The sequence below is a fragment of the Phoenix dactylifera genome, chromosome 2 (genome assembly GCF_051530095.1).
Source record: "Phoenix dactylifera cultivar Ajwa chromosome 2, Ajwa_hap1_PhDact_Kaust_v1.1, whole genome shotgun sequence".
Taxonomy (NCBI): domain Eukaryota; kingdom Viridiplantae; phylum Streptophyta; class Magnoliopsida; order Arecales; family Arecaceae; genus Phoenix; species Phoenix dactylifera.
The window spans coordinates 39190203-39252460 of NC_143191.1; the positions used below are offsets into that span (position 1 = coordinate 39190203).

The window sequence follows — 62258 nt, forward strand, 5'->3', positions numbered from 1 at the left end:
TAAGGTCGCGCACTAGTTTGAACTCGGCTGGCTTCGGTCCAGTCGCAACTGCCAAGGATTTGGACGGTGCACGAGACCCTACGCTCATGCCGACGTCGTGCCCGCTGTTTATTGGTGTCATCTAGGGTCGAAATGGTGTAGTCCTACTTTTGACGGAAATCCAATTACAATCACCATTCATCACCATCCGCTAAGAGTGAAGACCGCAAAATTATTTTAATCTTTTAGCAAATGTGTTCGGTCCCAAACATGATGGAAAGAAAAGAATTTTTCATTTTCTAATTTTGTTGGATGTATTTATGCTCGAAATATATGAAATATCTATTTTAGTAAAAAAAAAAACAAAAAAAAGACTCGGAAGTTACGTATCAAAAGGACGTGGCCCTGAAACCTTTTCTTCGTACAAGTTTGCGGCCTTGTAGCATTGCTCTTTATTCTAAACCTATGCTGGGGAGGACTATGGTTCTAAATCGTTCTCTTCTAATACGCACTTAAATTAATATGTGGGATCTTGCTCGTGAACATTTCAAGATAGAAAGTTAAGCATTGAAGCATTTTACGGATGGATAATGGGAGTAGAAAGTGATGGAAGATTTGATGCCAGCGTAAGAATTTCTCCCCTTGCATCTAGAAGATCATATTATCTTGCAGGGGATTTGATGATGTTTTGGTATGCTTGTTATTGTTCCCCTTTATTTCTACCTTATCTACTAAACCTAATATACATTGTTGGCTCTTTTCCTAACTAATTAAACTTTTAGGATCAATTGGTTACCCAATAAGTTGTGTTCGAGCTATATGTGAGAGGAGGTGTTGAGTCATATTGGAGCAACACTATCATTGCATTAAGGCCTGCCATTGTAACCTAATTAACATCAAGGGGGCATTTTAAGAAATAAATTCATGACTCTCGCATGCGACATGATTCTTGCCCATTACTATTATTACTGCTAGTGCTGCTGTTGCTGCTACTACTTCTGGTGCTACTTCTACTGCTACTGCTACTACTAAAATATATTAAAAAGTAGAAAGCTTTGAGAGATTCATGTGGTGCCTTCTTAAATGGTAGTAGAATCTTCTAATAGATGAACAATATCTTTCCATGCCAATTGTTTGTTGACTCTCTTTTTTGTGAATATTTTTTTGTTCCTCCTCGTATTCCACAAGCATCAAAGGATGGTAGCAGAAAATTAATCCCAACCTGATCTTAATGGTTTGAGACACTTGTTATTCCTTTTCTTTGTGAGATAGTTGATAGAGCCTAATGAATCCCTCAACCTAGTTGCCATCACTGTTGCTTCCCATACATTTCATACTCTATTCCTCATTGTGTTGTTCACTTCTACTGTGATCTTTGTTCTTCCACAATTCATGACTCTCATAGCCCCCATTTTCCTTTCTTAATTCCTCTCCTGTTATTGTCATGCCCGCTTACTTTCATCTTGTCTCTCCTCTTTGTCTCCACCATGCTTCTTTTCTCTTGTAATGCCTTTTTTTTTTTTTTTTGCCTCTTAGCTCCCATAGTTGTAATGACCTCTTACCTACTAGTTTCTCTTATAATGCCTTCTTTTCATCTTCATGCATAAGAGGTACGTGACCAATGAAATAGAAACTTGATTCGACCACTCGAGAAAATTAATAATATGCCTTCATCCAGCTAAATGACATGGGTCAGAAGTTTACGATGAACGTAATGCAATAAAAAAACAACCTAAATACTATCCTTGAAATCATTGAAGTACATGCAATCCTCTAATTGCGAATTTGAATAGCTCTTGTTGAGCAGTCAAGATGTAATTTCTTTTCTTGCATGGAAAGAGACAAATGTAGCTGTGTTTTTTTTTTTTAATCTTAACTATACAATGTAAAAAAAAAACATGTCATGCCTATATCCCTTTCTGGGAGGCTGCCAACAAATCTAGATTTAATACTAGGTTGTCAAAATAATTTGAGAATATTATATCTTAAGGACAAAGGCAATCCAACAATGATGCGGGTAAAATATGGATATATCCCTCTCCATCATACATTTCTTGCCAATACATTTCCTTCAAGTCGGACTCTAAAACTAGTAAAAGTATGAAAAAATTCTTAATAAATATATTACACATATGGACAAGTGGGGGCCTTTTGGATCCTTAACAATCTAGATTTAATACTAGGTTATTGAAGTTATCTGAAAGGATTCTATGCTACCAACATAGTGCAAACAGACAAAAGCAATCCACCAAGAGGCAGCAGTGATGATGGGGAAAATGTGGATGTCTTCCATCATTCATTGTTTATAGGCCAACATATTTCTCTGCTCTTGCTATTCAAGGCAGACTCTAAAAATATTGGAATGTTGGAGCACTTCTATCGATCGGTCATATCATATAGCTTCGAGTCGGACATCAAATTGCTTTGATTTAAATTATCTGAGAGACATCTTATATATATATATATAAAATGTACAATCAAATCTATTTCTCGATTTACTAGAAGTCTAAAGAAGTGAATATGGTACCCAAATAATAATAGATATGTCAAAAGCAAGTTCTTTTGTTTTTTCGAAATTTGAAGTATGAAAAAGCACTCATTCAACATTACATAATGGATGGCTAAGTGTCATTTTTCTTAAATGTTAGATCCTTAATAATTTTGCAGCAGAATTATTTCGCCTATCCGAACAATATTATTTCCAACCAAAATAAAGAAAAGCAAAAGGGAGCATGCATGCATGATTCATGACGATGGCATGCATGGCCTTTAATTTACGTCCGTTACTCTCATGCATGAGGCAAAGCATAGGCGTCTGAGTTATTAAGCTGAGGGGACTTGCCTTTTATCTTTATTATACATGACTGGAGAAGCATGGGATGGTGGTGGCGAGGACAGGTGGGGGTTGACGATGAACAACAATAAAAGATGGCGTGTTGCGGTTGGAATCTCTTCCATTGTCATCAAACGCGTCATGGATCCTTTCCTTCTATTATTTGTACCGTCCAATAGAAGACGGAGGAGGCAGGACTTAATAACATCTGAATTCTTGTCAGGAAAGTTCCCATGCGCTTCCAACAATTGTCAGCAAGTTATCAAACGCAAGAAATGCTTGAGTTAGGGTCTAATATCTCAATATATCTTAATAAACTTGAAATCTTAGCACGGCAAGACTTTACTTTTGGTAAAAAACCAGTATGCATGGTCCATTAAGTATCAATGACTAATATTTGACTTAAATATTTTTTACATTGCCGTGTCATAGTGATCATTCACAGTTATAAGGACATAGAATAGCTTTATAATGCCGTAAAAATGAAGGAAAACGACATGATGATGACATTGACTGAGTCAACATACCCAATAGTTTCTACTATAAGTATTTCTTTATACCAATTGTGACATAGTGTACTACTAATCACTAGGAGTGCAAATGGGTTGGGGCGGGTCACGGGTGACTCCAAACCAATTCGGTTTCTTATTTGGGTTCTACTTTTGGACCCAAATCCAACCCAATAAAAAATCGAGTCAAGTCGGGTCCACTGCTACAATTTTTGACCCAACGAGTCATTCCAGTCGGATCGGATCCATGTATAACCCGGGCCCAACTCAAAAAATCCGGATCCGGTTTGGATCAACCTATCCATGGCTTCAGAACTTATTTGTACCCCCGCGGCCTGCAGCATACGGGCCTAAATAATTTTACAGATTCGGATCGGGTCGTAAGATTGAAAATCCAAAAATAACCAAATTTCAAACGGGTCGGGTCGGATCTGAATTCAGTAAATTCAGACCTGACCTAGAAAATAGAACGGATCCAATTTTAAAACCCAATCTGGCCCCACGGATCCTCCAAAATGGGTCGGGTAGGTCAACCTGACCCATTTGCAACTATATGTTAGTCCAATGTGAGAGCATGCTAACAGAAAAAAAAAAAATGCAGAGCCTGGTAGATAGTATGCATATTAAGGAAGAAGGGATTATCGAGTTTGCTCCACACTGACCTTGATTTGGGACATGGGAAGAGTACATGGTCAGCCATTTCTTCTCCCAAATTACATTTTGCAACTAATAAATCAGCCACTTCATATAGACAAGATAAAATCCTCGAATCCATATTTTGAGGCTTTGTAAACTTCTTTCCAAACAAGGGAGAGTCACTCTACCAACAAAGAAGAGTGATCTCCATTTCCAGCTTGTATATGGGTATTGCATAGGTTTATAGGCCTATAGTGATCTCCATTCCCATTCCTGGTACTAGCTGTCTGCTCTATTCGATTAGATTTCCTTGTCATCAACTGCCCCTTGATGGGAGTTCCCCTCTCTCACTGCTGCCAGTTTCTTATTTGTCCTCTCATAGGAACACTCTAGGCTCCATGCCCTATGCAGCCACATGCATAGTGGTAAATTAGACTCCCTCAGATGTGAACAATTGCTAGATCTAGGGTTCACCTTTCTCACCATCCAAGTCGACACTTGGGAATAGAGGCTCATTAAGGCCAGTTGAAATGCATACTCCAGAGCCACTGAGGTGGTAACTCAGTGGAACGGGGCCTTACTTCCAACCAAGTGGTTCCGAGTTCGAAACGCGCAGGCATCGATTAAATTATGGAGACCGGATGCTTCCTGCTCAGACACGAAGTTTGAGAGGGTTATTGGTCCGCTGGTAGTCTTGGTGGTGCTAGGTATGACGTACGTACTCATACGGAGGGTTTGTGTGGGAGCCCAGAGGGATCATTGAGCCGAGCCCACAGGTGGAGAGGGTATGAGTAAAACCGATCGGGGTGCCCAACACACAGTCGTTTCTGCTCACCTCGAATATTTTCCTGGCGGGGTGGGAGCCCAGTGGGGGCTGCTACGCAGGGGTGGGCTTGTCCCTTCCTCCCCCCTTCCCTTTTTCCTAGCAAAAAAAAAAGAAGAAGCATACTCTAGCAAAGCATATGAGTTTGAGGATCTCTTTCCAGTGTCTAGCCAGAGTGGCTTGCCTGCAAATGATGCAATTTGTATGATCTTTTTCCTAGACCAAAAATTTGCAGGAATTTTCTCCAGTCTCATCCAGATGGAAGCTCGATTAACCAGATTCTTAGAGGCCCTAAAATTTGGCTCCAAGGCTAAAATTTGACCACCCACAACCTATGGCCCTCTGGTAGCCACCTTAATGTAGTCTTCCTCCATTTGGAATCTAAACTTAAAGTGGCCAGCGCTAATTGGAAAGTTTCAGACTCTTCCATGAGCTTTCAACGGTCCTTAAGTGCAAATGTATAAAACTCAAGCCCTGGTCGTCTCCCAACATACTCAAGTCTCTACTCTACTCTTGCCTCCTACAAATCCCCATTGGGAAAACTTCAACTAGGGGTGGCAATCGGGTCGGGTCGGATCATAAACGGATCGGGTCACATGCAGATCGAGTCAGAAAATCATAAACCTGAACCCGACCTATTTATTAAACAGGTCAGAAATTACAACCTGAACCCGTCATGTTTAATGAACAGGTAATCCGACCCGAGCCGTTTAACCTGTTTAATACACAGGTAACCTGTTTGCCCAACCCGACCCAACATGTTTAACCTATTTGCCCAACCCGACCCGTTTAACATGTTTAGACATGTTTAACTTGCCCAACCCAACCTGTTTAACCTGCCCAACCCGACCTGTTTAGACCCGTTTAACATATTTAACCTGTTTAGACCTGTTTAACATGTTTAACCTGTTTAACCTGTTTAACCTGCCTAACAGTTAAACGGGTTAAACGGTTTAAACAGGTCAAGCATCTAAAATCCGTATCCGACCCAATTAATAAACAGGTTAAACGGGTCGACATGTTTACGACCTGAACCTGTTTAGGCCAAACCTAAACCTGTTTATGGCAGGTCGAACACGGGTCGGGTTGGCGGGTCGGATCATATTTTGCGACCCCTAACTTCAACCCTATTAAATTGGTTTATGAGTATATTGTTCTCTTCTTGTATCACTCTACACACCGATAAATAGTCCTTCATTCTATTCATCACCATTCCCTACAGGTGATGCAGCCTCTGATCTTGTTTTAAGTAAACATCAACTCTCATCTTGCCCAACCGCGATCTTTGCTTTCGCATCACTAGTCTATATCCTATGCAAGAATTATCTGTTATCGCACTTTTTCACTCTCTTTGCCAAAGTGGATGCTAATGAGCTCACTGGAGTCATCCATTGAGCTAAGGCTTGCCCTAAGTAAGGGCTTGCCATTAGAATGACCGCCTTCTTTTACACATGTTCCCATTTTGAACATATTACAAAATAGGAACATGTATGATACTTCCGTTTTCAGCAAAAAAAAAAAAAAAAACATGTTACAAAGCCATATCTAACGTACCGAATATTGATAGCTCAATTAGGTTAGTGGGTGTGCCAGACCAAATTAACATGTATGCCAAATTTGTGATATCATCATACGATGATACTGGAAGCGGTGCCTTAATCTTTAGAGCTGATGGTTCGTGACACTCTGGAGCATAAACAAATATAGCCCTCCAAATGAGGTTCCCTTTTCTCTTAATACCAATCTCCTTAATAAATTGAATTGATATAGAATTGCATAAATAAAAATATATATTATATATCTTGATTATAAAAATTATTTGTGATAATTATGGTAGTGGATTTGCACTACTAGCATGTGAAATGGATGTGTGGTGTCAGGTGGGTGTTCCTTTGTTTTTGAAGTTCGGACATCCCATCAATAAGATTTATGTAATAACTCAATCCAAGATCAATGGGATTTGATGTAATCAATTGATATAAAGTTTCTTAAAATAAATAAAAAAAATCACATTCAAATGTACATACGACCCCTATATGAGATATGATAATTTGATTAGAAATCTTTGAGAATTTTCTAGGTTTGGTTTAATATAGCTTCGTCTTAGATAATTTTTTAGATTATTTCATCGATTTATTCCAAATTTAGCATTCGCCAAATTGGCTTAAAAGTGGAACAATATAAAAAAGGTTTTTTGCATGAATATCCTTTTAAATATCGAATTTTGCATGAATACTCTCCCAAAATTGATATTTGTATGTATATCCTCATAAAACACTTTATTTTGCTATTCTATCATTCTTTTATTCTTGTTTTTGCATATATACTCATGCCATCTAACGCCGTTAAAAACTTAACGGTTTCAAATTAAAATGACTAAAATATCTTTAATGGATAGGCATGCAAAGGAAAGATCGACCGTAGGATCGGCCGCGGGATTGCGATCGCTCGTGGGATCGCGATCGCGATCCCAATAGCAGAGGGGAGAAGGCGGGGATAATAACATCATTTCAACATTTTATTTTATTTTTTATTAATATAAATATAAATTTTTTAACGGTGTTAGAGCAATCGTTAGATTAAGGCATTTATATAATAACAGTGTTTTATGAGGTATATATATAAATATTAATTTTGGAAGGATATTCATGCAAAATTCGGTATTTAGTAGGATATAATAAAAAAATTTATATAAAAATGAAAGTCAACCAAAACGTGGTGACGTGGTCATTCTGGTCGGTTTCTCTTTTCTGTTTTTTCTTTTTAATTTTTGTTAATGGATTGGCTGGATGATGGCTCTCCATTCGCCGGACCTTTTCACTGAGACGTTGCAAGTTCGAAAATTCAAAAAAAAAAATCAAAGGGAAAGAGGGAGGGAGTCGGAGCGGTATTAAAAAGGCAAGCGGTAGCGGGTCTCGGTGCCCCGCCCACCCTATCAAACCCCCACAAACGAATTCTCTCGTCCCTGCCGACCTCCTCCTCCCTCCCTCCTGAGAGAAACGGAAGTCAAACCCTAGCCGGCCCCCGCCAGAATCCCCGAAACCATCCGGCTCTCGTTGGCCTCAGAAGCTCCCTCTCTTTCCACGTTCCGGTGGCGATCGAGGTATTGTTTCTTTTTTTAATTTCTCTCCAGTTATGCACCTGTTCGGAGATTGATTCCATATATTTCTTTGAAATTCTTCATCTCTAGGGCTTTTTGTGATTGTTTTGGATTCGTTCTCGTTTTGTTTCTCGAAAAGTCAGATGCTCGTGTTTTGTCACGATCTCGTGCTGGTTTAGATGAATCGGTGCATGTTTCTGTGTAGTTTTGCAGGGGAGTTGTTCTCCTGGTTAAATGATAACCTACTGCTTCGAGACGACCGCGTAGTTGAATGATCGATGTGGTCCTGGTATTGATCTCAAGATCGATCTCAAGAATAAGTTTCCCAGCTAGTTCCTAAGAGTAATTTTGTCCGAGAGCCGATTTGGGATTATCCACGAATTATCTCTAAGCTTTTGATATTGATAACTGTTGCCGCTCAAAAGCTTTGCTGTTTTGTTGAAGTCAACGTCTTTTTTCCCAGTATTTTTTTGTCAGATGACGATCAGTTTCTAAAAATGGAAAATTAAGCACTTCATCACACACAGTTACTGCAAAACTCGTTGCAGCTAGTCCAGCTTGGATTTAGCTTTTGGTTTCAAGAATTTTCATTGTTTGATTTTTGCTCAACTGTTTGTTTTGCTTATTTATTAGGAGAAGAAAATGGAAACGAATGGGAAGAACAATCTGAGAGCACCACTTCTGCGACCTTCAGAAGATGTTGCCGTTAATTTTACACAAGGTTCTCCGAGAAATGAGAAGAATACCAGGAAGGTCATGTTCAGGATCAGAGGAATTAAATGTGCTTCTTGTGTCGTGTCCATAGAATCTGCTATTGGGAATATGAAAGGAATTGAGAGCATCTCAGTGTCACCAATTCAAGGCCAGGCTGTAATCAGATACAGACCAGAATTTATCAATGTGAGTCAGCTAATAACTTTTATTAATGGGTCTCAATACTGTAAATGACAATTTTTGTCTAGTATGGTAATCTTATATTGCGCCATAATGTTGAATTTGAACTCTTGTGATTGAGTTTGGTTATATGGAAGTCTGCTTGCTTGCGAGGCCCTGTCTAATCTGGGCTGTGATTTGCCTTGACGATTTAAATATTAGGTTTGATGTGGGTTGGTTCCAGCTTTTCTAAACCTTAACCCAATGCAGTATAAGGTCTCGGGTTTTCCTCATGGACATACCCTTGAATGGTTTGACCAAAATTCAGTTCATGATGGATTTGGTTATAATCTAACTGTCCAACCTAGCTTTACCTTACTATTTGTTGATATGCTTATGAATGTTAATAGCAAGCATCTGGGGAAAATGAATTTTATTTTATTAGATAATGAAGTCTGCAGTAATGCTGAAGACCGTGAAACGAATGAGAACTTCTATGATTTTCTTAAATATGCTGTTCAATGGTCTGTCCATTTTAGCGTTTATTGATTTTAATATTCGAAGGACAGAATTTCGTATATATTTTTTCGAAATTTTTGATACATGTTTAACAGATTTAACAGATTTTTGCATTGCTTTTCAACTGTGAACATGTTTGGCTGTGATCATGCTTGACCACCAGTGCAAGAAGTTTCTTCTTGCCTACATAGTGCATATTGGAATTATTCATAAAAAATTCCTACTAACTTTTTTCCTTAAAAGTTTTGGTGATATGAAACCGTCAGGTACCTGCACACCAGAATCCCATATTTTTATTGGTTTAAATTTTATATCATGCATGAAGATGCTCTTTTGTACTCGCTTTTTCACGTGGATACAAAAATTTTACTCAATGAATATGAAGATTTGCTTACCCATAGAGAACTCTTACCAAAGTTTCTACTCAAAAGTTTCACTTTTAGGAATATCTGGTGCATGTGGCCTAGAAATCCTATGCTCAATCTGTTAAAGTTCAGTTCAAATTTTTATGCATGTAGTACTTTCTAATACTACATAATCTCTAAACCACTAGTATGAATATGAAAATTTGCTCATTGATTAGGGCTGGACTATGTCTACTAAAAAGAGCATCGAGCAGAGCTGCTGAAAGATAAGTTGATTTGTCAATTGTGTTGTTGTCTGCTGTTTTAACAAACTAATTGAACAATCAGAAACATAGTCAGTATAAAGTTCAAAAAACAAAAAAGATAAAAACTTCAAGCTAGGAGAGGCACTTGGTTGCTTCTGTTTGGTGATATATTTTAAATCCTATCGTTTCTAGACTCTGTTAAAACATGTTCAGTTAGATTGCTCTTAGTTTCTATCCCATTAATAATTTCAATATGTATTCTTTATATGAAATCTGGATTCTGTCTTCAGGCAAAAACAATTAAAGAAGCCATAGAAGACTTAAATTATGAAGTTGATGAATTTCCTGAACAAGAGATTTGTGTATGTCTTCTTCGAATCAAAGGAATGGCATGCACAAGCTGCTCAGAGTCTGTTGAACGAGCACTTCTCATGGTTGATGGAGTTAAAAAAGCTGTTGTTGGCCTTGCCCTTGAAGAAGCCAAGATCCACTTTGATCCCAACGTAACTGATTCTGATCACCTAATTGAGGCTATTGTAGATGCAGGTTTCGGTGCGGACCTTATTAGCTCTGGAGATGATTTAAATAAAGTTCATCTGAAACTTGAAGGTCTCCGTTCTCCAGAAGATGCCATCCTCATCCAGTCATCCCTTGAAGCAACTGAAGGTGTAAACCATGTTGAAATAGATCCAATGGGTCAGAAAGTAACTGTGGCCTATGACCCTGATCTCACTGGTCCAAGATCACTCATTCGGTGCATTGAAGAAACTGGTCAAGGCCCTAACTTCTTTAATGCAAGGTTGCATACTCCTTCAAGGCGTAGAGAAACAGAACGTCATCAGGAAATTAGGGCTTACAAGAACCTGTTTCTTTGGAGTTGCCTGTTTTCGATTCCAGTTCTTATGTTCTCTATGGTACTTCCTATGCTTTCTCCTATTGGTGACTGGTTAAGCTATAAGCTATACAACAATCTTACTACTGGAATTTTTCTAAGATGGGTCCTTTGCACTCCAGTGCAGTTCATAATTGGCTGGAGGTATGATTCTGAATATTACACTAGTTTCTTCCATGTTGTAATCATTGTTGGTGCCCTCATTAGCTGATATGATTTCCACCATCATTACCAACACTGTAATTGTTGTCTGCTGCCACTTAATATACTCTTGTGATGATACTTAATTTTCATTAAGAGAGGGTTTTCATATTGATTAACTCATATTTAATTCAGATACATGGCTTCTGATTCAATGTGATTTTGTCCTTATTTATTGCTTCTAAAATTTTACTGTTTCCCATTAGTCAACTTCAGTTTGGGGGGAGAGAGGAGGTGCTTTATTGATTACTAGTTATTTCTTGTTAGTACTTGGTAGAAGTCTTCTCCCCCTATTCTTTTTTATATCTTTCTATCATTTATGTTTACAAACTTAAATTGCCAAGTATGAACAACATTAATTAATATTTCACATTAATTAATTGTATTCTAGTTTTGTTGCAATTGCTAATGCATATTTTTGTATGTGGCAATTGTTGCAGATTCTACATTGGATCTTATCATGCTTTGAAACGAGGCTCCTCTAACATGGATGTTCTTGTTGCATTGGGAACTAATGCCGCTTACTTCTACTCTGTGTATATTGTTATAAAAGCATCAACCTCACGATCATTTGAAGGACAGGATTTCTTTGAAACCAGTGCTATGTTGATATCTTTTATTCTGCTGGGAAAATATTTGGAGGTGATGGCAAAGGGTAAGACATCAGATGCTTTGGCGAAACTGACAGACCTTGCTCCTGAGACAGCTTTTCTGCTAAATATGAATGGGGATGGGAATGTCATCTCAGAGACTGAGATCAGCACCCAGTTACTACAACGAAATGACGTGATCAAGATTGTTCCTGGTGCAAAAGTCCCAGTTGATGGAATTGTTATAAAAGGTCAGAGCCATGTGAATGAGAGCATGATTACTGGAGAAGCAAAGGCTATTGCTAAGAGACCAGGAGACAAGGTTTCATCCTAGTAAACTTGTTACTATTGTCATAGTTTTGCAAGCTTCTTGTATTCTAAATACTCTCTTGCCTACATATTGCAAGCAGGTTATTGGAGGTACCGTGAATGAGAATGGGTGCATACTAGTTAAGGCCACTCATGTTGGGTCTGACACTGCTTTGTCACAAATAGTTCAGCTGGTGGAAGCTGCTCAACTCGCAAGAGCTCCTGTGCAGAAATTAGCTGACAAGATTTCAAGATTCTTTGTTCCAACTGTATGTTCCTTATTTGATTATCTTCTGCTATACAAGCATCCGATCAATAACTCTCAGTAAAATTGTTTTTTGCTGTTATAAGACTAATAGCTATTTATAGTTATAATACTGATTGTTATTTACAGTTATAAACCCCTTTAGGTTAACTTGTTCTAATTTGATATTTGTAAGTGGATCTTTTCCTAATTTGGAATGTTTTCTGCGGGAAGTGGGGCAGAGCCCTAATCTTTGGTCCTATCTTTGTAATCTTCGACATTTAGTACATGTAGGCTTTAAGAGCATGTATTCATGTGGATACAGATGATACAAATCTGTGAAGAAATTTACTATGCTTGAGCTGCTCCTGTGCAACATAAAACCCATAAGTATTGCACTAGTGCTTTGTGGAAACTTTTCTTCCACTTGGCGGCAGATCTAAGCTGGCTTACAAATCCTAGATTTGTAACACTTTATGAAGTTTGATCTGCATACTGATACTGCTGAGAGGAGTATTTGGATGATGATCTCTTTTCTAAACCTTTCTATTTTTACTTTTATATTTTTATAAGGTTGTGGTGGCTGCATTTCTTACTTGGCTTGGCTGGTTCATTCCTGGAGAAGCTCACCTTTTACCACGGAGTTGGATTCCGAAGGCCATGGATGGTTTTGAGCTTGCTCTACAGTTTGGGATTTCAGTATTAGTGGTTGCCTGCCCATGTGCTCTAGGACTAGCAACACCAACAGCTGTTATGGTTGCCACTGGAAAAGGAGCTTCTCAAGGGGTCCTTATCAAGGGTGGTAATGCACTTGAGAAAGCACACAAGGCAAGACAAAACTGCTGTGGTTTCTCTTTGGTTATCATGCTGTGGTATTAGTTCTAATTGTTTGATCCAGATTTTGGTGATGCTATTAATGGTGAGACTGATGATTATCTGACATTCTTCATTAATACAGGTGAAAACTGTCGTATTTGATAAGACTGGAACACTGACTGTCGGGAAACCTGCTGTAGTTCACACAAAAATCTTCACAAATATGCCACTACAGGAGTTCTGTAACTGGGCTTCTGCTGCAGAGGTTAGCCTTTAAAGCAATATATAGTTCTTCCAGATACTTATAGTGGATAATTGTATTGTATCCAGGATTATCTGTCTGTTTGCTACTGCAGGGTTGCACTGAACCTTTTTTAGTTCAGGATGAACTTGTGATTTCTTTCAGAATACCTGGATCAATGTTTCTTAGCACTTGTCTCTTTGGAGACATCCCATAAAATTTCCTTGGCATTTTAATGTTACTTTTGTCAGGCTAACAGTGAGCACCCTTTAGCAAAGGCTGTGGTGGGGCATGCAAAGAAGCTTCACCAGCTGTATGGGTCTTACAATGATCACACAGTAGAAGCGAAGGACTTTGAGGTGCATCCTGGTGCAGGTGTTAGTGCATATATTGGTGGTAAAATGGTTCTGGTTGGGAACAAGAGGCTCATGCTTGCCTTCCAAGTCCCAGTAAGTCCCGAGGTTCAAGACTATATGTCAGACGCTGAAAATTTAGCGAGGACCTGTGTGCTGGTTGCTGTCGATGGTATGATTTGTGGAGCTTTTGCCGTGTCTGATCCCTTGAAGCCCGAGGCTGGACATGTGATCTCATTTCTAAATTCAATGAGCATCTCAAGCATTATGGTAACTGGTGATAATTGGGCTACCGCCAATGTGATAGCAAGGGAGCTTGGAATAAGTACAGTGTTTGCTGAAACAGATCCAGTGGGAAAGGCGGAAAAAATTAAAGAGCTGCAGGTAAGCTTAAAATATTGATCTGGTTTTATACCTTACTCTTCCAATCCAAATTCTTGCATGCTTAGTTGAATATTCTTTTTTTAAGAAAAACAGTGGGGACATCGTCACCAGGGTTCGAACCTTAGACCTCTCTCAAATGGAGATGGTCACCAACCAGCAGAGCTATGGCTGGTGAACTAGATATACTTTTCTGTCATCTGTCGTACACCGGTTCTCTGTTTCTCTATAATATGACATGGAAGAATCTAGAAGAGGATATCACAGATGATAATAATTAGTCTGCTACAACTAGATTAATTGAACTAGTTAAACCAATTCAACAAGTTCTAACTCAATAGAAAAATAAACATCCTTGCTGAACTATCTGCGTAAACTTTCTGAGTCTAGTTTCCAAGTCATTTGAAGGTGAGACAGGTTAGTGTACTGATTTATCTGGTAAAACACCATATCAATATGGTTCATCCAGCCTGTGTCAACTTGTTAGAAGGTTTTTCATTTTACTCTTTGCTGAATGCTATCATTTTCTTTTTCGTTTAAGTCTTAACTGAGACTGTAGGAGTTTCTACCACATGCATTATTCTGCCCTTTTGTCCTTTGCTTGATGCATTCTAAACAGTTAGAATTTAGATTTTGAGATGTTACATTGCTAACAAAGGAAGTTTATAAGAAGGATGACATGGGGAGGAAGGAAAATGAGAAATTTCATTCTACTTATAAAGCGGTGGTATTCAATTTTTGTTAAAGATATTATAAATCCAAAATTGCATAAAAACAAGTAAAATCACACAACATCATGATTTTATGGTATATATGAATGAAAGTACTAAATTAAACAGCTAAAGTTCATGACCATCTGCACCTCTTCCCCTTTTTTTCCCAAGAAACATAGAAGTAAACATAGTGTCAAGAATAGTTAGTTACTTATGCCATAGAATACAACGCCAATCATGTCAGAGGCTTCTGTATCACATTGCAGATGAAAGGATTGACAGTGGCAATGGTGGGAGATGGGATTAATGACTCACCAGCATTGGTTGCTGCTGATGTCGGTATGGCAATTGGTGCCGGCACTGACATTGCTATTGAAGCTGCTGATGTTGTTTTAATGAAGAGTAACCTCGAAGATGTGATCACTGCCATCGATCTCTCAAGGAAGACAATTTCTAGAATCAAGCTTAATTACATGTGGGCCTTGGGGTACAATATACTTGGCATGCCAGTTGCTGCTGGGGTTCTCTTCCCTTTCACTGGAATCCGACTGCCACCTTGGCTTGCCGGGGCATGCATGGCAGCCTCATCACTCAGTGTCGTCTGCTCCTCTCTCCTCTTGCAGTCGTATAAGAAGCCGTTGCATATCCAAGATGTTCAGGGATCTGATGAGTACTCCAGTTCAGTCTAAGTTATCATCTTCTTTGTATCATCAAACTTTCCCACAACATGATTGCGAGATTCCTCGCCGTTGTTATAAGAATCAGATGAGTATAGCTGTTAGTCCAGCAGGTTATACCCTCATTGTCTCAATGCATCCTTGCTTTCCTATTAACATGATTGGAAATTGCTGATCGGTCACAAGAACTAGTGGCTATAGTTGAAGTGTCTGTCCGTCAAGTTCTTCTAAAGTTGGTATTAGCTTTGATCTGTATCGTAGCATCAAACTTAATAAGTTGGTCAAGAAGTTACCGATCATTTTTCTGTGATCTAACAGCTGTAACTGTTAGTCCAGGTTTTCTCTAATTTGATGTGAGCTGTGATTTCTGTTGCTTCATTAACTTTTCTGAATAACATGTTTGGGAAATTTTTCTTTGTTTTATTGTGAACAGTACCTCTCCAATTTTTTTATATGCTAATAATCTTCACTTTATCATTGAACTATTTGATATGGCTCGGATTTGCCATCCCTAAAATCTCGTTTGATAGCTCTACCTGCCAACCAGACAGCAATATGTCTAGCAAAATCAATAGCAATCAAATTTTCAAATAATCAGTGTGATTAAAAAAAAACGTCTGATCACGGTGCATCTAAATAAGAATATCTTAATCACCAAGCCAAATAATATGCTTTATTATTTGGGAAGAAAACAGGCCTTTTCGGCCATCTTGCCTTTTTGTTTTTTATTTTTCCTCTAACTCTGCTTTAATTCTAGAGGGTTTAAGACACTTCAACTTCGAAGAGAGAAACAGAGGAATAGAGGGTAACGATAGAAGGGAGAGAAAAGAAGAGAGCAGCGAGACTCAACCCAGATCTACTACTATACATTTCACAATCAATTAAAAAAATCTTAAAATATTTGAATATTAATTATAATTTTATTCAAAATAAAAAATATATTATGAAAATAAAGTAGGCAACATGGCGTTCTCTTGGAAGCGCTAAATGGTGCTCGGTATTGAAATTTAAAATTTTAATTAAATATTTTAAAAAATAAGTGAAATATAAAATTAAAATACAAGAAGAAGAATGACAATCAAAAGTTGTGCTAGATTGTTTTTTGGTTCATCTTGAAGTGAACACTAACAACATGTTTCATTTTTTTTTCCTTTCCTTGTTTCGTTCATGTAAATGCCATCTCCTTGGATACTCACGCAATACCTTTTTTTACAACAATAGGTTTTGCATATAAATTCTATTTGATTATTAACTTTGTAAAAACAAAAAAGAAGATTTATTTATTTTTTTTACTTGTTGATTGATTGTAGAGCGGTCCATATTTAAGGGGATTTTATTGGGTATTTTGTAAATATGCATTGCTCACTTTATTGCGAGAGTCAGTGGCAAAACCATCTAGAAATCCTTAACTATATATTATTTTGTGAAAAAAAAAATCTAATTTTTCTTACAAAATTAATAATTAAATATTTTTATGCAAAAACCGACTTCCAGTACTCATATTACGTAATTTAAGAAAGATAAATACGAGAAGCGTGTCGAGCCAAAGGCAGAGAAACTTAATTTGCAAGCATTTTGTCGAGTGACTTGATGCGGTGAGATCCAATTCTTCTCATCCAAAGCGACCATGGTGGTTTCGGTTCAAGGCGAGCGGCTCCATATAGACCAAACCGGATTCTTGCACCTGCTTCGACCGAACCGCTCACGGTTCACTTTAGGTCCGCTCCGACCATGCGGTTGCTAAGTTTATTGCCTTCAGACCCTCAAATGGCCATGCGGTCTCTATGCAACAATCCATGCAGCTCGCTCGCTTTCTCTCTGTCTCTCTTCTCGCCGCACCCTCCGGCCAAAGAGTCTCCATTTTTACGCGTTCAAGCTCTCAAAGCACCGCGCGTTTTCGTCCATCTCGTCGTCGAAAGCCTAGCCTCGTTGGATCAAAGCCATAAGGTTTCTCATCTCTTTGAACCTGTTTTCCTGAAATCTAGGGTTTCGTTTCGGACTCGGCTGTTCGGATCGATGGGTTTCTGGGTGTTTTTCTTCTTCGATTTCTAGGGGTTTTGGGTAATGCCTGTAAGCCGGCCCTGAGGAAGAGGGGAAGCCATGGATAATTCGATGACTGGCAGCGGCTTTCTCGCTGGATCATCCGCCGACCCTTCCGTACACCACCACCCCCAGCCGCACGACCCCCTCCCCTACCTTCAACCAATGCTCGCCGCCGGCCTCTTCGACCCCGCCACCGCTTCTCTGAACCCCCCGTCTCGCGGGAAGGGCATCTCCCCCTCCTCCACCGCCGCCGCCACCAGCGACGATGACGACCAACTCCCAGCCGCCGCCGCTGCCGAGGAGAACGGCCACGGGCAACAGACCGGCACGGGATCGGGCAAAAAGGGCTCACCTTGGCATCGTATGAAGTGGACCGACGAGGTGGTCCGGCTGTTGATCCGGATCGTCGCCTTCGTCGGGGATGACTGCGCTCATGAGGCCGTGGATGGGACGGCAGGTGCTGTGAAGAGGAAGCACGGGGCCGCATTCCAGAAGAAAGGAAAATGGAAGATGGTATCCTTACTGATGCAAGAAAATGGCGCCTTTGTTTCGCCACAGCAGTGCGAGGACAAGTTCAATGACCTGAACAAAAGATACAAGAGGTTGAACGATATCCTTGGTCCCGGGACCTCCTGCATTGTCGTCAATGATCCTGCAAGCTTGGAGTCGATGCCCATCTCCCAAAAAGCAAAGAGCGACGTGAGAAAGATCCTGAGCTCGAAACATCTTTTTTACAAGGAGATGTGCGCGTACCACAGCGGCCAGAAAATACCTGATTGTCCTGATATCAATTTGCAGAGCTGTTCGCTACCACACGTCACATTGTCGAAAGATGGCAATCAGTGTGTTGATGGGGAGGGGGAGGAGGACGAGGATGAGGCAGATCATGATGAAGGGGATGAAGAAGAGGGGAGCGAAGAGGTTGAGAGAGGGGGATTTGAGAGTTTCCTTGCTGAAATCGATGCAGTCCTTCAGGACCCGACGAGATCACCATTAGAACAGCGGAAGTGGTTGAGGATGCGGGCATTGCAACTCGAGGAGGAGAGATTGGACATTGAGACTGAAGCTCTGGCAATAGAGAGGCAGAGGTTCAAGTGGCAGAGGTTCAGCAGCAAGAAGGATAGGGAGATCGAGAGATCGAGGCTGGAGAATGAAAGACTGATGCTTGAGAACGAGCGAATGAGGATGCAGGCAAGGCAGAAGGAGTTGGAGCTGCATTTCAAGAGGTCTGGAGACTCGTTAGAGTCTGCTGGTTTTGGGACAGAGGAAGAGCAAGGACGGGAGCAGATGGAGTTTGGAAGGGTCCATTAAGATTTTGTCCTTGAGACTAACCATTGGCATTTCTAAAGCATTGATCGTCACCTTTGTTGTTGAGGTTTCTTCTGTACAGCTGGGGAGGTATTATTGGTAGGCTATACTTCATGTGGCTTTCTCTGAATTCACCATGTGGACTTCTTCAATTACTGTAGATGTAAGTTATAACTTGAGATGATCATATCTTATGATGTGTTAAACAAGGATTGCTTGCGTTCGATATGTCTGGATAAGGCTATGTATGGTGTCGCGTGGACATGGACGTTGAGATCAGATTTGGACATGTGTCAAACTTGGCAAGAGAAAAACAATCAGAATACAAGGACATGCAAAAAAAAAAAAAAAAACTAAATTAAATATGTTTAAAGTTTTTAAATATTGTATAATGGAAAAAATGAAAAGATGTTATAGGCTAAGGCAGTTCGATATACATGTCTGTCATATAATTTCTAAAATTAGTTCAGAGTTACAAGAACCATGATATTTTGCATAATTATTTGAATACCTACACATTATGTTCTAAAAACAATAAAAACCCACATGTATCACAATCACAGTTGCGAGAAGTTGCAAGAAAAGAACTTGATAAGAACCCATGTGTCCAATGTGTATCCAATTTGCTGATACATGTTTGACACAGATTCTTTGAACTAGACATTAGGCCTGTTAACGAGCCGAGCTGCTTGGGCTCGGCTCGGTAAAAGCTCGGCTTGAGCTCGGCAAAAGCTCGGCTCGTTAGTTAAACGAGCCCGAGCCTGAGCCCAAAATGAGGCCCGTTTAAATCCGAGCTCGAACCCGAGCAGCTCACGAGCCCAAACAGAGCTTGTGACTTAACACGACCAAATTTTTTTTTCAAATATTTGGATCTCTCTCGGATCCTTCAGAATGATGTGATGTGGCAGCGGAAGAGATGGCCTGACAACACTTGTAGGGGAATGTCACTTCTCTTGTATCAGAAGTGGGTGGGAACAGCTGGGAGTTGATGGTCTCGAGACTAAGCTCAGTGGTCTGTCTCGAGGAGAGGCTAAGCCCATGTCCTCTATGTCAGAAATGGGTGGGATACTCAGAGGGAGAGAGAGAGATTGAGAGAAGGGCGTAGGTAGAAGAAGGCATTTGGAGACGGCACCGGCAACCACCGGCGACTGCAGGACCGGCGAGGTGGGTTCTCAAGAAAGCAACTCAGGCCGAGCTCCAAGCACGGGTTCTCAAGAAGGCTCCGAGCGTCGGCGGTCGTGGTTCGATGCTAGGCACAGAGAGGCTTGCAATGGCGCTTCGCACCGTCGGCGGGCGGGCTTGGGGCTTGACGAAGAGGAGGCCTCGGGAAGAATAAAAAGCACCCGGCTTCTCTCCTCCGGAACTGGTGGCGCTCTTCTCCGGCGCTGGACGACGGACAACCTTCCCTTTCTCTTCTCCGGCGTTGGACGACGGACAGCCTTATCCTCCGGCGCGGTCGGCCGGTCTTCCATGGGAGCCGCAAGTAAAGGTATGTGAGTGTTAGATGCTTGATAGAATGTCACAAAGAAAAGAAAGACACTCCGAGCTCGGGCGAGCTCGAGCTCGAGCTCAAGCTCGAGCTTTTGCTTTGCCAAGCAAGCCCGAGCTCGAGCCCAATACAGAGCTCGGTACCGAGCCCAAGCCTGAGCTCGAACTTCTGTGAAACGAAACGAGCCCGAGCCTCGGCTCGTTAGCAGGCCTACTAGACATGAGAGTCCAGGTTACATAGGCTATGCATGAATTATTGCTTTTGCTGACATTATGCAGATTGACAATATTGTTTTTATGTAGCCTTAGAACAAATGAACTTTTGTATACTTTTCAATATTTAAAGAAAGTTTGAAAATGCTAAGTTGCTAATATATGGATGAGAGAAACTAGTTTTATCATATGCTCTCTCTCTCTCTTTCTCTTCCTTTTTTTTTTGTTGGAGATCATGTTGCAAAAGCATAATATGAGAGTCGTTGCTTGTCATAATAGGGTATTGGATGTTAAGGTTGTGAAGGATTGAAGGGGATATGTGCTGAATCATTGAACTGGCTGCAAGGTTATGGTTCTCGAACAATAGAAAAAAATATTCTTCTAATTGATAAAATAAATTAGCTATATATTGTGTTCTTTAGCAATTCATTTTGGGACATTTACTAAAACAAGGCAGCATTGGGTGTCGGAAGAAAGCAACTATGAAATGGGAAGAATTGTATATTCAAAGAAAGCATGGATGCTTTGGTAAGAAGTGGTTACTATTTATAGTCTTAGGTCAAGAAATCTTCTGATCTTAGATAGGCAATAGTAAAGATCAGTGAAGCCACTGTCAGTTTAGCATAAATAAAAACCTATGAATGCTTTCTAGTTTTGTTGATTGGAAACTTAGAAGGGCCAACAGGATGGTTGGGACTCAATTGTATATGGAAATGCTTCTAGGATTGTCTTTTGGTTAATTGTTTCATCCACTTAGGGATGGTCACAAACCAATTCTTAGAATTCAGAAAAATCATAGGCTTGTATTATCCTCAAGTTTTAGGGTTTTAAGTTGTAAGGGTACAGCAAATTCTGATTGTGCATGATGTGCTCTTGCAGGGTAGGGAGGAGAGAGATGAAGGTTAGGGATCATATAATCCTGGCGGTTTTGGCTTGTTCAATTAAAATTGGAATATTGCTTTTGGATATGCTTGAGTTTGTGGAGTTTGGTTTGCGTGTAGTTTGGCTTGAGATTCAGGGTTTTCATCAAACATGTCAAGGGAAACTCTTTTTCTTTTTGTGCATATGATTTCCAAAATTAGTTCAACGCGACAAGAACCATGATATTTTGCATAGGTATTTGGATACCTACAGACTATGTTCTAAAAACAAATAGGTATTTTGCGTAGTTCAACGTGACAAGAACCATGATATTTTGCATAGGTATTTGGATGCCTACAGACTATGTTCTAAAAACAATAAAAGCCCACTTCTATCATGATTACAGTCACATCCACTAATTATTGAAAATTTCCTACTTTATGGAAATTTGTAAAAGTTGCAAGCAAAGAGCTCAATAAGAACCCAAGTATCTGACGTGTCTCTGATTTGCTGATACATATCCGTCACAAATTCTTTGAGCTAGACATGAGAATCTAGGTTACATAGGCTATGCATGAACTATTGCTTTAGTTAACATTATGCGAATTGACAATTTTGTCTTTATGTAGCCTTAGAACAATGAATTTTTATATATTTTTCAATATTTAATGAAAGTTTAAAAAAGCCTCACTCGCTGCTATATGGATGAGAAAAACTAATTTGATCAGCTCTTCTCTCTCTCTCTCTCTCTCTCTCTCTCTCTCTCTCTCTCTCTGTGTGTGTGTGTGTGTGTGTGTGTGTGTGTGTGTGTGTGTGTTTCGAGATTATGTTGCAAAGAAAAATATGAGATGGGCATTGTTTCTCATAATATGATATTTGGATGTTTAGGTTTCGAAAGATTGAAGGGGATATGAGCTGAATCATTGAACTGGTTACGAGTTTATGGTTCTTGAACAAAGGAAAGAAATTCTTCTAATTGATAAAATAATGTGGCTATATATTGTGTGCGTTAGGAATTCTTTTGGGGATGATTACTAAAACAAGTTCTTATTGGGTGTCAGAAGAAAGCAACATGAAATGGGAAGAATTGTATATTCTAAGAAAGGAAGGATGCTTTGCTTAGAAGTGTTAACAATTTATAATCTTAAGTCAAGAAATCATGTGATCTCAGGTAGCCAATGGTAAGGATCAGAGAAGCAACTGCCACTTGAGCTTAAATAAAAACATGTGGATGCTTTCTAATTTTGTTGACTGGAAACTTAGAAGGGCCAATAGGTTGGTAGTGACTTGATTGTTTAAGGAAATGCTTCTAGGTTGCATCTTCTGGGTAATTGTTTCATCAACTAAGGGATGTTCATAAATCAGTTCTTAGAATTCAGAAAAACCATGGACTTGGATTACCCTAAGTTTTAGAAGTTTTAAGTTATAGGGGTACAGCAAATTGTAATCATACATGATAAGCTGCTCTTGCAGGTTGGGGAGGAGAGGTGAAAGTTAGGGATCATATAATCCTGGTGGTTTTGGCTTGTTCAACTAAAATTGGAATACCTGCTTTTGGATATGCTTGAGTTTGTGAAGTTTTGGTTTCACTGGTTTGGATCGAGATTCAGGGTTTTCGTCAAAGATGCCAGGGGGGTGTTTTTTAGCTTATAATTTCCAAAATTAGTTTACTGCTGCAAGAACCATGATATTTTGCATAGTTATTTGAATACCAACACACTATGTTCTAAAAAATAATAAAAGCCCATCTCTATCACCATCGAAGTCACTGAAACTTATTGTTGAAAGGATCCTAGTTTATAGCATTTTGTAAAAGGAACTCGATAAGAACCTGTGTCTAGTGTGTCTCCAATTTGCTGATATATACCTGACACAGATTCTTTGAGCTAGACGTGAGAGTCTAGCTTACATAGGCTATCCATGAGTTATTGCTTTGGCTGACATTATGCACATTGACAATGTTGTTTTCATGTAGCCTCGTACCAATGAACTTTTATATGCTTTTCAATATTTAAATAAAGTGTGAAACTCCTAACTTGCTATTGTATGGATGAGATGAAATAAATTTATCAGCTTTTCTCCTTTTTTTTCAGATCATGCTCACAAACAAAATATGAGATAGTCATTGGTTCTCATAATAGGGAATCGGATGTTGAGGTTGTGAAAGATTGAAGGGGATAGGGGCTGAATCATTGAATTGGTTACAAGTTTATGGCTCTTGAACAAGTAGAAAAAATTCTTCTAATTGATAGAATAGTGTAGATACAATGGGTGCTTGAGCAATTCTTTTGGGGACGATTACTAAAACAAGACCTCATTGATTGTAGGAGGAAAACAATGACGAAATAGGAAGAATTGCATATTCCAAGAGAGCGTGCACGAGTTGGTAAGAAGTGTTACCATTTATGATCTTAGGTCAAGAGATCTTGTGATCTTAGATAACCAATGGTAAAGATCAGAGAAGCAACTGCCACTTCAGCATAAATAGAAACCTACGAATGCTTTCTAATTTTGTTATTCGAAACTTAGGGATTCGATTGTATAAGAAAATGCTTCTAGGATTGTGTCTTTTGGGTAATTGTTATATCAATAAGGGATGTTCACAAATCAATTCTTAGAATTCAGAAAAATTATAGGCTTGGATCACCCTTAAGTTTTAGAAGTTTTAAATTGGAGGGGTACAGCAAATTCTAATTGTGCATGATAAAGAACTCTTGTAGGGTGGGGAAGAGAGAGGTGAAGGTTAGGGATCATAGAATCTTGGTACTTTTGCTTGTTCAATTAAAATTGGAATACTTGCCTTTCAATATGCTTGAGTTTGTGGAGTTTTGGTCGGAGTGTAGTTTGGCGTGAGATTCAGGGTATTTGTTAAACATGTCAGGCGAAACTTTTTCGGAACAAAATAGAAAGATCAAAGGGAAGTTATGAAACACCATTTTTGAGTATATTTTGTTATACGGTAACTTTGTGTGTGTAGTTTTGATAATTTTAGGATGAAACTAGTATCTATTAAGATGCATGAACAAGTACAAAAAAGTCCAGGTAATTATAGACTATATTTTGAACTGGTATATAACCCAATGCTAACAACCATCATCCATATGGATGGAGGTTTTGGGTTCAAATGTTAGTGGTGCCATTTCTTAAAACCTAGTTTGGAAACCAGATAAGCAGTTCTGATTATTTTTTTGTTATCCTTGATGGTATAGCTGGTTCCAGAACAAGGTTGGCTAAGTCGAGATATAACTTATTTGTGTTTGGATATAACTTAAGGTATAGCTGGTGGATGCTCTTGCAAATGATTAGTTTTGGATAAGATCCGCCAAACCGGTACTAGGACCCGTGCCGGTCGGCTACCAGTTCGGTACGGGGTGAACCAGGCGGTTCACTCCGATTCTATAGACCATAATTCGAGCCTTTTAAAAAGGTGAGGGCCCAAACTGGTTCAGACCGATGTGAACCGAGCGGTTCGCACCGGTTCCGCTTCGAACTACCTGATTTGGAGCGGTTCAGGGTGCTTCGGGGAGGATTTCGAAATTTAGGACCAAACCGATCCGGTCCCCTCTAGTTCGGTTCTGTACAAGGTGAACCAGGCAGTTCAGTTCGGTATAGAATGTGCCAGGCAGTTCGGCATATCTTGGGTTTGGATCTCTCGCTATGCTAGGTAAAACATCTCATGCGCTTTCATGTCATAGTGAAACTAACCTTAAGTTCCAATTTCCTTATTTGGTAGAATTTTTAGTTGTGAGATAGGTCTTTGTGATAGTTTTTTCGGGTTCTCTATCTTTGAAGGTCTCTGAATTGCACATGAATAGGAAAGCAACCTAAGTGCTGAACCTAGTTATTAACACATGATCTAAGTCTTTTGAGTAGATCATTATTGTGGTGCGGATCCTATCTACCACTAGGGCATCAACATTGATACAAATGCGCGAGGTGCTTGAGAGAAGAGGAGCTTTTAGACCTTTGGCTGTTTCACTGTGATTAAATGGCTGATTTGAATGTCTGAGTCTGGTCTATTAAGATCCTATTCTTTTTAACATTGTCCAGTTGTGATTCATGGGTATTTTTGGCTAGTGGCTACTGATACGAAGGTTAAATCTATGCAGGATTTCAGTAAATCAGGCAATTTTATTCGAGGCTTGGACAGAATACTGTTGAAGGGTGTTCGAGAATTAGACTGAAACTATGGATATTGTCTTGTATTCTATTAGATGTTCCTATTCTCTCTCTCTCTCCCAGGGGCCTTTCTTCTCTTGGGGGACTACTACATAAAGAGTTCTTCGAGTACAATATTCTTTTCATTTTATCATTATTCTCATATCTACCTATCAACTTGTCAAGGATTAAGGAGTGATCGAAATGTTTCCTCCTTTTCTTCTATTTCATTTATTATAGTTTTTGCTGCTTCTGGGAAAAGGATTAATACTTCTGTCAAGTATAGAAGATTTAAACATTAGATCACCATCTGGATAAGCACAAAGGGTAGTCAGATACTGCCAACATTTCTATGCTTTCAAGAATTAAATAAATATGAGATTATGCATGAGAACTCAGTATACATGAGAATTCATTGGAAAGACAGCATGATTGGCTCTCCATGCACAATTCATGATCAATTTATTTTTTTTTAATATCCATTCTACAAGCTTATTTTTCATAAATAATATCTTTTCATGACTGGACACCTTTGTAACTAACTATTCAATTGCAAAGCAAAATTATCACTGTTAGTGTTATTATTTACTGTAGCTGCAAATACATAGTGAATGTCTGGTAAGATTTTTTTTTTTTTTTTTTGCATAAATGCATATATAAACCTCTGAGTATGTGCATATTAGGATGTTTGTACACGTCTGGGTCCATTCATCGGAGTAGTGCTGCTGATCAATGCTCTTTTATATGCCCTTTTATCTGTTCATGTCAAATATATGAAGTACTTAAAACATCTACAACAGTAGCTGCAGTTTTTTGTTATCTATAAGGTTGTGTGCGCTGATACCATTACTACATAATTGATGTTAGCTATAATTAGTTTATCTTTTCTGTGTGAGCTTCCATTGATTCGCTAGTCTATCATAACCAACCACTTGAAATTTTTATGAGTATTTAGTGAGTTACTTTTTTCCTGACACAACTGCAGAATTCGAGATACATCCATTCAATAGGTACCAACATTAGTTCTTCCCTCCAAATGAAACTCTATGATTTGGTTTTGTAGATTTTGTTGCTTTTGATTTTTTAAATGCCAACACAGCTGCATGTCTAGCAGCTTCTGCAGCACGGGCATTTTTCACGTGCAAAGCTGCAGATATTGATTTCTGTTCAGCCCACTTTATTTAAGAATATAATATTGAAATTTTGACTTCAACCCTGTTGAAGGAACGTTGCTTCAATTATCCGACTGGACACTGCGTGCGAAGATATCCCCAATTCTTCGGATGTATTGGACTATCTTTTCTTGTTAGGTTTTTATTACAGAATCTTTTCTACCTTTTGTTTTCAACATGAATTTGTTCTGATATCATGCTGATCCTTTGAAAGTTGTTTTGATGAGTACAGTCTTTACTGGCTTGCTATACTCTTACTATGAGATGTAGCATCAACATTCTTGACCAAAATCTCTTCATGGCAAAGGAATGAAGTTCTTTTGCTGGATGTTCAGCTTTTTCTTTCATAAGTAGAAATGTTCAGATCTGGTAGCGTACTTGTGCTGAACTCACTGTGCTATTTAAGGCCTTGTGATTTTTAGATTGTCATAGACAAGTTAAGAAGAGCAATTTGATTAGGAGAAATAATTCAATTGTTTGGTCAAGATATCCAGGATGTGTCTTGGGTGGGTGTTCATACGTTGTGAATGAGGGACACAGAAAAAAAAAAAAGAGTTCTTCTGTTTTGTATGATCTGAAATTAATTTCAGGAACTTAAGATATGGAAAATTAAAAAACGATGTCTACATGGAAAATCTGTGTACAAAATTGAGCTTAAGCCTCAATAAGATGATGAAACATAGGAGGAAGATGCGTAGAGGGAGGGAAGAACACCCCCCCCCCCCCCCCCCCCCCCCCCCAAAATTGAGCTTAAGCCTCAATAAGATGATGAAACATAGGAGGAAGATGCGTAAAGGGAGGGAAGAACACCCCCCCCCCCCCCCCCCAAAACCCAAAAAAAAAAAAAAAAAAAAAAGAAAAACCCACCTTACCTGTACATCTATAGACCAACTACAATCACTCAAACGTAAAAAAAAAGCAACACTTAATCTTAACCATTCTAATCCTTAAAAAAGGGCAAGGAATAAACTTTTTTTACTAAAAGGCATTTATACTCCAGTCTTGTTGCTGTGTCTTCAAGCCAAGATAACTTGGTCAAAACCAGTCTGTTTGGTGTGCTTAGCACGAATCTCAGTGAGGCACCCCATAATCATTTATGATTTAGTTGAAAGGAACTGGAATCTCAGCATATGGCCTTGAAGAGTAATGTTGTAATTATACCTAAAATAAGAGAAATTTAATTATTAAACTGGGTATTCATTTAATACTAAACTACTAACCGACTCTACATTCGCTTCTCTTCTTTGGGCCTTGAAGCAGGCAAGTTTTGGTTTCCTTGAATTTTTGCAAGAAAAACATCTTCACTGCTGAAACCTTTGACAGGAAATCAGTATAATGTCAAGCTCTGAGACCTGGCTAGCAGTTAAGAGACTTTTATACTCAAAGAGGAGTGTCTTCTACTCTAGGCCATTCGGCATAAGTTTCTTCTTCTTCAGCCCTTATATGAACCTAATTCTATAGGTTTTTCTGGTTTCTATTAAGATATTCTTTGGTTTCCTAACTTTTTGGCTCAAGTGAATAGCTTGAACGGAGGTAAATTGAACTTCTTGCTGCAGTCAGCGTCCATTTTTTATTGAGGGACCCCAAGAGTAGATGTTTGTATTTGATTAATTTAAAAGGTTTCGGTCGCTTGTCCCTATGAATTCTTTTCCGTCCAAAGTTGAAGTTTATATTGGCTGAGTAGCTGATTCACAAAGGCTGAATTCACCATGGACTAATAGATCACTAACAAGCTTGGCTTCAATTGATCTTATCAAGCTTCTCTCAGGTGAACTTTTAGATACATTCTACCTTTCTAATAGTTAAGAGGCTGCTTGAATTCTGATCTCCACAAACATGGTTCCAAGAAATGAACGACTAGAGTTTGAGGTACACGAGTTGGAAGTTTTTTGAGTTCTTTATCCGGAGAAGTTGAATCTCATGTTTAAATGTTTGTCGGTCATGAATGTCAGATATTTCATTTAACTGTTGATCAGCAGTTAGCAAAGGAACAGAATTCACCTAGAGGTCAGAAGATCTCCATTAACAATAAATTATAAATAAACTGATGCACATAACAGTTCACCTATAATCACCAGCACTAACAACAGTACATAGCATCATTTCTATGTTCTTTATGGCCGGATCTTGATTGTGGATTTCTTTTTGCAAATAGATCGTAAGATTTGTGAATGATTAAACGATTCTCGGATAATGTAACTATAATTGAAGAATCATTGGTGAACCGGGGCTTGTATAAATGGTCACACCCTGCTTAGCAAGAGACTATGGGTTCATGTCTTGGATTGTGCATTCCTAAATAGTTGGTTTTTGGTAACTATAGTGCAAATGGATTTCCCTCTTTTTCTTCTCAAAGAAAAAAAAAATCATATGATAAAGAAAAAAAGTATAAATAATACATCAACATGCCAATAATTTGGAGAATAAAGTTACTACGATCACTCACTGTGTTGCAAGGGGGATGATACCCTCAAATGGTTGTTGATTAGAAAAATTCACATAAATGTGCTTTGTAAAATTTACAAATCATCTTGCATAGGCTAATCATAATTTTTCTATAGCATAAAGACAAACGATGAATTATTTATCAATTTATGTCTCGACGAGTCAAATCCTTACTTTTTAATTTTAGTTATTTATCAAACTCTTATATGCTTTGTCTTGGGCGGTCATCCTTCTGTATCCTTAAACTCTAAATTGAACTATATAAATGTGGCCTAATTGTTCAATATTCCAATTAAAAAAATTATCCTAATTAGACTAGTTCAAAGATTTAAAGCTGCTGTATAACAATTCTATTTAGATTTTTTCTTGAAAAGTTTAAAATATACTAGACTCATATAGAAGAATGGATTCTAAATGATAAGAGAAAGAAGAGTAGAGACAATATGTGGAAGACCCACTAATGCTAACTTTCAAACCAACAGACGAGAGAATAGGAATGAAGGTGAAACTATGAACCAAGAGATGAAAGAGAGTTGTAATACTTTTGAAAAATATTAATTGTAAATTAAATTATTTTTAGATCTTTTTAGAATTTGGATTTTAGTTTCTTTATCTCAAAATCTTTAGTAACACATGCATCTGCACGTGTATTTTAACTTATTCCTGAATTCCTTCAGAATTTCTGGCTCAAATTTCTCTTCAAATTTTGCTTGCTGTCAATTATTTGTCCCGCACTATATGTGAATACAATAAATAAAAAGATATCTTATTCTAAATATATTAGAAAGAGAAGTTGAATACATTTCAAATTACACGATAAAAGAATAAAATTGGAAGTTTAGATAATTATAATTTATTTTTTATCAATTTTCTTCGGGACTTTCAGCATAAAATTGAAGTGAATCACTTAGAGAGAGTGAAATAGATAGACAATTAATACAGGAAGTTCCAATTGCAGAAGCTACTCTAAACCTTACTGCAACTTCTGTTTCCGGATATAGTTGAAAAAATTGCTTCTTCGCGATGGTTACTAATATATGTTGTATACCTTCTCGAGCAGGAATAATAATAGGGTAAAGCACAACTACAAATGATCATACAAGATGGGGGACTTGTGATGCTCTACATCAGATTTATGATGTTAAATCCTGGCTTGTAGTTTAGCTAATTGTTATATACAACTAAAACTCATTTAAAAATCTTTGGCCAAGATTACAGATCATTGCTGATATCTCAATCTGTCAGCTAATTCTACCCTGAAACTCAGAAATTGAAAAAGAAAACTAGAGAACCAAACTTTCAGGAGAAAAAGGACAATGTTCTATACATGGAGCATCATTCATTCACATGGGTAATTTAACAATAATATACATCTCATCATCATTAACTGTAGCTTTGTTGAACTCGAACAAAATGGATCAACAGTCATTAACTGGAGACAATGAAGAGAAACTACAAATAAGTACTCTGATTTTGAACAAGTATGTATTTCAACTAGACAGGTCATCCTCTCATTACTCGAGAGTCTTGCATTTTTAATTCAGTAGCACATTAAAGAAAGAACTTGATAGATCATTTAATTAGTGTACGACCTGTATTTCTACAAACAAAATATACAATTAGCTTGAATACCCATACAGTACATCCTTTTTCACTCTTAGAAATAAGCTATGATTAAGCAATGTAACAGAGATAGATGCACCATACAAGAAAATGAATAAGTTACCAAAAAAAATTATAAATAAAGACATGAATGCGATATACATCTATGAAATAATACATAAATGCAAAACCATATCCATCTATTCATTCATCAGAGCTGCAGATTTTGCATCAAGTCAAAACATCCGGTCCCCATCTTCACTGGCTGGCCAAGGCAGACACTAGCTGAAGGGGCATCTAAGGTATCCACCTCCCCATGGAAAGCGGATCCAACAATGAACTTGGTTGCTGTCTCGAAAGTCATCTTGCCAAAAGGTGAGGTGTTGAAATCGGTCATCCCGATCCTGTTCATCGGCCGATACCCACCATGGAAGGTCATGAAGTCTGCAATCAGCATCAGGTGACGGATATTTACGCGTATGCCATATGCATCAAACACACCCTTCACCTCTTTTATAATGGTAGCTCTGGCTGCTTCTACACCATATGTGTTTAGCATTGCATGTATATCATTTGAGGTTATTTTATTAATATCCAAGTGATCTTCCAAGTCCCAAAATGCTTGGAAGTTCACTCCTGCAGTCTGAAGTGAGAGGGGCTCATCCTTTTTTGGCTCAGTCACCGAGCACAATTCAATGTTCTTAGACTCCTTAACATAGACAGACTTGGCAGCCTTCTGAGCAACCTGCATGAAAGCATTGATCTCGTAAGTTCGATGAAAACATGATTGATAAATAATAATTTTATACAGAAAATAGAGTTAATTTTGTTACGAATAATAATAAGCCACTATATAAAAACTATCTTAAGCTCACATCATGCATCAGCAAGGCTTTCACACCATTTCCTGTATCAATATACATGAGACATCAATTATTGATGACAGACTAAAAAACAGTATCAAGTCAGACTTATCACGTGTTTGATTGGAGAACTGCAGTTTCTATGTCAAATTATAGACTAAGAAACAACCAATATAATATTCACAAATTATTGTTTCCATTGTTGCAGATTGATAGAATGCTGGTCTTTCCAAAATAATCGCACCATATGAAGAGAAAGTGATGAGCGATTTTCAGAAAAGAATAAATAACACACAAGCATAGGCCCTGAGCTACTACTAACAACCATAAGAAAAGACAAAATCAAGTTTCTCCCACCTAATTTAAGCATTGAAGAAAGAACGGTACCTCAGCCAGTAAAATGCGAGGCTCCTTCTTAAAAATGTAGTGAACCTCAAAGTTCAAACCCTTTGCATCCACAAAGATGGTTCTATTAATCTTTTTCTTCCTTGGCTTGGTCGTCGTCTTCTTGGATTCTGATTTTGATTCCTTGCTGTCCGCCAGTTTCTGCTGCTTCTTGCCATCCTTCAACGTAGGAGTAGGCTCAGCTTTAGATGGGCTTTCAGGTATTTCCTCCTCAACCTCCAAGCTAGGATCTTCAACTTCCATGCTGTGATCTCCTCCCACTGTATAGTCCTCATCAGCCTCAACCTGATCAATTTCACTTTCAAATCCAGATTGGGTCTCTCCATCATGCTCATCTGCTTTGGCAGAGCTCTCTTTTTCGATACCATCCTCATACTCCATTTCATCACTAGCTCGTTTTTTCCTCTTTTCAGCATCCATTCCTTCATCTTCATTGATTCCATCATCATCATCGACACCATCAAAGCCACTGCTATTATCCTTGTCCTCCCCGTGAGTGGATTTGCTTCCATGTTCATCTTCATCTGTCCCTTCTGCCAAGTTACTTTCTTCTTTTGCGGTAACAGAACTGATGTCACTGATCTTGCATATCATGTCCAAGTGTTTCGCTATTGCATCTTCCATAGCACCAATAAAGTCTGTTCGTAAGGTTATCATGCAATCTTCTAAGGTTAAGCTTGAATGCGGAGGGTAAAGCTCAGGTGGGTAAAGGTTCATCTTCAGCTTATAAATTGTCGACACCTCATTCCCATGAATGCAGAATGGCACACTGCAGACCTCCATACTCTCTACAATGTCTGCCAAACAGACCCTCCTTAACTTTGAAGCCAGCCGTTCAGCATCCTCCCTGCAAAAAAGCAGTCAATAACTGCAAGTTGTAAAGAATGTTTGGGGACACCAAGAGATGATATATCTAGAAATGAAAACAGACTCTTAGCAATCACTAAAATAGAAAATATCAACCATCATGGAGCAAGGTAATTCACACAATCGATAGGTGGCTCCCAATTAGCAGGTACAAGGAATAAATCCTCTGACTCACCTGGTCCTTCCATCATGCAACGGACATGTCATAACAGGAGTACGAATATCTACTGATGCTGTCATCAGGATTTCTTGTAAGCGTGGAATTCCAAGAGTCACATTCATTTCCCCTCGGCCGGCAAGATGAAAAGTGTTGAGCCTGAAGAACCAAATTAAAAAGAAAAGAAAAGGATAGTACATTAAGTCACGAAAGATGCAAGACATCACCGAGATATTGTGCCAAAAGGGAAGAAATATGAAGAAAGTAAAAAATTCCAGCAGGCACAAAGAACTTATTTTCACAGGTTACTGATAACTATATTTATATAGCCGAGAGTACAAATTGGCCACGTTTCTATAGCTTGTGTTCAGTTTTAATACAGTACGGACTTAAAAAAAAATGTAGTGCAGCCACAAGCATGGCCCCTTCAAATGCAAGAAATAATAACCTATGAAAGGTAAAACCATGGTTTGAAATAGTGGCAGAACAGGACAGTACCACCGGTACTTTCGATCAGGTACTTCTAATTGGTTGAAGACCAGAAATTACAAATTATCGTGTTGGATGTCCAGCTAGAGTATGATAAATGAAACGTGAAAAATGTGACAACCATGTCGAATGCAAATGGCAAAGGAAAGCAGGAAAATTTTTTTATGATAGTTATTCCTGAATTATATACAACATTTATTGGGTTTCTTACCTTTAATACAGGAACATCAGCATCCTCCAAGAAAGCCTAATTTTTATTACATTAAAATAGTAAATATTTTGGAATCCATTTGTACAAAGTCACAAGTCTCTTAAAATGTTACCTGCAATGCTCATGTTCCAGAAAAGTATGGAAACATTTTAACTGAACCATATATGCATTACTCCAGTAGACGCAAACTTCACATTGCATAAACATGGTGTTATTGTGACTACATTTGAACAGGCTCTCATGACTTGCCTGATAAAAATAGAGGTTTGATTGAAATTAAGGTTTGGAAGGTCATTTAGATGTTGGAGAAAGTGTGAGCTTGGCTAGACAGATACTGGTATTGCAAAAATCATTGAAACTGTCATTCTGATTCCAGATCAACTTAGGACTCTTGAAATAGCTTTGTTAGCACTAATGTTCCCTCCTACTAACAGATATTACCTTAGCAGATACATGCACTTTCTCAGATAACTATTACTATTTAAGGGGTTAGCTCAGGATCTCTCAACAAGAATGTCTTACTAAATATATAAAGCTATGCCTCTATTGCTGCACATTCACTTTGAAACCCAGGTCCTCACAGGTTTCAACCATTTTCTTCCAGAAGTACAGGAGAATAATTAAAATTGATGTCATGGAATCTATTCAGCAATTCTTTCATCAAAGTTTTCCTGCCAAATAATTGGAAGCATACTTACATTAGCTCATGCCCAAGAAATCAGATGCCTCCAAACCTGGACGCTAGACCGATAAGTTCATGCGGACTCTATATAAGACCATTGCAAAAAAGGGCATATTGGATAGCATTTACCTTGCTCATGAAATCGCTCATACTCTTAACCTGGAATAGCTTGATCCTGCTGAAAGCAGATATGGAAAGGGCATATGATCGATCATGATGGGACTTTCTCGTCACAAAACATAAGGCTCATGGTTTCTATGACTAATGCATTGACTGGAATTACAACCGCATTAAAGCTCCTACATTTGCCCTTTTTAATGATGCAATCCCTTTCAAATACTTGTAGGCAAGGGCGTACCATGTTACCAATGTTTATTCATAATGGCAAACGCTGTATTATTAAAAGTATTAGACAAAGCTGTGCAGCAGGGTAGAGTGCAAGCTTACCAGGCTTCTCCTGCAACCCATCCCATTTGTCATCTCCTATTTGCTGATGATCTACTTCTGGTGGCTAAGGCAACTCCTCAGAATTGCAGCGTGTTAATGGATATCTTTCGGTAACACGGCAGACATTTTGAGCATGCATAAATCTTCAAAATTCCAGTATCATGTTTAGCCCTCATCTTAAACCACTGACAGACTTCTTACCCCTACAATAGAGAGCTATTGCTCAAATGGATCGATGGAGATGGAAAGCTTATCAATGGCTAGCAAATCAAACTTGATATTTCTCAGTCTTGGCCTCCATTCTTGTATATCATATGGCTCATTGTAATATCCCTAAAAGGATCATATCCAAGGTTGGCTGTCTCAACCCGAACCGCCAATTTGGGGCATACCAAACCATTCCTAGCGGAAACTGGGTCAAGACACAAGTTCACTTTAGAACCAACCCAAAACGAGCAAAACCGCCCAACTTAGGGCAGTTCGGGCAGTTCGCTATCTTGATATCCCTCAATCTGACCTTGAGTCGCCTCGCCTCCCAATCGATCACCCCCTCCCTCTTGCATTTGGCTAGGGTTAGAGTTTCAACAATGCACCGCCCTCCTTTACCGCCTCCGATGATGATTACAAGTACATGCTTTGCCCTCTCTCTCTCTCTCTCTCCTGAAGACGATGATCCCGATGGCTTCACCCTCTCTCTTTCCTATCTCGAAGATGGTGACAACCTCGATGGCTTTACCCCTTCTATCTCATCTATCTCAGTCTCTCGAAGACGACCCCGGTGACTTCGCCCCCTCTCTTACTCTCCTCTCTCTCTCCCCCTTCCTCTACATTCCCCTAGATCTGGTACACCTCAGGTTGGTACGGTATGCATCCATACTCGACTGAATCGGTCATCGACCGATATGATCTCCGATACTGATTTGGCAAATCTTGATCATATCTAATACTAAGAGTATGACAAAGCAATTTTTATGGAGTGGAAACTCTAATAATAGGCGAATGCATCTTATGGCATAGGAAACTAGTTGTCAACCTCATCCGCTAGATGCTCTCTATACACCATCCTTATTGGCCTGGCACAGTGCTTTACTACTGAAGAAACCTTCATGTGTTCTTTTCAACTCTTCCTCTCTAAGGTCACAGTTCATCTTGGCCAAGTATAGGGAACGGTAGTGAAATGCTAATATCACTCTAGGGAGAAGCGCTTAACAAATGTGGAAGACACTAAGTCAATTTGCCCCTCTAATCCTTGAGAATGGCGCATGGCTTATAGGAAGTGGATCCTCTATTTACATTCTCAATGATCCTTGGATTTATTCCGGGACTCAAAATTAGAAAAATGTTCTTATTAACACCGAAGCTCTCGAAGGAACAATGAGTTAGTTGCTTACTGAGGACAAAATGAGGAACTCGGAGCTACTCCAACAATCTTCTTCCACTGAAATTAGTCAACCTGATAACTTTTATTGCTATTCCTAAAGGGAATTGGAGCAATTGTATCACTTGCTGGACCACTGCATCGTTAAAGCCAAAGAGTAAAGATTTGCATAAGTTTTTTTCTGCCAGATCAGAGCATCATCAGTCTCTAGCAGTTTCAGTTTTGGCAAAGGAAACCCCCTCCTTGTCTTGCTCATTTTTTGGTGGAAAGTTTCATGGAAGAGGTTGCCCAGTCTTTTGCACAAGAGAGGTCTTAATGGCCAACCACACTATGATCTTCGTACAAGTACTGTTGAAACTTGAAATAGTTGATCATGTTCTCTGTGATTCCATTGTTGCCAAGTAAGTCCGGGCATGCACCTCTATTGCGGCCTTCAACACTGCTTGTGCAAGCACCTTAGACCCACTCCTTCAGCATTGAAACCTAATAATGAAGCATCCGCATCACGCACAAACATCATCATTTGTTTTGTTGGTTACTCAATATGATTTGTCAGAGATGAATCTTTCTTCCAACAAACTCAAAAGAAGTCTTTGAGAAGGTTCAGTGAGTTTTAGAAAGGCCCACACACTTGCTGTTGAGTTCATCAACAATACCTTTGACTAGGTAATTGCTGGGGAAACATGGGACCCCCGCCCCTTCCATGGTCCTCGGACAACCTCTTTCTTATAGGAGCCCCCACCCCCTGCAATGTTGAAAATCTCATTGGATGGCTTGGTTAAGGATTCAAGAAGAGCCAGATCCCCCTCCATTATCCAAGGTCACTCTAGCCGATTCTAGTAGCTGGTGATAGCCCACACATCAATTTTATTGCACTATACGCTGAACTCCATGGTGCCTGGGAAGGTCTATGCTATGCTGTGGATACTCTCTAAGTTGACCATCTTTAGCTCGAAGGCAAATCCTCAACAGTAATTCGATAGGTTAATCGGCCACTGATTTCAAATTTAAAGACCCATCCCCATCTACTAGACATGAAAAGATTAGTCTACAACATGAATCTATCACCACTCACATTTACCGGATGCTAACCAATCGGCAGATTTGGTGGCTAGCTTCGTCACCGACCATGGAGTGCATGCACTCTGGATTAATGACTTGCCTTCTAATCTTAGAGAATTTGTTTGGGCCGATAAAATGGGTTGTACTTACTTTCATGCTATTTAATACATACCTGTCCTACCAAAAAAAAGCACTTTGAGTAAAAAAATGAGTAGGATAGTTGCACCAATTAACATGACAAGGAAAACAACCATCAGACTTGAAGAACGGGCAAGAAGCTCTTTATCTCTGATATTGAGAACATTACCCTTTCTATTATGAGATCTGTAAACTTGCAAATAATTGCCATTCCACATACCCAATACAACTGATGGGGATGGATACTCTAAGCCAAGTTTAATCCCCTTGAGGTTTACCAATTAATATGCCATGCTGCCAATTAGTCTACAAAAAAATTGTAGGAAATATCGATGCTCATATACTTCAGTCATATGACTAAATTGTTGCAGGAGCTGATGTGATTGGTTAAATATAGGAGTTATACACATGCTAACGATTTTAGTTGTGACATTTACTAATGTCAGCATCAGATAGTTGTACCTAATAATGCCACAAATGTTTATGCCCAAGTAAAATAATGAGCTTCAAAAACAAAAAAGGAATCATCTCAAATTATAAAAGGGCAAAGTCCCGCCTACAAAGCTTTAAGCAAGAACTAACCATTTAGAACCAATGAAAAAACGTTACACTATCTTACCATTACTGCTTTTAACTGGAGCATCCAAACTTCAATTGTTTGTTATAACATTAGCTAATTTTTTGGCGGTGCACCAGCTACTGATTCACTCTTCTAATACTGCCTCCAAAAAGCAGTTCGTTCTTCATTCATAGATTTACCAGACAAGCAAGAAATCTCATAATTATAGTACCTTTCATTTCCTACAAGAGCCTTTAATTTAACCAAACCTACATAGGTGACATGATACCCTAGATTCAACTTACTTACCAGAAAGCTTAATAGCTTGACAAATATCTAATACTTCTACATAAGTCAAAAGTATTGGCCTAACTAGTTTTCACTTTTAAGTCATATGGGACAATGTATCTACCTCAAAAGAACAGTGGATGAATTATTAGAGCATGCTTGGTGTCGCTTCTACTTCAAAAGTTCTTATAAAAGGAGAAGCCAAAAGCCAGGTTTCTTTAGCTTCTCCTAGAAGCACTTTTTTGACTTTTTTTCCTATAGAAGCACTTCTTAGACAATATTACCAAAACAATTACTTCCTATAGGAAGAACTTTTTTGCTTTAGAAGTTACAAAAGTACTTTTTGAAAGCAACATCAACCATGCCCTCAAGTTAATCTATGTTTCTACAAGCATGCATAATTTTCATTTGATGATTCTATGGCAACCTCTACAAAAGTGAAGAATGATCAGAATCATAGTAATCTAACTTTGATAATATCATTATGGTGTCACCTGGACACTTCACATGGGTGCCAAAGTGTCCAAGCAACCTCAAGTTTTGAACATGGGGGCAACCAAAAATCTAAGCACAAGGACAGAGCCATAGATAGATAGATAGACAGATAGCAGACTTTCATTTGATGATTCTATGGCAACCTCTACACAAGTGAATAATAATCAGAATCATAATAATCTAAATTTTGATAATATCATTATGGTGTCACCTAGACACTTGGCATGGGTGCCAAAGTGTCCAAGCAACCTCAAGTTTTGAACACAGGATGTCCAAAATTATGTATTATATGCATAAACATGTGTGTTTATGCTTTAATTCAAATAGCTGAGTTTGCAAGTAGCTTAATTTATTTTCTAGACTAATTTAATAAATTAATTAAGATGTGCAACATACCTGAGATGATAACTAATCGTGATACATTAATATTTCAAAAATGAAGACATTTGTGTATAAACTTTCATATAATTGTGATAACCATTAAAAACAAAGTGACATTTGGTTTAAGTATCCATAAAATATTGATAATTTTATATTAAACATATAAGGACAATCTGATCGAAGTGCCCTTAAAACCTCAAAGGACGCTTCACTTATAGTGTCCAACACTTAAAACTAAGAGTCCCAACACTCCGGGAGAAAAAAAGGGGTAAGTGTTGGACACTTGTTGCTGACATCAGCATTACATGACAATTAAAAGTAGTGTCCAGTCATTACATCATGTGTCATGTCGTGTCCCGGTGTCCATAAGTGTCAAAACTTCTAAACCAAAGCACACCATCTCAGTGCCGGACCCCGTACCGGTGCTATACTATCATTAGATCAGTACGATATGGTACGAGACCGGTTCAACATAACAAGTGTCCGTACGCCCTTCATACCGTGTACCAGTACCGAATCAGTGATATGGTATGCCCCATGCTGCCCGGAACGGTACGACGAACCTTATTCGAAATAGCTTAATAATGAAGTGTCCATGTAACATAGAATATCAAATTTGAAATGCGTTAAATTGTTGCTAAGTATAAAAGGTATTTTTGAGGCAACATTTTACAAGAAGAGATCTTACGTCATCTGTGTTGATGGTTCTCCAACAGACTGAGCGGCAATCACACCAACAGGCTCACCAGGCTCAGCAAGACTTGACAAGTACTTAAGCTTCATTAATTTCATCAAGTCCTTTCGCTTAATTTGATGAAGAGAGCCTTGGTGGTTCTTTGATAGACGAGCAAAAGTAGTTGCATTCTCTCTCAGCAAATATGGTAACTCCTTAATATAACCATTTGATTTTGACAAATGTGCATCCTCAAGTTGACTGCTAAGCCTATCAAGAACAACCGTCTGATTCTGAAGATTGTAGGTGACAAAAAAAAATATATTACCACCAGGAGGTTAAGAGTTCGAAAAAGAAATGAAGTTTAGGGATCCTGTCCTTACAGCAGCAAGCGCTCCTAATTCAGAAATAAAGCTAGTTTTTAGGACATCAACTCCATCTTCCCCATACATAAATTGGATAACTGATCCATCTGCATCACGTACTGTGTGATCATAAGAGACTTTCAGACACTCAAGATTCTTAACAAGACATCGTTGAAGGTATCCACTTCGAGATGTTTTGACAGCCGTATCAACCAACCTGCATATATGACATATTGGTCAATGTGCTAGAAAACCTGAAATTATGATAGTTTGAATAATGCATGTGTATGCAAATAAATACAATTAAAAAGATGGTACATATATGCATTTGCAGTATACTTGGGTAGATATATGTGCTAGCTTGTTACTCGAAAGACGAAAAAGGAAAGGAATTTTGATATGAAATCTTAGGTAGAACTGTTATGAAGCTCAAAGTTTGTTGTACCCATCACGACCAGCCATGCAGTGGAAATAATACTCCTGAGGGCGAAGACCAGTCAAAAAACGATCACTGATGAATCCCCCAGCCCTACATGAAACATCCCAAGGGGGAAAGCAGGGTAATGTTTTCCCTGAAACCATACGTGGGACTCGTTTCCCTTCCAACTCTTGTTGCCCAAGCAAAGAAGAAATTTGTGTCATGTTGACCTACGAAAGCGGAGAAAGCAATCAGTAAAGATACTTTTATTAATGACCAATATGTAATATATGCAATCATGAGAGAATAAGCCTGCTTTATACATGCATTAAATGTATCATTAAATCAAGCACATTTAATACCTAAATTCACATCTTTCTTATTTTGCTTCTAATAACACTCGGTGTTTGACAAGACCGTGATTGGTAAAGGGTTCAGAACTAAAACTTAGAAACCAATCAGGTGACCTTGTATATAACAAATGGAAACCTTCTGACAATAGTAAACAGCTCCATATTAACTATACATTATAATGACTCGAAAAACTTTAGTTCTATTAAAAATCAAATGGGTCAACGAAGCTCTACCATTATCATATTTTGTTCTAGTAGTAATAAGTGGGGCATTGATACAAACCTCCCCATGGTCTGTTGTACCGATATTGGGCACTAGACCGGTTGCCCGGCAACATAGGTCGGTACATGCTCGCACCGTGCCGTGTCAGACCTGTACCGACATAGTAGAGAAGGCGAGGGAGAGGGCGAGCAGGGGAGAGGAAGAGAGAGAGAATGGAGAGAGGAAGAGAGAGAGAAGGGTGGTGGAGACCAGTAGAGGGCTGTCAGAGGCCGGCACCCGGGCAGGAGGCGGAGGTCGCGGCCGGATTTCCTGTTTCGTTCGAAACAGGGGTCCATGCCTTTTTTTAATTTCACGATATTTAAGTGAAATCGGCAAACAATTTGCCAACTTTACTTAAAAATCGCGAAATTAAAAAGCGGCTTGGACCCCTATTTCGAACGAAATAGGAAACTCGAACATGGCCTCCGCCTCCTACCCAGGTGCCCGTTGGCCCTCTACGGGCCTCCGTCAGCCCTCCTCTCTCCCCCCTCTTCCTCTCCCTCCCTCCCCTACTCACTCTCTTTTCCTCTTTCCTTCTCCCCCTCCGACAACGGATTTCGTTTCCATTGTCGGAACCGTCCCAGCGCGGACCGGGACGGCTCGGTACAATCGAAACCATCCGATTTAGGACAATTCCGCCGACCCTAGACCTCACTGTCAGGTGCTCGATGGCATGTTAATTACAGAAATAGCCAGGTCCTATTGTTTCATTTGCACTCACATGATTACATGATATGGAAAATGTACATTTAGATTGCATATAGCAAATCAAATATTTTTCCCTAACACGAGAGAGAGAGAGAGAGAGAGAGAGAGAGAGTTTGTAAACAACATACTTAGATAAGGCTTGCCATAATTTTTTCACATTCAAGGTTATTCAAAGTTAAATCGGTGCTCATAAAATAGATATTCCGAGTCCTCATGGCAGAGGTCAACGACAATGACAAGTATACTCAATCTTCTAGTTTTATAGTGACACTAGGTTACACACTCAAGAAAATATAGGGAAGATGAGATACATCAAAATGCAGAAGAGAAATGTTTGGAAATTAGGATAAGTTTTACTCCAGTAGTCTAATTTTATTCAACAAAAGCTTGGAGACAACTACTCATACGACTTGAAATACTGCCCCAAATCCTTTACAATATAGCAGTATAGTTAACTCATATTTGACTTTCGAGTTCAATTTGAATTAGTGAAAGTTATCTGAAGCAATGCATGGGCATGCAAATATATCGCATAGAAAACCTCTCAAAATTTCACCTTTTCTAGTTTATTTACCCAAGACCATTTGAGAATATTTTGCAAAAATGCATGAAGAGTGTTCCGCTGCATGTGACAATCCTGTAGTCCCTATTCATTTGGTTGCAGAATAGAATCTGCTGGAATAGCAGAAAATAAGTAATAAGTTTGATAGAAAATAAAGGAGCGGTGAAGAACAACTAAGTTCTACCATTTTCTCAGAATATCTTTATTCTGATTTAAATGGATAGGTGAGTTAACAAAAAAAAAAAATCCAAAAGGTGCCACTACACCAACCCTAGAGCAGTGGTGGATAGGAAAAAATGAAATGTTGAAAAATACAATTTTACTCTAGGTTAAACCCATCCTGCACCAGGGCTTAAGAAAAGGAGGCAAATCACTTTATAAACACAGAAGACCAACAAGTTTGAACCTTAATCAGTTTTAGAATCATAATCTGCATTAACAAGTCCACAAAATCATGATTCTAACTACAGTACAACTATTATTGCAATTAGAGGCTAGCTAACTATGTAGTAGAATGCATAAAGATCGCTCATGAAACCTAATGCTCATAATCTCACCCAACTCAACCTTGAGTAGGCAATTCTATCTTAGTTTAATCTAGCTTCACTTTGCACCATTTTTTTTTTGCTGACACTTTGGTTACTTTATCTTCATGCTCATCTTTGTTTGGTTAAAAAAAAAGTTTCCAACTTCCACTCAAAGGATCCTATATAGAAAAAAGCAAAACAACATTAGTGCATAAGAACATTGGCCATGAGCTACACAGATGTCTGACAATCTTGCAAAACAATTAAATGTTGGAAGGAGACAGTTAAGTAATAAATTTTACAGATAGAACGGTAATGACAACAACCTTCTATTCAAACAGAATCACTAAAAAAATGTGAACAGATTTACATCCACATCATACATACTAAATGAAAAAAATACGAGGAAACAAAAAAAAAATTCTTACCAAACCACCTTTAGCTCCAGTTGTCGTCATAAGAGAGAGACAATTTCTCAGAAAGGGCTTTTGGAGTCCACTTGGAAATAAGGTTTGGTTTACCTCGGAAGTCAGAACGTTCATAGAACTGGACATCATTCTATCCAACAATGTTGTTGCAGATTCTCTATTACGACATAGGACCTTCTCGATCTCCCTCTGTAATTTCATTGGGTCTAGCAAAAGTCCAATACGATACCCAAACAAAGTGTGTTAAATATATTAAAATTTTAAAATACAAAGTACAACAAAAACTTCAAGAGATGTCATATTCCTTTTTTTGGTTAAAGATGTCATATTAAAAGGTCGTGTTACCACATAAAAAAGAAACAGAAAAGGCATTGTAGTAGCAGTTTTTTTAGATGACCGAAGCAAATCTAGGTAACACTTAATTCAAATATGGATTAAATCAAAGCACCACAATGGCCCCAACATCGGAAGAAGCTTAAGAGTATGATAAATACATAAATAGATCAGCCGGGTCTTTGCCAGGGACTCTTAACACAAGACAAACGAGAAGTGATAACACCAAACATTTTGAGGGTTTGGAGGTTGGAGGAGGGAGGGACAGAGGGACGGAGACAGGGGGAGAGAGAGAGATCGGGGACATAAATTCATTATTTAATATTTTAAAATGAAAGGCTTGTGAATGGAATCGTAACATGCACACTGTAGCCGAGTAATTTGAACAAACCTCTATCCCCATCTTTAAAAGCAGTAAAACGAATGTGGACATCTTCACTTAGTGCTTCACTTTTTTCTAGTATTCTTTTCCTCTCCATATCTGAACTCTGGTCGAGTAAAAGGTCATCTACTCCACAAGTAAATCCATGCATCTGAAACCATAAGTTGTCATTCACTATATGCACACAGGTAAGGCATTAAAATAAATAGCAATGCATCAATTGTATAATTCCTGGGAAAAAACTTAGCAATTGACCTGTAGAAATAAAGTAAATAGACGACTGAAAACTGAAAGCAAAATGCCTGCAGTGTCTGCACCATAGAGTTCATGGATCGTATGGACCAACCCATATTTCCCAAATTGAGCCTTGTCAACCATTCCATGTATGAGATCATTGTTGTAAATAAGTAACTTCAGTTCATTATGATTTTTTCCAAGATATTCCTTGGGAATTCTGCCTTTATTTTCAACAGTAAATGGTGGGCGGCCTCGTGTAATATGATTTAAAATTGCAGTTATGACCTGGATTGCCACAAAGAAGTTAGATGAAAGCGCATATTGTCAGATCATTGAATGTTTCTTAACATTAAATAGTTTAAAGCTAAAGATAGCAATTTCTAAACAGTTTTCCATCAGCATTTTTATAGCATCAACCTGTTTTCCCGTCCATAGTGGAATTGGCTTCCAAATAGCAGGAAGAAGAGGCTGTATCTCATCATCTGAAGATAATGTGCAAACATTTCGACCAAATCTGCCGGGTTGAGAACTGGCAATAGGAGGCATGCAAGAAGCATACAAAAGCTGATGGTACTGCTCACGGGTCAAAAATGTGTCCAACTTTGTTAGAAGTACAGCACTTACTATATGATCCTGAAGAATACATTGCAGAAAACATTGGGAAGTGACAAATTCAGTTTCTTTCAGAAAAAAAGAAAAAAGTTCAAAAAATGAAACAGCATCAACTCGTTACCTGAATCAGACCCCTGATTGGATCCCCACTTGTTGGAACAACGTACTGCTTGTTTGCATTAACAATGTTAATGGCTTCAGCCCGTGAAATTTCATCTTGTGGAAGGTGAACATTCATCTCATCTCCATCAAAATCAGCATTGTAGGTGCTGCAAAAATAAGATTTTGTTTTAGCATTGATGAGAAAGAGGAAGCCAGTACCAAAATAAATTCATTTTGAAACCTGCAATTAGCATAGTGCATGCGAAGTGTCTTTTCTCCTTTCAGAACACGAACAACATGAGCCATCATGCTAGGCTTGTGAAGAGTAGGCTGCAAATTCAAAAAATAAAACCACAAAGGAATAAAAAACCTATAAGAAATAACAAAGGATGCTACTGAAGGATCATATTAATTTAGACATGTTGAAATTATACGTTAAATTAGCTTATTCACTGGTCTTATGTTACAAAAGGCTATAGGACTGTTTTCTTCATTTTTGAGTTTTAGGCATCCAAAATACTCCAAAAGGCACCAGGTGTTTTACACATCTATTCATAAATCATCAGACAGAATAATAAACAAAGCAGACCCATCAAAATATTTCATAAATCTGCCACACATTTTTCTTCTCCGCTGAAAAGATTTGTCCACTATAGTAAAAAAATTTAATAAAATAAGGGAAAAACTGAGAATAAATATAATCAGATTAGAAGTACAGACTAGTTGTCAAATAAATAAAAAATGTGCTCCACCAAGTGGCTTATACATCTAACACAGTAACACACCATTATTTTATACCCAGCACAAATGGCAAATATTTAAAATTGTTAAAGAAAAGAACACCATGGCAATCAAATGTTCTTAAAATCCAACCTGTCGATTAACAAGTACAATGTCCCCATCTTGTAAATGACGATACACGACCTTTCCTTCAAACTCAGATTCTGGACCCTTCCCTTGCTGCACAAGAACTCCTCTTGATGTGGGCAGCTTCCTTGAAATTGAATTGCGCATGTTTCTACCTAATTGTAATTTATACATTCTCTCATTGTCCTTGTAATGTGTAGCTCCAGGATGAATATCAGCACCATTGATGATAGCATGCCGTAGCTTATTAACATTCCAGGGTGTCACTCGCTGAAGAATCACAAAATTTATTACTACTATTGAATAATATCAAGAATTAAACCATTAAAATGAAGGATGAAACAGTAGCAGAATATGAACCAGCAAAGTGATTGATAACATAGTAGCAGAAGGAATACATAGGGGCATGCCTTACCCTCCCCATTTGATCTTTACTAGTTTTGTGCTGAAGCCTACTTTACATCATGCTACATGAGCATTGGTTGGAAAATGTTCGTTATAACATACTTATATCCCAAATCCACCCTCCCAACACATGCACAAAGGGAGAGACAGACATTTCTTTGTATCTAGCATGCATAAAGACAAGGACAGGAATATTCACTCCTACGGTTGTGAGATTGGTTGGTGTAAGAATGAAATGGTATGTCAGAAAGAAAAGTTTAATAATAGAATTTGGCAATTTTCCATACAATTATGTTCAAATATACACATCTATATGTGCATGAGCAAAATAGCGACAAAAACGAGTTAAGAGGATATTTGAGTTTAATAAAACCCTGATATACCTCAGGATATGTTAACCTCAGTGCAAAATACGGAGGAATTCCTATTTCATTGACCGCTAAGTACGGATCTGGAGATATAACAGACCGACATGCAAAATTGACCCTCTTTCCCATCATTTTCTGACGAAGGATACCCGCCTTCTTCTCCAATAATTGGCGTATACCATTGACTTCCCTCTCAGTTTTAACTGCAGCAAAATGAACCACCATATACATCAGAATCAAAGAACTAAACAATATGAATCTCCAACTAGCAAAACGGGAATATACCTTCACAAGCATGACATGTAAATTAGGAAAAAAGGAAAGAAAATGTAAACTGTTGTGTTTGTGTCTTACTTGTAGACTCAATGATACAAAAGATTATTGTAGGTGCACATAAGAATGATACATAAATAAATATCTGAACTCAAGAACCCAACGAAGTTGTCACTGAAATTTGGCTTTGGTCAGAAAATACACAGTGAGAAGCCAACCTTGATTTTGTGGAGGCAACCCTAAGATAATAAATAAACAAGATATAATAATTATTGCCCTTAAAATTATCAAGTTCTAAACTTAAGAGTTCAACTTCAGCTTCAGGTTTTGATTTCCTTAAGAATATCCATGACTTGTTACTCACAATACTTAAAAACGTCATGCTTAAACTAATTGAAAAAAGGTTAAAGATGCCCAAATTTTTCAATGTTTATATTTAGTAAATGCAGCTTCTGTACATCTATGCCAAGCTAAGCTCAAAATGGAAAGTGAATATATAAAGCAGAGAGGCAGACATGTCCGATCTGATATTTAATACCAAGAAGAAGTCTAGGCTTCGAAAACGCTACTCCTGGCCCAAGCTCTAATGTTGCACTCTTGCAGTAGTTTGACATCTTTTCTCAACCATTTTCACTCTAATGTCAACCGGCTAATATTAATCAAGTCACTTACAGACAAGATATATTCTTGGTCTATATTCTCTGTATGACTGGGTGTTGTCTGAAAAGCACCCTGTTTGAACCAGGCCTAGCTTGAGAGACAACCAGAAGAGTTAAGCTTGGGCTTGGGCCAAGTTCAAGCCAGCGGCTACCTAGGCTTGGGCTTTCAACTCTAGGCTAGACTAGGCCAAACCAGTTCCCTGACACCCCTAACTCTTTTCCCCAAAACCCTTCCAACTATTTTATACACCAAATCCAAGTTTGGAATTCAAGGTGGCAAAACCGACAACTCAAGTATTAGTTAACAAATTATATAACTAATAATATAGTTGACAATGCATATAGGAGTTCTTCCAATTTCCTTATTGCTAATAGTTAAAAGCTAAACTTTCTAGGAACATCAACCTAGGTCAAGCTTAGGGGTGCAAATGAGCCGAGCAACACACGAGCTGCTCGAGCTCGACTCGGGTCGAAGCTCGACTCGGGTCGAAGCTCGACTCGACTCGACTATTACTGAGGTCCAGTCGAGCTCGAGTAGCTCGAACAATTTGTCAAGTCAAGCTCGAGCAGCAAAATACTCGGCTTGAAGACTCACAAGCCGAGTCGAGTATATATATTTTTAATAATATTATATTTTATTTATAATATATATTATTAATTTAATATTTTAAATATAATATTATGTTATTTTGACCATATTGCTTAATTATGACCAAGGCTCGAGCTCGAGTATAGCCCGGTTGATATTCGAAACAAGTCAAGTCGATCTCGAGTATTGCTTTTTTTTATCGAATCGAGTTCGAACTTGGATGCTAAAGCTCAATCGATCTCGAGTCGAGTTTCTAGCCCGAATATTTTGAATTGAGTCGAACTCGAGTCTCTAGCTACCCGACTCGGCTTGGATCGATTGCGGTATATTCTCGTGCACTCATGCTCAACTTCTTTGCATGTTTTCTTAAAGTTCTTACCCTAATATTTGAACTTCTTAAAGATAATTTCATTGACTGGTATACTGCTAGGACATGCTTGTTTTTCATTTTGGCTTCTTTAAATAGCATAGCGGACATACTTAAGACCTATTCATGAACAATTAGCATGCAACCTTAGCATGGCTAAAGATGCTAGATCTTACTACTAGATCTAAAAATAATGTGTAAATGTTTGGAACATGTCCACTTCCCAGTAGTGAGCCACTAAATGTAGCTTAGCATGTCTTAGCATACCAATAGCATATTCTTGAACGTCATCTATCTATCTGCACCAACATTATATGATAAGGCCTTGCTCGCTATCATTGCAATTTTTGGTTTTTAGATTTTAAAAAATAAAACACAAAAACCAGGACAAGAAACATGATTGATAGAGTATTTTTCTTTTTTTTTCCAAAAAAAAAAAAGAAATTCTTGCCTAGCTTTTGAAAAAAGTGAAAGCTATTAAGAGCAGCTTTCAATTTTTTTTCTGAAAAGAGAAATGTTTTGCTTTGCCCCCATCATCGTTATCATCATCATTGTCACAACCACTACCCTCATATTCGTCACCACCACCACAACCGCCAGCACTGTTGCCACCACCACCACTGCTGCCCATAGAATTTATGCTTATGCTTTTAAAAACAGTCAACCATATCAAACATATTTATGTTTTTAACAATTTAGGAAAAGCAGAAACACAGTTGCAATTTTCATGTTTTAAGAAAATAAAAAACTAGCAGTGATGCTAATTGCAACTGAAGCATGCTATGTGGCAGCCAACAAACATGGTCATGATAAAAGTTTCAATTCTCAGATGACATAACAGTTCATAGGCATGAGAAGCTGAGTTTACTGGAGATGAACTCAAAAACTGTCTTATAATTTGCAACAAAATCAACAAGAAAGACCAAGTAATTGACAAAATTAACTAAAATTATTCCTTCGAATGACATAGATTAACCAATTTTGACGCATCACCTGCAATAGCTTTTTGTCATTATGAACCAACATGAACATGAAACCAGCACAATGAAGACAGGGTAATGCTAGTAGATATGTTTGTACTATGTCTGTCAACTATTTACATAAACAGATAATATCAAAAAATGTAATAAAACCAAAAAAATGTTAAAGACATGGTACTTACCCCAGCCCTTACTACTATCAAACAACAAATTGACATTTCTTTGAAGATCCATCCAGCTCCGCACAATATCAGGATGATCAGGGCCATTAGCAATGACATTTCTTAAAGCAATATTGGATTCTTGCACTTTACTTAACAAAACATTTTGTGGATGTTCCAACACCTAGATTATATGACATATACAAATATATGAGATGTAAGAACTAGCTCTAAAATGTAAAATGAAGGAAACAAGTCATCTACATAAAAATGGCATCTTCTGAAATAGTCAGGCTTTTGCCTATGAAAAGACAAAAAACTCTTCATAACTCACATAATATGACAAAAAAAATAATGTAATGATCATAAAATTGTAGAAACAAAAATGTCAAAATGAGCAAAAGAAATATATCAAACACGCAGTAAGGTAACTGGCATGATGTTAAACACCAAAAGGGCTATGCTTGATGGCATACCTTAAAGCAGGCCTAAGAAGAAATTCTAGGCCAGAATTAAGATAGAACATAATTTGCAGTTTAGACACATTAATATGACCACTACTTTCACAGAGAAACACTATAAAGTATAAACTAACATGATATAAAAGCAAGATGCCACTCTACTCCAAAATGAACCTTCAGGTCAGGATCAAGCCTGCCAGTAAAGTAACAGCCAAGACTTGTGTTGTTTCACCCAATGCCAGACAGACTTAGTTGATCGCCAGACTGTCACCTTTTGTATAAAAGATTTGTCAGAACATGGCATCCCAGCAAATACAAGAGCGCTGTAGGGTTCCAACAATATGGCAAAATATAAGTTGTTTCATGCTGTTCAGATAGGTGCGAGCCCACTTGGAATCAAATCCTAGGCATTCTGGGATGCCAACAGAGGATAGAATTTTAGACATCACGAAGAGGCAAAAATGTCTTAGATAAAAGGGTGCAAAAATAAATCATGCAAATCATGGAAGAAGAAAAGGACCAATAATGTATTTATCAAATCCAAAATTGTAAAATAATGTTAATGTACTGTGATCAGTATGGTATCGTAGCAAGTGGTGAAGCAGTTTGTTTAGGGATAAAATCAGTAAAAACATACAGAGTATGAGGGCATGTCGGAAAAGATTTGCTCACCCCACGAGTACCACTCCCAGCAGGAGGACGAAACTTGCTTGGTGGAACAAGAAGAGTCTTCAAGAAAAACATTGCATATCCTTTGTCCCTACCCAAACGATTCAAACTTCTACGCTGAACATCGCATATAAGTGCACATATTTTGGCTTCATTATTCCACAAATCTTTTAAAATAGCTTCCACCTGAAAAAATCGAAAGAGCAGACACATGCATCCGATCATGCATACTTGAACTCAGCTATTAATGCTTCTAATAAAATTTAAATTTATAAAATACATGAAACCACATGGCTGCATGGAACATGAATTGAATTTAAAAAGTACAGTACACACCTCGGAAGGTAATAGATGCTTCTTCTGTCCTGAAGATAACATCTGCTTAGCAATCTCAGGAGGGAGATCCCTTGATTGTTTTTTAGTTTTTCTTTGGACTTTTGTAATGGAAGATGGTTCTTCATCAAGTTGTGAAGCACTGTCTCCTCTTGACTGTGAGCCTTCAGTATTTTGATCCTCAGTGGATGACAGACCCAGATCAGACTCCATTATGAAATTACTTCTTATATCAGAAGCTTGTATAGCCTACACATAATCATTCCAATTGTTAGCACAAGAATCATAATATCACTTAGCAATGCAGAAAACAAAAACAAAAAAAAAAAGTTTGATAAAGGTTGACTTTTAAGCACAGAACTAGATTTCATTCCATACAATTTGAGACAGATGGCAGAAAGATATGTGAAAAACAAAAAAAAATGATTAGTTGGATCTCCAATTCATCTTTTCTAACTATGTGACCATTCTTCTGGCCATAAATAAAATAGGACTACAACCAATAACACAATTTCAATTGCATCTCCTTTTTAATAGAAATCCAGTTCCCTGCATATTATCAACCATTTGGTTAGCTTAAAAATACAAAACTAAAAACAATGTTGAAGTTTTAAAAATCAATTGTTCTACCAATCTGTAATTATAGCATGCATGTATGGGGGTGTTTGGAGTCTAGTAAGTGGAGCCACATGCAGCTCAACTTGTAGGTGCAGGCAAGCTAGCTTGTTTGAATACTTGCAACTCAATTGCACAGTAAGTTGAGTTGTTTGTTGGGCAGCAATTCATGGCTATCTTATGGTAGGCTGACTCACGGTCAAAATGGCTGCAGACGAGTTGCAACTGCTCAAGTAGGTATCTTATATATACATATATATCTTTTTCCTTCCTCCCTTCTATCCCATCCACTGTAGAGTCCCTCCTCATTGTTGCCCTCAATGCTGCCACCCAAGGTTCACAATCTCGATACTGAATCTCGTGCAGGTACCATGTTGATATAGCGCCGGAACGCCCAACATGGGGCGATATGCACCAGTATTGCGAACCTTGCCATCACCAATACCCGCCACCTCCAAGAGGCCCATGGCCATCTCCACCTTAGACTTCAACACAACAGGCTTGTCCTCTTTCCCTTTCTCTCTCCTCCCCCGCAAGACTTGAGTCCCACTCGCCATTGCCCTCAATGTCGTCGCCGGCCCCCGCCACCATTGTGAGGCCCATGGCTGCCTCCTCCGCCTCGAACTTCACTACAACATGCCTCTCCTCCTCCTTCCCATCTCCTCTCCCCCACCCTGCCCTTAGGTCCCTCCCAGTTGTTTCCCTCAAGAACGCTGCTGGCCCCTGCCACCTCCGATAGGTCCATGATTGCCTCAACCTCGATGAAATGTCTATCAACGATGCCCCTCTTTTCCAGAAACTCTACTCCAAATACAAGAAGTGAGCTTCCTTATACATCAACTACTGCACAACTTAAATTACAATGCGACTTGAGTTGCAATACAACTTCAACTCTAGAGCTCCAAACAACCCCTATATGTGTGTGCATGTATAGAAAGAAATAGCATTTCATGGTATTTTAAAATAAATCTCACCAAAATTATCAAGCACAAAGGTTAGAAAATAAAAACATTATGCAAACAGAAAGAAAGTATCTACCTCGCCTTTAGTAAATGGCATCATTAATACAAAAAGAGCTGGTGTTTGTAAATTGAATGGAACTTTGCATGTGCCTATCATAGCATAAATGACAAAATGGTGCACAGTCCATTTTCAAAGATAAAATGAGGATACAAATATTACCAAACTTCTTATTATGAATTCAAACACAAAGTGGTGGTCACACTGAATATGGATAAGCATTAGCCCTCACCATTCTGCAATCAATTTTTCTTAATTATTTATTATTTTTATTTGGAATCTAATATATGTATACACTAAAATTGAGGCTCTGCTTGTGCAGAGCTCTCCATTTGCCACATGGACGTCCACATTAATAACACTATTAATAAAACTCTTTATTTTGGATAATAAGTAGGGCTCTTATTTAATATATTTCTTTATCAAAATATAATAATAAAATATTATTGATAAGAATCTTATTAGCTTATTAAACCACATTAAATAAAGTATTTTTTTATTAGAACTAATAAACTAATGTAGAGATTAATGACATTATTAATAACCATATTTACTTAATGTATGATGATATTGATGAAAAATGTTTTTTATTAGTATTTCCCCACCCATATCCCATGCAAGTCATTAGATTGCACTAATTTTATATTAATTTCTATTATATTTTTTATAATCATGATCTTACTTCTAAGTGAAAGTACAATCACTAATAACCTCGCTATATTGCATTTAAATATACCCTAGATACAATGCTTTCTATTTCTTATTATACAAAAGTTGGACCATGATCTTATTATTGTATAATGATATCATTTTACCATATTAATAGATATACATATACATATACTATTATAATTTTATATGGTGATAATATATTGTAGTATTAATATCAAAAATTTACTTTAGAAAATAATTAGAATTTTATATCCAGTATATTCTATTATATTTTGTTATCTACCATATCCATTCTATATTGCATTTCAAGAATAATTAGAAAATGGAGAAAAAACTGCACCCTGCGCATCATGCGGTTTATATGCTAGTTACTACTATTAAAGTTGCATCCTTTGTAATATAAAAATGTTGCATCTTTCACAAGATGCAAGTAGCATTGCGGAAATGAAAGATTTTTATTAGGGTTCATGATCAAGAGCATTGAACGTCAGAATGAGAAAAAGGTCCTTAAGACAATAGATTGAAAATTTAGAATCACAGACAGACACTAAACATGAAATGATTGTTTAGAAAGAAATGAAAAAGTGGAGACAGCGGCGGCAGGAGGAGGGGGGTGGGAGGGTGTCGGTGGGAGGTGGAGACGTGTGTGCAATGGTGGGCAGCAGGGCGGATTGTTGGTTTGAATAAAGTGTAGCCCATTCAGTTCACATAATATAGGGCAACAATTCAGCAAATGAGAACACCTAGATATTCTGAAAGGAGTAATCAGCTCCGGGTCCATGAAGAACAACCAGCATATTATGTCTCCCTTTTATCTCCCAAAGCTTACAGAAGTTAGATTCATAGTGAAAACCTTAGATTAAGGCAGTTGGGAAGGAAGGAACATGGGAATGGAGTGTCGACCTCTCCTTTCTAGTTTCTTCTCTTTTCTTTGTTTCACTATTTTTCCCAATCTTGCCTTCTATACTTTCCTCCTCCTTTCCTTCTCTTTTGCTTCCTCTTCTCTCATTTTCCCTTCCCTCCTTACACACCTAAGTAACACCACAACAGAACTAGTTCTTACAAAGAAGTTAAGGGGCAAACAACCTGTTCTGCTTCATATACCACCACCAAGTCTCTTCTTGGAAACTCAGAAATAATGTACTGACTCAGATAATTATGAACTAAAACAAGGCTTAGAATAATAGACCAAGCATTGAACAAAACCAAAAATTGACTCATCAAATAACAGTCAACATAACAAATATACCTTATTGAGCCAACCAAATGTAGGACTAGTAATTGTTGGATTTTTCCTACTACAGTTCGCACACTTCTTAGACTTTTCCCTCAAAAATTTAGACAGAATGGAGAGAGCCTCAGAATGCTGAAGTGAGGTCCATGTCTGTTGTTGCTTTAAATTCGTTATCTTTGACAACGATTCACTGGTATGTATAGCAGCAGACTTTGTTTCTTCTTCGTTTGGGAAATAAAATTCACCCCATGAGTGAGCTTCTAAAGTTTTAGCCCCAACAATGTCACCCTTTGCTATGAGACATAGTTGTTCAGCATATCTTTGGACCTGAATATAGTTCAAAAGGGAATGAATTATAGCAAATTTAAAAAAGTTGAGAAATTTATAAATGAACTTCGATAAAACAATGACAAAAGGGAGACTCAAAAGACAGCAAAGAGTGGAATTACCTTTTCTTCATTCAACCTAAACTTACGGCAAAAGAAGCAAGTAATCTGAAGAAGATTTTGAAGATTCCTGAATAACAATGGGTTATAAAGTGGTCTTGCAAGGTCAATATGACCACAATGACCTGGGCAACGAAAAGAAAGCTGGCCACAAGATTTGCAGCTGCACAAAGTATTATAAAAATCATGCAGTGGAAATAATTGATAATTCCTAGTAAATGCATTTGCTAAGCAATAATTCAGGTATAAAAAGACTTAAAATATAGGCTAAAAATAAATGAAAAACTGGCAGAAGTGCCTAAATATACCATGTTTGAAAATTAAGCATCTAAAATTTGAGTTTAACAACTAAATAAACTCAGAACTGCATTCCTTCTGCAAGCCAACAAGTTTAGAGACCGGTAGGCATGACATGAAATAATAAGATAGCATAATAATTAATGATTAGACATCATTTTATCTCTTCTTAATTGATCCTTTAAACTAGCAATGGTTATGGTGATTAGACATAATCTATACATTATAAGGATCTCAGACTTCTCTAATAAAGGAGTGCTAAGCATGAACTTGTTAGTGCAGGCCTCCCAATTGGACAGATTTGTGGTGATTAGACATCATTTTATCTCCTCTTAATTGATCCTTTAAACTAGCAATGATTATGGTAATTAGACATAATCTACACATTATAAGGATCTCAGACTTCTCTAATAAAGGAGTGATAAGCATGAACCTGTAAGTGCAGGTCTCCCAATTGGATAGATTTGTGGCCTTCATGCATTGCCTTCTATTCAACCATAAGATTTTCCCCTATTTTAATATAGTTTTTGCAGGGGTCTTCCTAGAGCCTTCTCATGTCTCTTTCAACTAAGGAAGTGGTCCTTTTCCTCCCAATTTTCAGCTTCTCGAGCATCAGTTGGAGTATTCTTGATGTACTGACCCTCACCTATTTGCTCACACAGCAACTTGAGCTGTGCAGGCAGGATACCTCTCTCAGTTGTGGTCGTACATGTGATTCTTAATAAGCAGCAGGATTTCAGGTGTTTGACTCATGCTGCAACTTGAGTTGTACTGGGTTCATTCGGGCTAGTTCTGACAATTATTTCAGATGTTTCAACTTGATATTGTAATTCTAGCAATTCTTATCTTAGTAACTTGCCAGGAAGATGGTCATTGAGAATTTCTTATGTTCGCCTCGATCAACTTGCTGCCCAGGACAATAACACAAGGGTTCCATCGACATCTGTTAGTAAACTTCTGGAGATGTTTACTTGGAAAGTTTCGGCCCAGGTCAGGTTATGTTGCTGTCACGACGATGGCATAGTTATCTGGCCCAGGTGCAGTTTACTTTGTTGGTTCTATCTATGATGGGATAATGATTTGGACTCGGTGGCATATGTTGCAAAACCAACAGTCTGTCTTTCTTGGCCTATAAGGCAGAGGCAAGGATAAGTGGCCTAATTTCCACTTTGCAAGTGTTAATATATAGGAAATTTAAGAATAGCACTACGACTGAAAAAACTTTACCACGTAGCACACCCATGTATGGATGACTGTGAGCATCATTGTAATTAGCCCATGGACTTTTAAAAGACTTAGTAGAAGATAAATGTTGATGTTTTGATGCAGATACACTGGAGAGAAATAGAAGTGAGAGGCATTATAATTGGTTTCATTTTTATTTAACAAATTCTAATCATGCTTCCATTGATTTTCCTGGGTCTAATAAATATTTCCCACATGTTCTTTCTAGGAAAAAAGATGCTTATAGTGATTTCCTTATCTAATAAATGCTTCCATATGTTTTTCCAAAATAAGAAAAAACTAAATTAAAATTGCTTCCCCAAATGAGCTTCTAGGAATACATGTTTCCTTCGCAACTATGTAAGTGATAAAATGCACCTGGCAATATAAATTTGATATAGCACATATAGTGAAGTTCATGTTATCCCTCGCAACCCTTAGTCTAACAGCAACTTATAAATATGAGTGAAGCAATAATGTCATTAAATGCAAATGTAGAAGTAATGCAATACATTGCAAGCTTCATGTTCTATGTATGTATTTCTTGGCGCAGAAATTGAATCATCAATAAATTAAACTTACGAGTCAGTATCATTGATTGGACCCAATGCAGGATCATACAATCCATCTGGAACGGAAGCATTTTTGGAATCAAGGAGATCAGGTTTGGTAATCTTTTTAACGCTTATCTTTCGAATTTCTTCTGCTGTATAAAAGCTAAAGCGAACTGAATCCACAACCTCTGATGCTGCCTGCTCCAGAAGCATAAAATTAGTGCTGAGCATAAGTGGAGGATGGGGGATATAGCATCAGCAAGGTAATGAATACCACGAAAATACATCTTCTTTACAACTCAATACGATGTTATAGAAAAGCAGGGATTTCAACAAAAACATAGAATGACTTCAATATTGGTATATATGAAACAAAATAGTCACAGTTCCTGTCAACCAAACCAATTAAATGCAACTGTAAAATTTTAGAAGCAGATGAATGAAGTTAACAAAATAAAGAAAAACAAGTAAATTCTTGCAGTATTGAAAGGGGAAAAATAGCAAACTGAGGCTTTTAAGGAAACGGAAATTATATAACATGCAATATAAACCGCAATTGAACATGAATAGCTCTGAAAAGATGCAAAAAGATAGAGTTTTTTTCCCTTTCAAGAAAGAGATGACAGGGATGGAAGGAAGGGTGGTACTTGAAACAAAGCAGAGACATGGACAAAAACATAGAACGACTTCAATCATGGCATATGTGAAACAAACTAGTCACAGCTCCCGTCAATCTGACTAATGAAATATGGCTGCAAAATTTCAGAAGCTGATTGAATGAAGATATTCGCAGTACTCAAACGAAATAAAAGAACAAATTGAACCTTTCAATAAACAAAAAAACTAAACTAGAAACAATGTAAACCAAAATTTTGCACCAAGAGTTCCAAGAAGAGGTAAAAGGAAAAGTTTTTTCCCTTCCCTCAAGAAATAAGAGACAGAGACACACGAAAGGTTGGAAAAATCAAGAAAAGATGTGAATTTAGGTAAACCGACGAAAGACGGAAAGATCTTGAAAAAGCATTAGCACAAAACAAGCATAATCTTCGTCCAGATAGTGACATCTTGTTTCCAAGATTCGAATCCTCAACAAATGACTGTGACAAATAAAAGAAAAGAAGTATGGGGAAGGGAGGAGAACCTCTTCGGATCGGGTTTGGGCCATGTTCAAAGCGGAGGAGATGAAGCCTCACAGAGCTTGGAGGAGTCGAGGGGAGAAAGAGAAGGCACGGGCGAGTCCTCAACTCAATGGGAGATCCTCGGAACGCCAAGGTTTAGGGTTTTATTTGCCGGCTTGCCGACTTTATGTCGTTTTGCCTCCCAGAGTCTTTTTACTAATCGAACCCTTTGTGGCGGTCGGTTCGGGTCGGACCGGAAAAAAGAGCACGGGTTTCGGTTCCCCGTTTGCCGACTTTATGTCGTTTTGCCTCTTAGAATCCTTTTGCAAATAGACCCTTCATAGTCCGCGACCGGCGCGCCCTTTTGAGCGGGTTAAAGGCGCATCTATTGTGAAAGGCCTAATAAAGCGACCGACTTCGCTCTCCCACCCCCGGTTGACATAAATTACCGTAGTCCCAAAAAAAATAAATAAAAATAAATAATAAAAAGAAGAAGAAGAAGCAGCCGCGGAAAGCACCAACATCCCCATTTATTGAAAGCATAAAGTATGCTTCTTTTAGGGCTCGTTTGGTTCGCAGGAAAAGGAGGGGGGAAAGTGTGGTCAACGGGAAAGTAATGAAATGCCTCTTATTTGGTTGGAGTTTTCAAAGGAGAGAGATGGGAAAGTTGTATTCCCATGGGAATATGATTCCCACATTTCATGGGAAAGTCTTTCCCATGAGAAACATGGGAAAGTTACTTTCCCATGAGGTGGGAATCACTCCTTTTTTATTTTTTCCCAAAAAGACCCTTCAGCATTAAAGAAGCATTAAAGAGGCATTAAAGACCTAATTTTTATTAAGGGCATAATAGGAATTATACTTAACTTTCCTAGGAAAGTGGATGGTCAACCAAACATAAGCACTTTGGAAATTTGTCACTTTTCCATGGTTAACCAAACATGCCAAAAGTACTTTCCTAGGTATCCTCTTCCTAGGAATCTGATTCCCAGGAATCATATTCCTAGGAGGGAAAATACTTCCCGCGAACCAAATGAGCCCTTAAAAAAAATCTAAAATAGAGTTGGTATAAAAAGGTGCCAAATATTGTAGTTGATAAATTTATTGAAGAATGAAGATTGGGTACCGATGACTTTGAATGTTTTTTTGCTCCTCAATCCATGCCACTTCTACGTAAATTTGCATTGAAAGTGTCAAGAAAATGTCATATTTTAGAGAGATACACCATCGTATTTGAATATTTATAGAACGAGACATATAAAGAGAGCAAAATTATCAATTAGGTAATAAGCTTGAATGCCCATTTTCTTCTTACATATATCACGCATGTCCATTATTGATTTGATATTTTCCAAACTACCAGATGCGTCACTTATCCTGCCTCTGCTCAGATCATTGCCTCTTCCCGTCGATACTGTTATTTCTTTTAATTTTTACTTTAAAAAGATTTGGCTCTTTTGTACTCAATCTTGGGATATTGCATTAAGTGGAAACTTGTGCTCACGAAGTGTAGGCTAAACTAGTCAGTACACCTCTTGGTAGTCACTTCAGACTGAGTAAGAGACTTGTCCTTCTACAAAAGAAGAGAAAGATAGCATGGCAGTAGTTCCTTACTCCTCTGCAATCGGAAGTTTGATGTATGCTATGGTTTGCACATGCTCAAACATTGCTCATGCAATTGGAGTTATTAGCAGGTTCCTTGTTAATCCTAGAAAAAATCACTAGCTAGTAGTAAAGTGGATTTTCAGATACTTGAGAGGTAGCTCTAAAATGTGCTTGACTTTTGGGGGCTTAAAACCAATTTTGGAGGGCTATACAGATTCAGATATGTCTGGTGACTTTGATGGAAGAAAATTAACTTCAAGATATTTGTTTACTTTTGCAGGGGGAGCTATATTTTGGCATTCGAAACTGCAAAAGTGTATTGCCTTATGTACCACTGAGGCTGAGTATATTACAGCTACTGAAGCAGTGAAAGAGATGCTTTGGATAAGATGGTTTCTCTAAGATTTGGGTTTAAAGCAAGATGAGTACGTAGTTCATTGTGACAGTCAAAGTGTATGAGACTTGAGCAAGAATGCTACATATCATTCATGCACAAAGCACATAGATGTGAGATACCATTGGCTATGTCAGATAGTTGCAGAATAGTTAGTACAACTACAGAAGATTCACACTGACAAGAATCTAGCTGACATGATGACAAAAGTTGTGATAAGAGAGAATCTGAAACTTTGCACCGGATTGGCCGGCATGGATTCTAACTAGTAAGTTAGAGTACAGTTTCCTTCTTCTATGGGCTGGAGGGGGAGATTGTAAGTGGGTCCAGCCCACTTGAGAAGGTCCAATAGCCCATTAGGGCTTGATCTCTATTTTCTTGTAGGACCGCATGGGAGAGTGCGTGAATAAAAGAAAGGACACGTGAACTTGGGAGGCGCTTTCGGCTGAGACAAAAGAAAGAATAAGAAAAGAGAGCTAGGGGGTACTGTGACAAAAGGGCAGAGGGTGCAGCCAAAGAAATTGGCATGCCAAACAAAGAAGAAAAAGGAAGAAAAATAGGTTCTTTTTTCTTTCTTTATTTTTTATTGGGTGTGGTTTTTCGCACAGTGATTTAACAAATTAGGTTTCTATCTAAGAGTTGTGTTGGATGCTATAGGAAGTTTATAGTATTCATTGTTAGAAATCTCATTACATTCTTGGGTTCATCATATTGTGGTGGTTTGGGTGATATCATTGTTACTCTTAGGGAGGTGATGTTGGAGTTTTTCCAATTTGTTGTAAATTCAAGTTTTGAGCATAAACTTGAGGATTGTAAACTCTATATTTATTATAGTGGATTGATTGGATTTGCCCAGTGTTTTTTTTCCTGTACACTGGAAGATTTTCCACATAAATTTGATATATTTTTCTTTCTGCTCTTCAGGTATTTGATATATTGCCCGTGTGAATATTGTTTCTAGTTGGCTTTAGTTTTGGCTTAGTTTATTCTGTAATATTTTGGACCCAACAAGGTTGATGTGAGTTACGGTAGTCCCAAAAAAAATAAATAAATAAATAAATAAGAAGAAGAAGAAGAAGAAGTCGGGGAAAGCACCAACATCCCAATTTATTGAAAGCATAAAGTATGCTTCTTTTTAAAAAAAATCTAAAATAGAGTTGGTATAAAAAGGTGCCAAATATTGTAGTTGATAAATTTATTGAAGAATGAAGATTGGGTACCGATGACTTTGAATGTTTTTTCGCTCCTCAATCCATGTCACTTCTACGTAAATCTGCATTGGAGGTGTTAAGAAAATGTTATCTTTTAGAGAGATACACCATCTTATTTGAATATTTATAGAACGAGACATATAAAGAAAGCAAAATTATCAATTGGGTAATAAGCTTGAATGCCCATTTTCTTCTTACATATATCACGCATGTCCATTATTGATTTGATATTTTCCAAACTACCAGATAAGTCACTTATCCTGCCTCTGTTCAGATCATTGCCTTTTCTCGCAGATACTGTTATTTCTTTTAATTTTTACTTTGAAAAGATTTAGCTCTTTCGTACTCAATCTTGAGATATTACATGAAGTGGAAACTTGTGCTCATGAAGTGTAGGCTAAGGTGATGGAACTGTTGTTCACCTCCAACAGAAGGAGTTTAATTAAGGGGGCTTTCAGATGCTAATGTAAATATCCTAAGGGCTAGTCTTTCACATAACCACCCTTTACTTCGTAAAGGAGATCTATTGATGGCAAAAATCCAAGGTTGGTTGGTTGCATGATAGGACAATAGTAATAAATTCTTCCACAGATCCACAATGACAAAAAGGCACAGAAATTCCACCTGCTTGCTAAGGGCCAGGATGGAGAAGTTGCAAAGGCTCTAGATATAATCAAGTGCGAGATTCTTTAGTTTTTTGAGTGTTGCTAGAATAATGATGATGATGTGAGATGGGAACCATCAACCCCTCCCCTCAATAGGG

At 38.0% G+C, this 62258-nt stretch overlaps 3 protein-coding genes across 3 annotated transcripts; 2 read left to right on the forward strand and 1 right to left on the reverse strand.

Annotated features, from left to right (window-relative positions):
• The first annotated feature begins 7555 nt into the window (after window positions 1-7555).
• LOC103713570 (copper-transporting ATPase HMA4-like) lies at window positions 7556-15722 on the forward strand. The gene is made up of 9 exons (XM_008800549.6): window positions 7556-7883; window positions 8514-8780; window positions 10173-10918; window positions 11416-11887; window positions 11976-12143; window positions 12692-12946; window positions 13077-13199; window positions 13427-13912; window positions 14889-15722. The coding sequence occupies exons 2-9, from the start codon at window positions 8523-8525 to the stop codon at window positions 15309-15311; spliced, it is 2931 nt and encodes a 976-aa protein (XP_008798771.4). The 5' UTR covers window positions 7556-7883; window positions 8514-8522; the 3' UTR covers window positions 15312-15722.
• Window positions 15723-17072: 1350 nt separating this feature from the next.
• LOC103713568 (uncharacterized) lies at window positions 17073-18878 on the forward strand. Its single transcript, XM_008800548.6, has one exon. The coding sequence runs from the start codon at window positions 17400-17402 to the stop codon at window positions 18651-18653; it is 1254 nt and encodes a 417-aa protein (XP_008798770.2). The 5' UTR covers window positions 17073-17399; the 3' UTR covers window positions 18654-18878.
• Window positions 18879-30538: 11660 nt separating this feature from the next.
• On the reverse strand, window positions 30539-58471 carry NRPA1 (nuclear RNA polymerase A1). Its single transcript, XM_008800547.6, has 21 exons — window positions 58309-58471; window positions 57196-57365; window positions 55096-55255; window positions 54662-54973; window positions 51109-51354; window positions 50776-50958; window positions 49664-49826; window positions 46629-46816; window positions 45847-46110; window positions 45215-45303; window positions 44993-45140; window positions 44677-44892; window positions 44278-44544; window positions 44032-44173; window positions 43308-43513; window positions 40495-40697; window positions 40068-40266; window positions 39700-39977; window positions 32900-33040; window positions 31840-32704; window positions 30539-31334 (listed from the first exon to the last, which is right to left on the reverse strand). Exons 1-21 carry the CDS (start codon window positions 58330-58332, stop codon window positions 30801-30803), a joined length of 4998 nt encoding a protein of 1665 aa, XP_008798769.4. The 5' UTR covers window positions 58333-58471; the 3' UTR covers window positions 30539-30800.
• Window positions 58472-62258: the final 3787 nt, after the last annotated feature.

Bases quoted from the DNA above. Each gene is read 5' to 3' on its own strand.
- LOC103713568 (XM_008800548.6), top strand. From the start codon at position 17,400: ATGGATAATTCGATGACTGGCAGCGGCTTTCTCGCTGGATCATCCGCC.
- LOC103713570 (XM_008800549.6), top strand. From the start codon at position 8,523: ATGGAAACGAATGGGAAGAACAATCTGAGAGCACCACTTCTGCGACCT. The intron at 13,200-13,426 runs GTTAGCCTTTAA...TACTTTTGTCAG, and splicing joins ACTGGGCTTCTGCTGCAGAG to GCTAACAGTGAGCACCCTTT. The intron at 13,913-14,888 runs GTAAGCTTAAAA...ATCACATTGCAG, and splicing joins AAAAAATTAAAGAGCTGCAG to ATGAAAGGATTGACAGTGGC.
- NRPA1 (XM_008800547.6), bottom strand. From the start codon at position 58,332: ATGGCCCAAACCCGATCCGAAGAG. The intron at 44,893-44,992 runs GTAACGAGTTGA...TGTATTCTTCAG, and splicing joins CAATCAGGGGTCTGATTCAG to GATCATATAGTAAGTGCTGT. The intron at 40,698-43,307 runs GTAAGAATTTTT...CCGCTTTCGTAG, and splicing joins CTGGAGCTAAAGGTGGTTTG to GTCAACATGACACAAATTTC.